Consider the following 69,380-nt stretch of genomic DNA (forward strand, 5'->3'; position numbering starts at 1 on the left):
ATGCCCAGCTAATATTTTCTATATATTTTTTTTAGTTGTCCAGATAATTTCTTTCTATTTTTAGTAGAGACAGGGTCTCACTCTTGCTATGGCTGGTCTCAAACTCCTGACCTCGAGCGATCCCTCTTCCCTCGGCCTCCCAGAGTGCTAGGATTACAGGCATGAGCCACCACGCCCGGCTGGAATATCTGAATTCCTGAAAGCTCAAAAATAAATGCCAGTGTGAAGACATCAGAAACCATGGTTTTTAGGGCTATTGGAATGGAGAAATATCACATTTCTATAAAGAGAAAAAAATCAGAATACAGACTTAATTTGGTATGATCCTTATTACACATGCATAGAAATAAAGGCTGGCAAAATTTACCCCAAATATTAACAAAACTCATCTGAGTAGTGAGATTTGGGGTGATTTTTTTTCATAATTTCTACACTTTCCACAACAATTTCCGTAAAATGCATACGTATTATCTTTATAATCAGAAAAAGATTAGAAATGCTGAATTATTGCTTATAAAAATATGCAAGTACCTCATGCAATAACTGAGAACAAAAGTTAAAAAAAAAAAAAAGATAAAAATTTAAAAAAGAAAAAATATACAAGTACCTAGAACTAGACTAATTAAGCACTGACCAGCATAAGTCCTCGGGCCGCGTATTTTAGTCATTTAGTAGGACGACTGCAAGCTCTTCTTACTATGTGTGTTTTTGTATGCCTGACATCTCTGGGACCACCCACCCACTTTAGAAACCAATTCTGTGGTTTCAGTGGGGTTTTGGTACGGTTGACTCTCTCTACTCAGGTATAACCATGTGACCCAACCCTCACCAAGTAGAACATTTCAATCTCTTGACTACATTTCAGTCTCATGATAGACTCAGGGAGGGCACATAACCCAGATTATCCAATCAGAGTCTTCCCTGGGACTTTTGCTCATGCTTTCAGGAAATAAACATATCCTTGCCCCTGGCTAAAACTTCCAGAAGCCGTCTTGCCCCCCACATAGAAAAAGGCTGCCTGAGGAGGACACACAGAGGCACGCAGAGCTTCGAAATGGAGAGAGACAAACTTTGATGATATTGTTAACCCTAGACTTAACTTAGAGCCAGCTCCTTCCCAACTCAGCCTTCACATTACATGAATCACTAATTCCACTTTTTGTTTAAACATGTTTGAATTGAGTTTCTATTACTTACAACCGAAAGAAATCTTCCCTAGCCATTATCATATGTTTATATTAAAAACATTTATTGAGCATTTACTGCATGCAAGAAATGGTATAAACCCTGGAAAATTGAAAATGACCACTAATAATAATGATAACAGCCCACACCTACACAGCACTTGGTCTTTAACTCAGTTAATCCCCATGAAGTGGGGTCTATCCTCAACCCTTTCACATGGATGGGAGACTAAGGAACAGAAGGGTTAAGGAACTTGCCCCGGTCACACAGCTGTTATATCACAGATCTAGGGATGACAGGGATTCGCCTGAGGCAGTCCACACTTTTACCCACTTCTCCACACCCCCAGACACCCTGGCCCCGCTGAGGAGACGGACACTTACCAAATCACTTCAGAACAGATTAAAAGGAAGGCTACCCAGGGCTTGCCAAACCGCAAGGTACCTGAGAATGACCTAGACTTGTGCTAAATGCTGATTCTGACTCAGTCCTTCTGGCCTGAAGTTCTGCGTCTCTGACAAGCTCCTGGGTGGTGCCGATGCTGCTGGTCTGTGGACCCCTCTGGGGGGATCAGGGGACAGAGCCTCAGACACAACAGGGCAGCAAAGCAAGTGTCATTCTACAGAGGTGACAGCTAAGGCTCAGAGAGGCTGAATAACTGACCAGTAGCCTGGCTAGAATGTAGGGAAGCCAGACCTGGTATTGGGATGTCCCTGGCCACACGGAACTGGTTCCACCCAGGTTCTGATCCTGGAGTCCATCCACAGACCCCTCCTGCGGGGCTCCCAGAGAAAGGCAGGGTCTGGCAGCGTGAGCCTCTCCCCTGTCCCGGGGGCCCAAGGATGGCTTCAGGAGCCTCCGAGATTATATGCAAATTGCAGGTGGCTTTTTCTGGGGAGATGGTTTTATCACTTTCGTCAGACTCTCCACGGGGTCCTCAAATCAGAAACGTGAAAAATAAAGCTGAACAACCACGCAGAGGGAGATCTGCTGACGTAGGTTTTGCTGCTTGTAAACTCTTCAAGAGGCGAGTCATTGGGGAGCTATTAGCAACAGCAAGCAGGCGCTAATACACCCTTTTCTGGAGAAAGCAAAAGCTCCTTCCCAGTGGCATTAACTTCATATCACTTAAGAGATCTCCCGTGGGCAGATTTGGAATCTGCTGCGAATATAATGGGTACAAAATATCATAAGGTGTGCCTGCCTCTCAGACCTTCCCAGAAGGTTTTCGCTGAGCAGATATAAATGGTGAGAGCGAATTTTAAAAATGACAAAATCACCCCAACTGCTCTCCTACGTTCACTGCAGGTAACGTGGCACGTCCCATAAAGGTACAAATGCACAAACTTTCTCGCTTGGTAATTTCGCTTATAGGACTTTGTCCTGCAGACACATTTGCTCAGTGGAAAATGATGTACGTGCAAAGCTACCCATTGTGTCCGTGTTTGTAACAAACAGCAAATGGAAACAGAAGCAACCTGAATATCCATCCAGAGGGGAACGGCTAAATATAACACAGGACATCCAGGCAAGGGCGCACTCTGTTACCTTTAAAACAAATACTGAGGAAGGTCTTTGTGTCCCGATACAAACTAATCTCCCAGATGCGTTAAGCAACAAAAGCAAGATGCAAAGAATGTGTATGGCGTGCAGACAAATGTGCGTACGAGATACACGTGTATGTATGCGCACACAGTTGCTTACAGATGCAAACGGGACCTCTGGGTAAATAAGCAAGAAATTGGCACCACTGTTTCCTCCAGCAAGGAGACTTCGGTGACCAAAGGGACGGAGTGAAAGGGGGATGTTGGACTGTGCAGCCTTGCACGCTTTTGTGTCTTGGCCGCGTGAACGTACTGCCCATAAAAAACAGTCATCGCATAAGATTATCTTTTTCACTTGCCCATTGTGGGAACAGGTTCCTTTGTCCCTCTTATTTATAACTAGATACACCATTTATTGAGCTGGAGAACATTGTCTCTACTCCCACATTAGAACAGGTTCCTTAATCTCGGCGCGAGGGACGTATGGGGTGGGATCATTCCTCGCTGTGTGGGGAGTTCTGGGCACGGCAGTGTGTTTAGCTGCATTCCGGCCCCCTGCCTCCTCCTCCCATTGTGACAACCCAAAAATGCCTCCAGACGTTGCCAAATGCCTACAGCGGGGGAAATGCTCCCCCCAACCCGGCCGCTGAGCACCGCTGCCCTGAGATACCCACACCTGGCTTAAGAAGACGCCCAGCGGGTACCACAACCACCATGTCCTTCAATTCCCTGAACACTGACGTGAAGTCAGGACAGTTTCCCTCCTTACAGGTGACAGATCAGAGGCTGAGATCACAGCTGCTGAGGGGCTGAAGTAGGATTCAAACTCAGCCCTGGATGTTTCCAGAAACTGGGCCGTCAATCCCTGCCCCGGAGCCCCCGGCCGTCTTTGGTTCTAATTAAGCAATCATTCCAAACCCCTTTGAATCTTGCCCATCTCAGAGCTCTCAGGCCACGGAGACATATCCCAAATATGTTGCTTTAATGAAACAGGGCGCCCGGGACCGGCGAAACCACCAGCATCTGTCTTCATGAGCCGGGCTCAAGCTGACCTCTGTCTGACTCCAATGCAGAAACGAATCATCCGTAATAGAAAAAATGATGGATAAAAATTGGTAGTGCCGGCACCCAAAGACCTCATCAGATTCCAGGGTGGGGGCGCGACATAAACCATGATAAAGGGGCTCTCTCGGCCCAACGACTCATTAACGCATGTTCTTAGGAACACGTCTGGGCAATTGGAAACCCGGGAGACCGGCGGTGAAGCGGAGTGACTGCTGCTCACATCTGGGCTGCAGGACACGCAGCTCCCATAAGGGCTCAGGTCCAAGAAGGAACGTGACCCGCCCTCCAAGAGGCCCAGAGTCCAAGGGGCCGGGGCCTACGTGGTCCCAAGCAGGAAGCAAAGCCGGCAGAGGTCGATCCCCTGGGCGCCGGGGCCCTGTGAGAGAGCCTCCCTAAGACAGAGCCCTGGGCCTCCCTCTCCCCCTCTGCAAAGCAGGCCCCATGGGACCCCTCCACACTGGGGGGCTGTCAGTTGTGCAGATGTCTCAGCCCTCACCTGGGAGACAGGATCACATGACCCTCCTCGGCATTCCCTGCGCCGAGGATGAAAAGCCTTCCCAGAGTGTGTTTTCAGGGGGCAGAGGAGGCATCCATGTGTTCATTCAAGTATTTTTGTTTGAGCACCTGCTGTGGGCCAGGCCATGGGGACAGGGGCAAACCACGCAACTTCTGTGTCTCCAGGGTCTTGCCATGCCCCCAAGGCTTGCTTTGCTTCCTTTCTCTGACAGCCCAGGGAGTCAGAGGACAGGGGAGCTTTGTTCTTGTACACCTGATGGCCCCCCAAACTTTCCCTACACCCCACCTCCCCTATGGCTCCCATAACGGGCTAAGCTTGGGAAGCTCCAAGGCCAGGAGGAGTCTCTGATTTCTTCCTTCCCTGGAAGCAAGGAGGACGTGGGTCCCGGCTGTTTAAATGAGAGAAAAGCTGAGGAGAGACGATTAAAAAGAAAGGAAAGAAAACATTTGGCTGTTAATTCCACATATCTCACTCCAACATCCCTCCCCTTGAGAAAAATCTTTGCATCCTTGCAAAGGGTGTGCGTCTGTTTCTCCTCCAATCATTTGCTCCCCAACCCATGCCGCCTGCAGGAAGGCGGAGATGGTGCGCCTCTGTCTCGGGACACAACCGCCAGGTGCGAGGCAAGACCTGGCTCTGGGGGGAGAAGCTCCCCCGGGCTCCCCAGGACTGAGGCACTGGGCAAGTCTGAGTATTGATCAAGCTCCTCCCTCCCCCATCTGAAGGGCCTACTTCCATCGAGGCGGTCTCTTCTCCCCACCCGGCTCCATGCACCCCCCGCCCCCCTCCACCTGCACGTCCCTCACCCACCTCGCCCCACCTCCACGCCACGCAAGGGGGGCTTGGCCACAGCACCTGGAAGTTCCTTAAAATGGAATGATACATCATTCTGTGCTGCGTAGCTCATCAACACACACTTAGCAGCTCAGAACACCTATATATCATCTCTCAGTTTCTGTGGGCACAGTTGCTCAGGGTCTCACAAGACGGCAATTTAGGTGCCAGCCAGGGCTGGGGTCTCATCTGAGGCTTGGCAGTGGGGTGGGGGTGGGGGGTGTTCCTATCCCAGCTTGCGTGGTTGCTGGCAGAATCATTTCCCAGAGGTCTCCTCCAGACCCTCTTTGAAGCTCTCATCTGATCATGCCAGGCCCACCCAGTTCATCTGCCTTTTTATTAACTCAAAGGGACCTGATCAGGGGCTTAGTTACATCTGCAAAAATCCCTTCAACTTCTCCATATTCTACTGGCTAGAAGCAAGGAGAATTAATTTAAAAGTACTTATATTTGTAATCTGTCATGGGATTAGTGTTTTAAAAAACAATATTTATATTAGTTTTCTCGAGCTGCCATAACAAAATACCACGAGCTGGGTGACTTAAAACAACAGAAATGTAACATCTCTCAGTACTAAAGTTCAGACGTCTGGAATCAAGGTGGCGGCAGGGCCACGCTCCCGCCTAAACTTGCAGAAGGCTCCTTCCTTGCATCTGCCTGGCTTCCTGTGGCTTGCAGGCGACCTCTGGTGTTCCATGGCTTGCAGACACATAGCTCCGCACCCCTGTCCAACCTACGGCCTCTTCCCTACAGCTCTGTGTCTCCACGTGTTCTCTCCTCTTGTAAGGACACCAGTCATCGGATTAGGAGGGTTAGGGACCCACCTATTCCAGTAGGACCTCATCCTAACTAAAAACATCTGCAAACACCCTATTTCTAAATAAGGTCACATTCTGAGGTGCTAGAGTTTAGGATTTCAACACATCTTTTTAGGGGGATGCAATCCAACCCCTAACAGGACTATGGCACATAACTGACGGCTGCAGGTATGGCTGCATCCAGGTCCTCAAACAATGTCAGAACGACCCTTCCCCCTCTCCTACTCCCTCTCTTCACATTTCTCTTTCTCAAGGGTGAACACGAACTTCCCAAAACTGACTCTCGTTAGGCCAATGTGCTTCTCAGCTCCAATCACTGTGGCCAGGGTGGTGGAAGGATGCCGGTCGCCCCGGCTGGGACCACACGCCCACCCCCAGGGCACGGTGCGGAGTGGCCAGTCCCACACAAACCAGTGGACTGGCAGTGAGGTTCAGTGACTCCCCAGTGGAAAACCAGGGAGTGTTATCACGGGGAGGAGGCCTGGAAGAAGGGCCGGCAGGAGCTGCAGTGTGGCCTCCACCCCAGCCCTGATGCTGGGGAATGGGAGTTTGCAGTCTGGTGACCCAGTACTTGGTCCCAAGAAACCAAAACTCCATCCACGGGGCCACAGGCAGTGCATGGGCTCCTGGGGGATTTGGTGACCACATACACGAACAATCCCCTGCCAGCTCCGTCCCTGCAGTCCCCCTGAACTCTGCCGCAGTTCCCCTCCGTTCTCGCTGAAATACAAAGCAATTCTCTGAGGGTGAGCAGCTCATTCTGCTAGTTTAAATCACCCGATTCACTCTCCCTCCAGTAGCCTGTACTTATTGCTCCATCACTGGTAATGACAATGAACATCTCTGCAATCTCAGTTTTTATTGCAAAGTGATTGAGGACCAGTTAGAATAACTTATGATACTGAAACTAACGAAATCCCGTCAAGCAAATGGTGTGTGGATAGAAAGTCTTAGGGAAGCCGCGGATATTTTTCCCCCCAATGAATCAATTGAAAATAAGAAGCTATCGCCACCATGTTTTGGGGGGAAAAGCTATCAAAAGTGCAAGCCGTGATATTATAATTTGGCGATTTTAAATCTAGTCAAATGGATATGGCCCAGGGGTGAAAGTGGATGCTCCGTAACCAGACAATGGCCAAGAGCAGGAGTCAAAGTGAAGTCTTTTCTGTCCAGCACTTTCTCCTTTCTTGCAAGGACACTCGATGTCATGCTCAGGGCCTCTAGTGGCCAGAAATAAAGTTTCTTCCAGGTCCAAACCACCCCCCAGGGCAACCCCAAAACCAGAGCAACCACTTACAGCTACGTACATTGTGTATTGTACAGTTCTGGGATGGGGGGTCATTTTCATAAATACCCATGTGGGCGGTTCTCCCCCAGAGGTGTGCAATGTACGATCTTCGCAAATGATAAGTCACTCACATTCTATCCCAAAATCAACCCAGAAGAGGTAAAATTTTCCCCTAGATGTTGTCATCGGCCATGAGCTCCCCTCCCCTTCCACATGAGACGGGAGCAGAGGTGGTTCGCCAAATGTGCTGAGATCATCCTGAAGCCTTGCTAAGGGTCTTTCAACTTTGGCACTATTGACATTTGGGGCTGGATCATCCTCTGTCTTAGGGGGACTGTCCTGTGCTTTGTAGGATGTTTAGCAACTCCCCTGGCCTCTACCCACTAGATGCCAATAGCACCCCCTCCTCCAGCTGTAACAACCAAAAATGTCTCCAGACATTGGCCAAATGTTCTCTGAGGGGGCAAAATCACCCCCTAGTTGAGAACCCCTGAACTAGATATATAATATGCAAGTCACACGTCAATCAGAGAGCCTAAGGGCCACGCCTGTGACACTCTATCCAAGGACAAAGAGAGAGTCTGGAAGAGGTAAGAGAAGTAGACAAAGAGAAGGGAAATTAAGTTCCTGCTCCCAGAAACTACAGAAGCCCAGCAGATGTTGTCGGAAACCTAGTTAGAAGATGCTGTGCAACTATCGGTTCCCATCCTGCCCCCAGCGACAACTCTCTCCGAAAATGCCCTGGAAATCAACACAGCCCCAAACACAGGCAAACTGAGAACAGGTGGCTCAGTGCCCTCACTGAAATTGGAAACTTTATCAACTCCTGCTATAGAAATGAGGCTCATCCCCAACACCAGCATTCCATGATGGTAGCGCTTTCTAGGCGGAGAAAAATCTAACCCTAAAGCACCCATTTCACTAAACTGCTCTTGCTCATGTGTAAGTACAAATGAAAAATGCTGATGCTGCTCCTTTCTGACGTTGCTTTTTAATTATGGCCATCAATAAATCATTTTGTCCTCGAACAAGACTTGAGGATGGCCCTGGGGCAGAGGCACGATTCCTTAGGAACTAGGCCAACAGGGAACGGGCTTTCTCTCTCCCCACCTCTTCTCTTAATCTGCTGTCAGAAACAGGAATGTTCTCTCCGTCAGTAGCAGACGGCTTTGCTCGAGTTCCATCTGGGGACTCTATTCACACAGTTCTATCCTCAGCCTGCCCACGTGGCCGCTGTCACAGAAACAAGCTCTGCCCTTCCTTCCCCATCTTTTCTCGTTTCTTTCTCTACTTCTTATCAGCGTAGTGGGCTGCACGGTCCCCCTCGTCCCAAGATATGCCCATATCCTCATCCCCAGAATCTCTGCATGGTGCCTTATTTGGAAAAAGGATCTCTGCAGATGTAATTAAGGATCTTGAGATGAGACGGGCTCTAAGTCTAACAAGTGTCCTTAGACAGACAGGAGAGACAGAGGCCACTGGCCACAGAGGCAGAGAGCGGAGTGATGCGGCCACAAGTCAAGGCGTGCGGGCAGCCACCGGAAGCTGGCAGAGGCAAGAAGTCGTTTCTCCCCTAGAACCCCTGCAGAGAGCGTGGCCCCGCTGACACCTTGCATTTGGACATCCGGCCTCTGGACTTTCCATGGTGCTCGGTCTCCCAGCTCACGGCACAGGGGCAGCCGCAGGGGGATCCATCCATGCAGCCCGCAGGACACTGCTGCCCTTGCGTCTGCTGCTCCTTGGCAGCTCTGCAAGGCCTGGGGTGGGTCCAAAAATCCTCCCTCCTTTCTCAAGCGGCCCCCAGCTCCCCTCTCACTGAAGGGTTTAGGGTCAGGAGGAGTCACGCTTCTTCGCCCAGTCGTTGTAGGGTTTGGGGTCGACCCGTCCTCTTGTGTGATCCGTGGACCAGGAGCATCGCATCACCTGGGAGCTTTTGGAATTGAAAATGTTCTGGCCTCACCCCTCTGCTGAGCCCGAATCTGTATTTTCCCCCGAGATGCCCAGGTGGTCTGTGTCCACATTCAAATTCAAGAAGCACTGGTGGGAGACACTCTAAGGTGGTAATTAGATCTTTTCCCCACCTGCAAGCGTCTAGTTGCTTTGTGTTAAATCTGTTAAACATGGCAATGGCATCGAGATCATGTAAAAACAAAAGAAAATCCTCAGGTCAGAAAGGCACACTGATGTGTGCTGGATGAAATGACATGGTGTCTGGAATTTGCTTTAAAAGATTCTAAAATAAATACATAGCAAGGAAGAAAAGAAAAATCATGGGAAGCATGGACCAAGATTGGCAGCATGTTAACAAATTCTAGCAGGGGAGATGGGTACACAGGGGTTCACTGTGCAGTTCTCCCCACTCTTTGTGCATACTGGAAATTTCCATAATGAAAAAATTAGGGACTATCCTGATTTCCCAGCCTGTCATATTTTCAATTTTTATTTTCATGACTCCATTTTTTTTCCCTCTTGGAGATGACGGGTCTTTGAGGAACGGGTAAGGAGAGGGGCATCACATGGCACAAATGTTGTGCCTAGACCTGTCGTCCAGCAGGGCCAGTGAGTGGGGAAATTCTCAAGGAAGCCACCTGGGGACACGGCAGGCACCTCACAACACACTGTTCTCATTCTCTCTCTCCCTGCCCCCAAGAATGTAAATACCATGGACAATCTAGGATGGCACCAGGCTCAAAAGATTTGAGAAACGGAGAGAAAGGAAGAGGTTGGATCAAACTCTGGACTTCATGGTCTCCTAAATTCACTCTGCCCAAGGATTTGAGGAACGAATGAGACTTGAGAGAAGGGAGGTGACTCCAGCTGGGTCTGCTTCCAGAACCGCAGCATTCAGCCGGGTGAGCGGGCCGCACCTTGCCATGACTGATGTGGTGTGGGAGTAATTAGCAAACAGCAGGAACCGCACTCGCTAGGAAAGCACACCCCGCCTCCTGTTTAACTTGCAGAATCACCAATGTTGCCAGACTCGGGGATGAGTCGTCAAGCGCCCAGAACAATCGAACCAGGAAGGCCCTTGGAAATCATTAACCTCTCTTGTTTTACAGAGAGGGGAAACTGAGGCCCAGAGAGAGAACAAGGGCTTACAAAAGCCAGGACCAAACCCAGGCATCCCGCCTCCGAGTCTGACCCCTTTTCCTCAGCACCACAGCAAGGACAGAGTCATCTGACACGCGAGTGAAACCAGCTCCTTTGCGGTCTCTGGGCTCCGGCCATGGCCAACATTGTCCCCTCCCTGTCGTGCTCAAGCCAGGTCTCTGGTTCTCTCCAGATGGAAAATTCTGTCTGCTCTTGGATGACTTAGGGAAAACTGATGGCTGCTCCCCGCAGCTGCCATCCCTTAGCTGTCCCTCGTCACTGTATTGTTTTGTCCACACCCCAGACCTGGCCCCTGGCTGGTATAAGGAGTTAAGCAGCAAGAAGGACAGAAGAGGCGGTAGATGCCGCTGCTGGTCATTAGCGGTCCCCGGCTGCCGACTGGATTTAGAACATTCCTGAAGTGTCAGGGCGGAAAGGACCCAAATACCACGGACGTGGTTCCCTTCGTGCAATTCCTGGGACCGGCAGCACCCCAGGGCGGAAGGCTCACGTGCCCAGAGCTCATCTTAAGTTTGTTGTCTGAAACGTTCCTTTGCGTGCACCCCTAATCCTGGTATTTTATCCCCCGCCCTCCACCCCCTGAGAGGCTGTGCAGCAGTGGCTAAGAGCATGGGTCACAGATGCTCAAATCCTTAGCTTGGGGACACAGAATGACCCAAGGGGCTTGGCCTCTCAACACCCGGTTGTCCCTCCTCCCTGATCAGCCTCCACACCCAGGCCGTGACGTCTGTCTTAGGGAGCAGAGCCCAGCGGCAGGGGTGAGGTGTGCTTAGCCCTGTCCCCGTGGACACCTCGTGGACACCTTGTAGAGGTCGGCACCCCCAGAAAAATACATCTACAGCCCAGGGCAGCTGCCCGGAGTGACAGTCCCCCAGAAGATAGTAGGCCAACCAGAAGGATGCTGGGGGAAGTGGCCTTAAGACTCAGGGTGTGTTCTGTGAAGCTTCTGCACCCACTGAAGCTGAGTCACACCCCTGAGCCAGAATCTTCCAGTCCTGCCAAGGTGCTGCGACCTTCCCCAGTGCGGTCTCGAGGTCTGTCTCTGGAGAGGGGCTATAAACTCCAGCCCTGCCCTGACGGGGCTCCAGGGTGGTGGCCGTGCGTGAGTCCACAGGACACTTCTCCATCCTGGTGGACAGCCCAACGCCTACGTGTGCAACCGGGTGTCCCTCCCCCAGGAAACCTGTTTATCCCAACAGACACCCTGGTGGCTCTCGTCTGTGTATTCCCACCAGGAGAGCCCCGGCCGCAGGGACGTTGGTTCTGGTCCCTGGGCCAGGTGAGACACGGAGGAGGCGGCTCAACAGAACATGGGGAACAGCAGGAGTGGTTTCTACTCACAGATGCGCAGAGGGGCGCGGGGACCACAGGGCTGGCGGGAGGCCCAGAGGCGGCAGGTGCTCGGCAGCGGGTGGGGAGTGAGAGGGCAGGAGAGAAGGACCTGTGGGACAAAAGCCTTATTAGGGTCTGTGGATGTCACCCCTGGGGCTTTCCCTGGGCGGGCTGGGGCCATGCATTGGCTGGTTTGAAGAGAACACGCGTGAAGGGTGGAACCACTGGCGTCACTCTGGCGTGGACTGTTGGGCTCTATGGTGGTCGGCGGCTGCGGGACGTGCTGGGTTTGGGGTCAGTGAGACGAGGGATGAACAGGCCACATCTCAAACCACTGCATGGCATGGGGGAGGGGCAGTGCTAACTAGGCCAAAAACGACGGGGTGCGCCTGGCTTTCGGACAACTTACGTCACATCTGAAAATGGATGCAGAGGCAGCAACTGCAGCAAACCAATTTACGACACGAGGGAGGGAGGGAGTCAGGACGTTTGATGCTGCTGAGAAGACTCCAAATATCGACCATGCAACGTATTATTTATATCACGCCTGCACCTACCACACTGCGGGCTTCCTTGAGAAGTTATTTGTGGGCCTGCCCCAACCCTCCAAGTGGGGAGGTCCCCGAGGGTGGGCTCATGACATTTATTTCTTATAAATGTGGCATGAAAACTCACACCGGCCGCCATGAGGCCCACTCGTGGTTTGAAGCTGCGTTCAGCACAGCAGCCAGGCCCACTTCAAGGCAATTGAAATGTTTACTGCCATCCCTCAAACACCAAAGAAAGACTGCTTTCCAAACGCAGAGGAACGCTTCTTAAACCTTATTTTCCTATCTCTGTCTCCTGCACACCCAGAAGTTTCCCAGGAGCACAATTATCGTAAAGACCTGGGAGCAAGATGATTAATGACTTCACTATATCGAATCCTGATTCAGTTGGTTTAGAGTGGTGTCTGGGTGTGAGGTTTTTTTTTGGGGGGGGGGGTTGTTGTCGTTTTGAGATAGTCTCCCTCTGTTGCCCGGGCTAGAGTGCAGCGGTATCATCATACCTCACAGCAGCCTCAAACTCCTGGGTTCAAGTGATCCTCCTGCCTCAGCCTCCCGAGTAGCTGGGACTACAGGCACCACCACGCCTGGCTAATTTTTTTTATTTTTAGTAGAGATGTGGTCTCACTCTTGCTGAGGCTGGTCTCGAACTCCTGAGCTGAAGCAATCCTCCCGCCTCGGCCTCCCAGAGTGCTAGGATCAGAGGTGTGAGCCACCGCACCCGGCCTGAGCATGAGTATTATTTTTAAAAATCTTGCTGGGCACAAAATGGCATGTGCCTGTAATCCCAGCTACTTGGGAGGCTGAGGTAGGAGGATCACTTGACCCCAGGAGTTTGAGTACAAGTGGGCAACATAGCAAGACTTTGTCCCTAAAACAAAAATAAAAAAAAAAAAATCTCTCCCATATACAGTCAGCATTGAGAACCTGGGGCAGCCAGCCTCTAAGACAGCCCCTAACAGTCCCACCTCCTGGTGTCCATTATGGAGTCCCCTCCTACACTGTGCCAGGATTGGTCTGTGTGGCCAACAGAATTCACAGCAGTGATGATATGTCTCTTCCAAGATTAGGTTATAAAAGATCACGGCTTCCATCTTGGTGCTCATTCATTCTCTCTGTCCCTCTCTGTCTCTCTGTGTCATCACTTACTCTGGGAAAATCCAGCTGCTACGTTGTAAGGACACCCAGGCAGCTAAGGGAGAGACCTCTGTAATGAGAAACTAGGGCAACAATATGAGTGAACCAGGAAGCAGATCCTCCGGCCCCAGTCCAGCCTTCAGATGACTTCAGCCCCAGCCAACAGCTTGACTACAACCTCATGACAGGTGCTGGCTGCAACCACCCAGCCAAGCCACTTCTAGCTCCTGCCCCACAGAACCTGTGCAATAATAAGCATCTGTTCTTTGCTCCAAATAAGTCTGGGGCTAAGTTGTTACACAGCAATAGCTAGCTGACGCAATGATCTTTGCTCTCCAAGAACCCTTTCCTTAAAACACCTGACTCCAGGGACATCAGCCCTGCATTACTGCCCTTCTCCTCCCCAACCACTGACCGTAAATTCCCCATCAAAGGCCCCACCTGCTCCTGGGTGGTCTCCTCTCTTCTCCATCCTCCCAGGGTCCTACTAATTCCCATTTCCACTGGACCTTCACTGCATTCCAAAGCTGACATTACTCAGAAAAACCAAAGAGGCTGGGTTCGGTGGTTCATGCCTATAATCCCAGCACTCTGGGAGGCTGAGGCAGGAGGATTGCTTGAGCTCGGGAGTTTGAGGTTGCTGTGAGGTAGGCTGATGCCACTGCACTCTAGCCCAGGCAAAAGAGCAAGACTTTGTCTCAAAAAAAAAAAAAGAAAGAAAGAAAGAAAAACCCAAGAGACAACAGAACAGCAACAGGCGTAAGAATTCCCCGTTACACCTCCTGGAGTTCTCCCCAGGTACAGTTTGCCCACCTTTCAGACCATGTGACTAAGGAAACTGAATGCCTTGATAAACTGAAAGTCACCCAAACATGTTTTAGATAAAACTATCTTCTGTAAGTGCTTTTATCACAGAAAATCTTCGTGGGCCTGAGACCTCATTTAATGGGCATTGAGAGGACAACAGATCAGGGTCCCTCACGCTCGGTCCGTCACTCAGTGACCCAACCTCTTGGCCAAGACCACATGGTGCAGCCACACAGAACACAACAAAGAGCAGAACCCATTTCTGCTTTTAAGGAAGTGAGGGCCGAGTCAAGGAGACCCCAGCTTTGGGGAACAGGCTCCTGTCCACCTCTGCAGGATGAGTGAAGATTCGTCCTGAGCCCATCAGAAAGATGCCTGTTTGAGTTGCCCTAAGTCTCTTCGGCTTCTTCAATCTCTTGCTCAAATTAGGCTCTCATCTGTGCAGGCTCGTGGGCAAGGCAAGCTAAGTCCACACAGTTCTACACTTGCTTTCGAGGCTGGCCTAAAAGTCTCTAATGTACTTGTTTTTGACCCTTACTCAAATGAAACAGCTATTTACAAAACTCATTTGAGATAGTTAGGGAAATTTGAACACTGGCTAAATAGTAGGAGATATTTGCTTCAAAATAACCCAGTCCTGGTAATGAGTTGACAGTTGTTGAAGCTGGTGCTGGGCACAGGGAGGCTTATGATCAAATACATGTGGACAGCCCTGGATCTTTTCCATAATCAAGGTTTTAAGTAAAAACTAAAATATACTGAGTGAATAAAAAGAATCTGTGGTCTCGCAGGGCTCAGCCCGGAGGGTTCCCGCTGGCCAGACGGGGGATAATTTATGCATCAAAAATAAAAGTGACTAGAATTGATTGTAAGAGACGGTATAAATAAAAACTCATGAGTCTATAAAGATTACAGAGAAAGAGGGAGGGGGAGAAGGGGAGAGAGAGAGAACACAGCTGTCATCTGGATGTTTCCCGGGGGTCTCCCAGCCCAGGATTTCTCAAACTTTGCCGTGCTGAGGACCCTGCTGAAATCAGGTTCCCGTCCAGGCCTGGGACTCGGTCCTGGTCCAGGACTCTTACTCTGAGCCGCAAACTCCGGCAAGGACCAGGCAGGCCCCCACCCGCCCACCCCTCTCTCAGCTGGGTGTAGCTCCAGCCCGCTCCTGCCAGAGTTCCTCTTTTAAAGTAGGAGCTATTTTCAAATGCCTCTTGGCAAACAGGCCCTGTTTTCAAATTGCAGTGTTTGGCATAGGACATCTGCCCACCGTGGAGTTTTAAAGCCTTTGTCCGCCCACTGCCCCCAGCCCAACCCCAAGCCGGCATTTTTACTTTTGAAGGCTCTAGTCTACATCATAGTAAACTCAATAAAATGGACTCATATTACCGGTACAACTGAGGTATAGTGCTCTGAGTGGCAGCCGACGAGTTGACAATGTTGCAATGCACTCGATACGCGTTAACTTCAATGTTGCAGGTCTTTCTCCACTGGTGAAGACTGACCCGGTCCTCTCTCTCGGGAATGTATGTATGTATGTATGTATAAAAAAGGAAAGAAAGAAAAGAAAAGAAAGAAAGAAAGAAAGGAAAAGAAAAGAAAGAGAGAAAGAGAGAGAGAGAGAGAGAGAGAAAGAAGGAAAGAAAAAATAAATTTAAAAAAGAAAGAAAAAAGAAAAAAAATTCAATGTTGCAGTTTTCACATTTAGGAGCCAGTGAATTCTTTGCAGGTCTAAGTGCTCAGGCCTAACATTGTTACGGGATCAGACACTGGGACCACCAGCCCTGATGGCCTCTGCCACGCTGCTCCCCCGCCCAGGGTTCTGTTCCCCTGTCTATGTCCCCTGGAGGCCGCCGACCCACACCCTCGCTGCGCCCTACCACCCAGGCTCAGGTGTGCCTCGCACCCACGGTTCCCAAACGCACCTTCACTTCAGGTTCAGCTGGGGATCTTTTAAATGCTCCAAAGCCAGGGCCACACCCCACTCTAGTCAAACCCCACCTTCTGCGGCAGGACACAGCATCAGTCTTTTTGGAAGCACGGACACGTTTGAAAACCATGCCCTAGATTGAGCCCAGCTGCCTGGCCTCGTCTGACCATGAGATTCAGCTGGGCTGCTTTTGACGACAGCCTCCCAGGCCCCCGCCCGGGGAACTCTGATTCAGTGGGTCTGGGTGGGCCCTGAAAAGTGCGGTTTTTGCAAGTCTTCCGAGTAAATCTTACGCCAAGGCCAGATGGGCTCTCAAACCTCTGAGGTCATTCCCAGCTTCTCTCCCCACGCAGTCAGTTCCCAGCCGCGTGGCCCAAACCTCGGCCCTCAGCGTGCCTCTGTGACCTTCTGTCCCATCACCCAGGTTGCTTCATGTCTGACTTTGCTGGTTCCACCTGACACTAAAGCCCAGACATCACAATCCTGTGCACGTTTTACAGTGACAAGGAAACGCCACATAATGCATAAAACACTTGGGATTAGCATTTTAAACTTGGCACCGTCTGGAAAAAGGCGGGTCCCGTGCTACACACAATCCGTAGTGCTCTTCCGCGTCTAACATTTTCATAGTTCACTGTTGGAAGTTCAGGAAGCTTCTCTCTCTGAGAGGGGTCTCAGTCAATTTCCCCATTTCTGGAGGAGGGAAGGAAATGAGGAAGCCCCACCTGTCACTGGGTTGAATAGTGTCCTCCAAAAATTCACCTTGACCCAGAACCTCAGAATGTGACCTTACTAGGAAGCGGGGTCATGGCAGATGTCATTAGTTAAGACGAGGTCATACTGGAGTAGGTGGACGTTAAATCCAGTAAGACTGGCATTGTAGTGGGAAGAGAAGAGACAGAGGCACAGAGGGGAGAAGTCCCTGAGATGATGTGGCAGACCCTGAGAGACACGTCCACAAGCCTAGGGACGCTAAGGACCTGCAACCTCCAGAAGCTGGGAGAGGCCGGGGTGGGTGGGGTCTTCCCTCGGGCCTGCAGAGAGCGCGTGGCCCTGCCGATTCCCGACATTAAGCCTCCAGAACTCTGAGAGGACGACTTTCTGTCCTCCTAAGCCACCAGTTCGTTGCACTTTGTTAAAACAGTCCCAGCCTGGTCACAGGCTCCTGGATTCGTCTCAGGCATCAATAACACTGTCTTGCCTGAGGTCATCCACAATATCTGATCTGGGGTCAGCCAGAATGCCTGACATTTTCACAAATGGACAGAAGGGCCAAAAGCAAATACATTTTTTGCACTGGGACAAGAAGGATAAGAATCTTATTATGGGGAACAAAAACAAAGGGAGTTGGGGAGAGACTTTTGTCTTCTTCGTTAAAAAGAAACATAATTAGGCTGGGCACAGTGGCTCACGCCTGTAATCCTAGCACTCTGGGAGGCCAAGGTGGGAGGATCACCTGAGGTCAGGAGTTCAAGACCAGCCTGAACAAGAGCGAGACCCCGTCTCTACTAAGAATAGAAAAAAAAAAAAATTAGCCAGGCATGGTGGCATAAGCCGGTAGTCCCAGGTACACAGGAGGCTGAGGCAGGAGGATCGATTTTAGCCCAGGAGTTTGAGGTTGCTGTGACCTATGATGATGCCACAGCTCTCTAGCCCGGGTGACAGAGCAAGACTCTATCTCAACAAAAAGAAAAAAGAAACATAACTGTAAGTCCACTATGTAGAATTAAAAACTATATTCCAAAAAAATATTAATTTAATTAAAAATACAAGAAATACATTCCCATTGTGCAATGCTTCAGAATCTTTTTCAAACTTTGTCACGTGTGGTCGGATTGGACCTTCATAACAGCTCCTTGTGGGCGGAGTGGGGGGGGTCCTCTCGGAGCACGCGTTTCCTGCCTCACATGAAGTCAGGGAATAAAGCGACTTCTCCACGTGGCCAGTGAGGGCCGCTCTAGCGCTCATATTCACACTTTCCTAGTTTCAGCTCTGACCTGTTTTCTAGCAGTATCGTCATGAAAATACCGACAGTTCATGAAGGAGATGGGGCTTCAAGGCCTGATTAAAAGATGGTAAAGAGAGAGGACAAATAAATTCTGTCCTCCCAAGAAAATAACGTTCATAACACTTACTACATACCAGTTCATAACACTAACTATATATTAGTTCATTACAACTCTGAGATAGATGCTATGATTATGCCATTTAACAGATGAGCAAACTGAGGCACAGAGCAGTGCTTGGACTTCTTAAGGTCACACAGCTATTGAGAGGTAGAGCTCGGATTTGAACTCACTCTGGGTTCAACAACCCACAACCCTCAACCACGACACCATATTATTTCTGTGGCCAAAACATATAGGTCCGGATTTCACGGTGAATCTGGTATTGGCCCAGCTGCTAGGCCGGTCTGCACAATCTTCCTTAATTCACTATTCAAAACCCGGGGTCTCTCTCTCTCTCCCCCGCTACAGTAGTTGTTCACTGACAGGAAGCTTCCGGTAGGATTCTCTTTGTCTGTCATTTTTCTTATTCATGGTTTTTGTCTCATGGCTGTTTATTTGCAGGACTTTGTTTCCTTCTGCTCAATTCATAATCCGAGTGTTTTTCCTCCTGGCTAAATTCACAAGCGGGTGTGCAAAATGAGGACCCGGCAGGGAGCCAGGCGACTGATGCTCCGCCACTTGTCTGGCAAGTGGGCATCAAATTGTTGTGTCTCCCTCTGCCATTGGCAGCTCCTGCCGAGGGGCCAGGCCCCCAGCCAGCTCTCCAAGGAGCTGGCAGGAAACCGCTGCAATCAGAGAAACCTGCAGCCTGGGTCAGCCCCCCGGGAGCAGTGTCCCAGCCGTGCCCCCGTGTCCTCTAGGGGCACATCTGCATTGCTGGGCAGGGCTGTAGGAGGCAGCCTGTCCACCACTGGGAAACGCCATCCTTGTCCCCAGCCTCTTACAGGCTGTGTGTTTGGAGATGGCTGCATTCGCCTTCAATGTGGCCAAAACATTTTCCTTCAATGACACCAATGCTACTAGAAGCCATCAAGACACTGGAGAAGTGACGCCTTCACGGATGATGCTGCAAAGACGGGATTCCCGGCAGCTTTTGCATCCCTGGTTCACAGCCCACGAGGGTCCTCACATTCCAGCAGGACTTCATGAATGGTGGGGCCATAAAGAGAGAGGGTCCGTTTGGGGCTGGCTTGGATTTTAAACGAGTGTCCCCGATAATTTAGCATGGTCAGTGGCTGAGGTATTTCACCAAGTCCAGAAGTTTCTAACTCTCAGAGAAAGGCAGGCAGCCACGACTGTAAGACCCAGGCAAACCGCACAAACTAGAGGGCAGGTCTCGCCCCTCCCCAAAGAGCTGCAGGTATCAGAGAGTGAAAGGGCAGAAGGACGGTCTGCGTGAGGTCCTTGTGGCTGACAAGGATCTGTAAGAAGACCCCGTGTTAGGCTACCACCGGGAGAGAAATTGGTGAGTGGGTGGGGAGGGCAGGACGGCTGTCAGGTGTAAACTGAGACCCCTAGAAAATATTAATAGCTTCCAGACTTCGGAGAGTTCTGAGCTAGACAAGTCCAGCAACTGCTGCCTAAAAGAACCTTAACAGCAAGATAACTCATCCCAGTATTGGCCCAAGCTGTGTCTTTAGGATGCATTATAAAGGCTCTAGGAATAACCATCTAACCTCCAAAAGGGTGGCGGGGGGAGAGAACAGAATCCTGGCCAGCTAGCTCTCCTTCTGCTCAGCAGAAAAGCAAGGAAAACTCCCAGAGCCAACCTTGACTTCTGAATTTCAAACCCATGGAATCCATCTCTTTCCACCAGATCGCTCCCCAGAACAAGTCGCTAACTCCTTTCCCTTAACCACACCTATTTCCCACCAAAGCACAACCGTGATGGACTGTACATTGGCCTCCCCCAAACATGTGCACCTTTAAATTCTGTCACCTAAAGGAACAGACCAGACAAAATGCAAAACCAAAGTGAAACTTTTCCTCCAATTATTGGTTCCAAAGAGTTTGGTGGACTCTGTACACAACGCGAGAGTCAGGATTTGCCTGTAGGAAGTACCAACCCTTGTTTTAAAGAAGCAACTTAAGAGTAATAGCCACACTGATGCAACACTACACTAAGGGAGAATAATGAACCTAATAAAACCAGCGATTTTCCAATTGCGATTGCTGCTGGAAACACTGATTATGCTAATTAAAGGGTAGAATAGTAAATACCCACTCTTTTGCATCCAATTAAGTGCTCAGATTATTTCTCAGAAGTATTTGTTGAAAATAGCACTTTTGATTATCACGGGTCCCAAATAAACAGAGTCAAGTGTGTGTGTGTGTGTGTGTGTGTATGCGTGTGTGTTTCTGGAGTTCTTTTTAAGGAGCAACATAAGCTTCTAAAATTCCTATGAAACAAAATAAGAAGAATCATAATTTCCCAAGACTGCAGCTTGGGACATCCTTGAAGAAGTTGCGTGTGTTGGCCGGGCGCGGTGGCTCACGCCTGTAATCCTAGCACTCTGGGAGGCCGAGGTGGGCGGATCGTTTGAGCTCAGGAGTTCGAGACCAGCCTGAGCAAGAGCGAGACCCCATCTCTACTAAAAATAGAAAGAAATTATATGGACAGCTAAAAATATATATAGAAAAAATTAGCCGGGCATGGTGGTGCATGCCTGTAGTCCCAGCTACTCGGGAGGCTGAGACAGGAAGATCGCTTGAACTCAGGAGTTTGAGGTTACTGTGAGCTAGGCTGACGCCACGGCACTCACTCTAGCCTGGGCAACAGAGTGAGACTCTGTCTCAAAAAAAAAAAAAAAAGAAGTTGCGTGTGTTGAGAACACTGCATAAGAAAGCAGTTTCAAATTGGGAACATCTGCGATTTAACAGGCAAACATCAGGAACTTGATGGCTATTCGGAACTGCCCAAACCTCTTGTAATGTCAACATCAGCTCACGCTAACTAATGGCCAGTCAAACTGTGTTCTCCAAAGTGTTAGAAGTTTCATCCTTCTAGTCCATTCCATATTTCAGGGCAAAGTCAATTTATATGCAAGTTAGACAAAGTGTTGTCACTAAGAACTGAGAATTATGTCTCATGCCAATCAGAAATTCGATAAATAAACATGAGAGGATCTGCAGGTTAAAGCAGCCATAGAAATTCTATTATCAGAAAGGAAAATGCGTTACCTGTAGCGTTTGCAGAGAAAATGCTAGAACCCAAAAGAGAACAAATTGTAATTATTTCTGTTAAGTTTATCAGGAGTGAGAAGAGGATGAGTTTTTCACCCACAAAAGGAGTTAAGATTCACGCATTCAACATGCATTAGCTCAACCGGGAGCACCTGCCCTGAGCCAGGCCTGCTCCAGGTCCTGGGGACAGGGTGCTCAACCAGACAGACACACCTCCTGGAGCTCACCTTCCAGAGGGAAGCAATAGCAAACAAGTAAACAAATTAAGATTATCTTGGACTGGAGGAAGCGCTTTAGAGAAAAGAAAACCAGGTCACATTATAGAAAACGATGTCTCACCTACCTGTGGCTGGCAGCGCTGCGGAGGCCTTGCAAAGCGTTGGGCGTTAGCGCCTCTGGCTGAGTTGTGTTCGCAGCCGCCGCGCCGCCTCCAGCTCCCCGGGCCCCAGAGGAAGAAGGGGGTCAGGGAGGAGGTCTGTGCACCAGGGCTCACGCAAAGCAAACTCCCACAAACCTGGGTGCTAGAGCACCCAGGAAGCAACCGGCTGCCAAAGCCGCTGGCAGAGTGCGCCCTCTCCTGGCGGGGCGGGAGACCTCCCCGCTGCAGGCCTGGTACCGTGGCCCTCCCTGAAATGAGATGTCAGAAGTCCGCTGAACTTCTGATTCACAAACCTCCTTTCCAGCGTCTGGCGCGAGAAAGTGCTCAGGACTTCAAAACAGATCTGCGCTTCCAGAGCGCAGCTGTTGCTTCGCAGGAGGCAAGTGAGGCCTACATCTGGGTGGCCTTTTTGAAGACACCAACCCGTGTGCTCTCCATGCCAAACGTGGAACAGTGATGCCAAAAGACATCCAGCTAGCACCCCGCATACGTGGAGAACGCGCTTAAGAATCCACTACGATGGGAAAACAGTTCATTCTCAAAATAAAATAAAAAAAAATTCTCTTCTTCCTGTTATGGGTAGTTCTGAACGTTAGGTATTTTTTTTCCCATGGGGCCAAAAGGTACCTAAGTATATGATTGCAAGTGGAAAAATAGGGGACAGAAATCAGGTAGTGGCAGTTTTTCCATTTTCAATTGGGTGTGAATTTTTAACATAAATGCAGGGATGTAAAGCATTAATGCAACTCAAAATGTTTCAGTGAATAAGTTTCAGCAGTTCAACAATTTATAACAATTATAAATAAACCTGTTAAATTTTTCTGGACAATGCCAACATTTGGATTTTTTTTAAACAAGTAAATTTCTTATTGACGGCACCTAAATGGTGTTTGTAGCATTTTTATCATACAGCAGATTCCATCCGTTCTCTATACTTTTCTGAGTTGTCCTATGCAAGTACGTGTTTTTAATGTTGTCTGTCTTCTGTGTTGTTTCTGTAAGTTTGCTATTAAAATACATTAAACTATTAAAAAAAAAAAAAGACTCCTGTCTTAGGTCAAGTTCCCTAAATGCAGAGCCTGAGGCAGGGATTCAGTGCATGTAATGAATTGAGGAAGAGTTCTCAGGAGATGTGAGTGAGGAAGACAGGGCAGGGGGAGGACACTTGTTCCAGTGTGATCCCACAAGGAGACTGATATCATGGACTATGGTGGCTTTGGGATGCTCCTCCCCAAGTCAGGGCAGGAGGAAGCCCTTCACCAGGTGCTGAAGAATGCACACCATCGCCTCAACGTCTACAAGAAGGAGGAATTTCCAGAACACTTTCACTTTGCTAAACATGAGCGGGTTCTGCCAATTGTGATGTATGCCGACTCTGGTTACAACATCAATGGGGTAAGTTGATTCTAAAATGAATAAAGCCATCTTGAATCTGGGAGACAACCGGTAGAGAAGGACAGCTCTGAAAAAATTAAAACATAAGTGCACACATTATAAGTTGTAACCCACTGGTTCCTAAGTGTTCCCCACCCCGTGCCCCCATGTCCTACCCAACCAACACTGCCCCAAATTATCATTGTGCAACAATAATGATCAATATCATTATTCATCAAAATTGTACCCAGTACTGCACTAACAGGGGGCATTTCATTTTCATCTTCCCAACAACCCTATAAAATAAATGCTCTTAGTTCCCGTTTCAATGAAGAAGAAATCAAACCCTAGAGAGAAGTGACTTGAGATTAGAAATGTAAGGTTGAGGTTTGACCCCAAGCCTGTGCACTCAATCATTACACACAGATCAGCAAAGATTCACCAAGAAAGCCACCCCACTGGTTCTCATTTTCTCATATCAAAAAACATGCCAAGTCTTGCTCACATGAAAACTTATCCACAGATGCTTATAACAGCATTATTCATAATAACCAAATGGTGGCAACAACCCAAATGTCCGTCAACAGATGGATGGATAAACAAATATGTTCCATCCCTATTATGGAACATTACACAGCCAGAAACAGGAATGAGGTACAGATTGACGCTGCAACATGGATCAACTGTGAAAACATGATGCTCAGTGCAAGAAGCCAGACACAAAAGGCCACGTATTGTATGATTCCATTTATACGAAATGTCCAGAACAGGCAGAAAGATTGGTGGTTGCCAGGAGCCAGGGATGGGGGGAAGTCAGGGAAAATGAGGTTGTGAGTGCTGATGGGTACATGGTTTCTTGTGGGGGGAATGAAAATGTTCTGAAATCGATTGTGGTGATGGTTGCACCACTCTGTGAATATACTAAACATCACTGAACTGTATACTTTACATGTGTGAACTGTGTGGTATATAAATTATATCTCAATTAAGCTCTTATAAAAAAAATAAATAAACAAGCTTAAAGAAGAAAACACTAAAACCAATGCTAATTGGGAAAGATAAACAAGGTGGTCTGGTTTTTGTTAACTGCCAACCAATAATTCATGGCAGAAACAAAGTTTAGATGATGTTATAAACACCCGTGGCAGAAGACCGCCCCAGGTGGAGCTTGAAGAACTCTTGCTGTGAACAGGAACCAAATGTGATAATTATGTTTGCAACTTGTTTACTCTCAGCTTGTTACAACTCCAGAGTATAACGGGTACAGGAAAACTCATGGGGTTATTGTTTAATGTTGGTGGAGACATTAACAGTAAAATGCAACAATGTATCACCTAAGATATATTCATATTTTATCCCTCAAGTGGCCCAGAACGCTGTGATCCGTCACATGCCCAGAGCTAAGGCCTTGCCAAGGAGAAATTCCATAATCACCTCGCCTGTCTGTAAACCTGGTTCATGCTGTTTGCAACTCAACAGTCTGGGGAGTGCCTTGAGGGCATTTAATGGGACATGCACATTCTCAATTGCCCAACTGGACAGTTTGAGGGAGCAGGGTGCTGTGATCAGGGTAATCTGCTGCTGAACTCACCATTAGGCAGAAAACCCTTTGGGTCTCAAAGCCTCTCACTGAATACACTTTGCAGATTCCCATCCACCCGCCTGCCCTGCAGTGCAGGGTACAGTGGACCTCACTCATCTCAGGGATGCAAGTGCTTGTGAGACCCTTACCAGGGCGTTCACCCCTGACGGGCCACCCCATGGCCTCAGAGGCAGTTGGGTTGGTTTCTTCAGCCCGAGCTGAGCAGACAGGCACTTTCCATATCCACCAGGCCACAAATATCAGAGCAACTTCTCAATGTACACAGCATCACATTTCTTACATGCTACAATATACATGTTGATCTGAGAACATAGAAACAGTGTCATGACTGATGTTACTTCACCATCTGAAAAGGGGGACAGAACAAAAATGCAACTTGGTATTTATTAATAAACAATTACCTAGAATCCTGACCCCCTCCTAACCACCCTCCAAAAAAAAACCATATATATATATATATATATATATATATATAGTAGCGCTTGCTACCGATGACTCAGTACAGGTTCCTTAATCTCTGTCCCTCAGTTTCCCAAGCTGATCGTAGAGATGATCATAATAGCACCCTTGCTAGGCTGCTGTGCGGATAAAAGGAATTAATGTATATTCATAAAGAATTCAGGACAATACATGGTACATAGTGCTATATGCTTGAGCTTAGCATTCTTGTCAATATTATTATTATTATCTTGTTGTTTCCAATGGGCATGCTTTCTTCATTCTCTTTCTTAAAGACTTTTAATGCCTTGGTATTCTCCTGCCACTGTGGGTAGCGGTGTCCTTGTAGTTTAAATTTTCAAAGATTTCATAAATCCAACAAGCATGACATTAACTGACAGTTTTCTTTCAGGGGACTGGAATTGAAATGGCTCTTTTATTATTATTGTTTTTCAGCAAATTATACTATATTTCAACAAAGGTGATCATGGCTTTGATAATATCCTTATGGACATGAAGACTGCATTCAGAGCTTTTGGGCCAGATTTCAAGAAGAATCACCTGGCTGAGCCTTTTGACAGCAGTCATATCTACCCACTGACGTGCAAGCTCCTAGGAGTTGGCCCCGAGCCCCACAGTGGCTCCCTGGAGGTCACCCAGGAAACGCTCGTGGACTCTCATGACCAGGTGAGACACAAAAGCAGCTGCCAAAAAATTGTCAGCATAGCCTGCTCTGTCCTGAGATGGGAAAGAATCAAAAGGGGTCTCCTGGGGTGGAAAAAAAAAATTTCAAACTGAACAATCCTGTTTGCCAGCTGCTTTGGAGCCCTCGGAGCAAAATAGCAACATACACAGATAGCGGACGAAGTGGGGAAGCCATAGCGCCTTTCATCCATAAAGAAAGTCAGGCTATAATCCTTCTGATCCCCGGGAAATCGTGTACAGTCTGCCCCCAAGATGCCCCGGGTAGATACAGAGAATCAGCCTTCCTTCAGCAACGCAGAAAGCTGCTCAGAGGAGAACAACAAAGCCTCACAATCCCTCTCATTGCTGAAAACAAGACAGAGGAAGTCTGAAATGGGATTGCTAATTCTTAAGACTTCAAAACCCTAAATCTGAGTGATAAAAAGCAGGAATAAACTCATCTCTGAGGTGTGGCGTCACCCTTGTGGAGTAGATTGTTTACAAACACTGGCCATCATTTCTTCTGCCAGGAGAGGCTTAGTCGAGTGTTTATTACACTCAAAAAGGAGTGACATACAACACATCCTTTCCCTTCTGCTAAGCCACTGCCCACGATCTTCTTGTGAACAGACAGGAAGCAGTCCCTTCTTTGCTGAAAACTAATTAAACGACTGATTCACCTAATTACCAAGGATTTTTTTCTTCTTAAGCTTAAAAGTTTTGCTACAACTGTTTGCCCCTCCCTGTCCCACCACCCATCAGGAGCCTGGGGTAAGGCGTTGGACTGGCAGTTGCTAATAAGCAGGACATCCGCAAACTGATTTCCAGAGAACTGGATTTTAGCAAATTGGTCATTTGGTAAAGTGGCCATTAGGCAAATGGGTCATTTGGCGAAGAGGTCATTTAGTAAATCGGCTTTCAATAATTTGCCCTATGAAATTTTCTCTAGAGTGAGCACTTTCTTGGGTTAAATGTACATTTCATTTCCATAATTAATATTCACTAGCGGCTGGATGGGAAACTTCCCAGGGAACCAGGAGCAGCCAGAACAGCCTCTTAATAATTGGGCAATTAAAAACCCTCTGGTTTTTTTTAACAGGAGTGGAGATACAGAGGGCATCTGCTCTCCAAAACACAGTCATCCGGCTCGGCAGCGTCACCAGCGTTCTTGCGGTTCTGTTTGTGGCTAGTGGGACATACTCAGCCATTTATCAGAAAAAGAAGTAAGTGGTCTTTGAGCCTCCTGTAGTTGATTGTCACACATTGTAATAACCCATTTCAACCACTTCCTGTATGCCACAGGGGTCCAGCACTCTGAGAACCCAGCAACCCCAGCTGCCTTCAGGGGCTTTCAACCCAGACAGTCCCAGAAGGCTCAGGGATGTTTAATAACTTGCTGTCACAGTCTTGAAATTCTTGATTTTTTGAGACAGAGTCTCGCTCTGTTGCCCGGGCTAGAGTGCTGTGGCATCAGCCTAGCTCACAACAACCTCAAACTCCTGAGTTCAAGCGATCCTCCTGCCTCAGCCTCCTAAGTAGCTGGGACTACAGGCGAGCACCACCACACCTGGCTAATTTTTTCTATTTTTAGTAGAGACGGGGGGCGGGGGGGGGGGGTCTCACTCTTGCTCAGGCTGGTCTTGAACTCCTGACCTCAAGCGTTCCTCCCATCTTGGCCTCCCAGAGTGCTAGGATTACAGGCATGAGCCACCGCACCTGGTCAAAATTGTTGGATTTTTTTTTTTTTTTTAACAAGGGCTCCACATTTTCGCTCTTCACTGAGTCCCGAAAATTGTGCAGCCCGTTGTATTCATTTCCAAGGACTATGGTAACAAAGAACCACAACCTGGGTGGTTGAAAACAACAGAAATTTATTGTCTCGCAGACCTGGACGCTAGAAGTCCAAAATAAAGGTGTCAGCAGAGCCATGTTCCCTCTGAAACCCTCGGAAGAGAATCCCTCTTTGTCCTTCCAGCTCCTGGCAGAGGCCGGCAATCCTCAGTGTTCCTTGGCTTCCACACGCATCACTCTGATCTTTGCCTCCGTCACCACGTGGCCACCTTCCCCCATCTCTGTCTTCACAGGGCATCCTCTTTTATAAGGACACCGGTCATTGGATTCGTCCCCAATTATAGGTATAACTCAACTTGGTTACATCTACATAGACCCTATTTCCAAATAAGGTCACATTCCCAGGTGTTGAAGATTGGGACTTCCAACTTATCCTTTTAGGGGTACAATTTAACCCATAACACAGGTCCTGCCACCAACCAAAGCATTACATGGCCCTGGTGCACCTCATTCTGCTTCTCGATAGTTATGTTATTAGACTGAGCCTCTCGTTTCCTTATCACACCCATCCCTGACCAATCTGCTTTAACACAGCTCCTGTCTTGACAGCACGGGGCCCCCGGAGCATTAATTACAAACAGCCTAAGGAGAGCGGGAACTTTACTTAACCTTAAATTCCATTACAGAGTCCACATTTAATGTAATTTATATTTGAACTATAAAAATTTTCTATAAGTTGAAACATGACCTATAAAGGTCTCTACACCCTGAAGCAACATTTTAGAAAGAAATCAATTGGTCCTTTTCTACAGAAACCATTAACCATAAGAGAGATAAAGAAAAAAACCTCAATGGACTGATTGAACTTCCATGCCCACGGCATAATTTCTAAAAGGCAACCATTCCATACGATGAAAATGCCTTAGGTTATTGTTATTTTCTTGAAAGCCTCAGATCCAGAAGTTGAATCTTTACTACAGTTTGAGCACATACATACCCCCTCTTGCAACTGGAGGACAGCTCAGATTGTCCTAATGCTTCTCTTCATATCAACACCACATGAACTTTTACGTTTTAAGTAACTGCCCTAATCTTTACTTGCACCTGAACTTACAACACCTGTGAGGTCTATGGGACATTAAAAAATCTCTTTTAGTGCATTGCTCCTTCCAGATTCAGATCTAAGACATATGACCTCTGTCCCTCCCAAGAGCCCACACACAAAGAAAAAGGTTCCTTCTCTAGGGACAGGTCAGTTCTGTGGCCCCACGGAGTCCTTCCTCAATCTGCTTTCCAAATATGGCATCAGGAAATGCTGGCCTAGCCTAGATGTATTAATATCTTAGTATAACATCATGCAGTATTACTTACCATGGCACTGACTGTCCATGCCCTTTTGCTCCTCAGAGAAAAGGTAATTGATACTTATTACGTGAGTTAATAGAATAAGCCTGGGATGTATGAGTGTAACTCACCTGCTCCCGTTGGTTTTCATTGTTTACCGCAGGCAGAGAGCTGAGCAAAACAGCCAAAGCAAACCAGCGCCCCTGAACCAGCTCTGAAGCCAGCCTCCCCTGGCCAGCAAGACCCAGCCCTGGATAAAACTCTCGGGCGACTGTCTCAGGACACAGTGACTGAGAGGATGTACGCAGCCTCTCAGACCCAGAAACCACTGATGCTGTTTGAACACACAGCAATAACCACAGCCCACCATCTTTATTTAAATCAACAGCATTCAGGGAATAAAAGATGATTTTTTTTGTCAGATCTGGTGCTCTCTTGGTTCTGGTGAGGGAACAACAGATATAAGAGAATAATTGTATTCAATTAGAATTAATTCCCCTCTTGTTCTCATGGTTGAGCAGGACTCAAGTGTTTCTCATCCAAAACAAGGTAATAAGATTTAATCTGTCTCCTCATCTACCTTCTGCAAGTATATTTAACAAATTAGCTCCTGGGACTCTCCACATGGCATTTTATGAGGGATTTGCTAAGGTAAACGTTTCAGACTGTGAACACAGTTCAAGTTCCAGGGGCAGCACCAGTGGGCTGCTAACTGCCCTGCCTTTCAACTCAAGACACAAGAACTTTGAACTAAAATACTTATTTTTTTTCTTTTCCACTCTCCCATTCCCACCTCTGTACCCTATCCCCCCCACCCCCGCCCCCGCCCCAGGAGCAGCTCCTGCTCTCCCTTCAGATCCCTTTCCCTGCAGGACCAAAGCTCCTACAGCGGAAGATGTTGCCACTGTACTTTTATACTTGTGTGATAATTACTTCCATGTCTACTTCTCCTTGGAAGACCCTGCGCACCTGGAGGGCAGGGTCCACATCTGGGTTTTCTCACCGTTACATCTCCCAAGGCCTAACACTGCCAGGTACACAGTGGGCGCTTAATGAGTACTTGGTGAACGCAAGACTGCCCTGTCCCAGAGGGGTGGTGCTGATGGGGGAGAGGGCTCGGATAAGGTCACCCGGAAGGCCCTTCCCAGAAAGACTCTTCTGGAGGGGCAGGACCAGCGAGAATGATCGCGGGGCCAGGCGCCCCTCGCCACCCCGCTGGGTCCCAGACCCGCATTCGGCCCCGCCCGAAGCTCCTCCTCCAGGGCCCCGCCCCTGTCCCTGCTCCTAGGCCCGCCCCAAACCCTCTGCAAGTAACGCCTCGACCCCTCCGCAAGCCCCGTCTGGGTCTCATCTCAAACGCCCGGAGCATTTCTTGGCCCTGCCCAAAGCCCCGCCTCCAGGACTCTGGACCCCGCCCCGCGCCGGACCCGCCCTAAGCTCCGCCTCCCCACGTCTGGTCACGCCCCAAGGCCCAGCCTACGCTCCGCCCCGGGCCTGCCTCCCGAGCGCGGCCTCGGGTCTGGTCTTGGCCGGCTCTGAGCTCTGCGCCCCGCCTCCTGGACCCGGGCGTCGACTAGCCCCGCCCTAATCCCCGCCCCCAGGCCCTCACCAATCTGGTCCCGCCCCAGCCCCGCCCCCAGCACCCTATGGCCCCGCCCCAGAGCCCGCCTCCTCCCGGCACTGGCCCCGCTTCCGCCCGGTCTCCCGGCAACCCCGCGGCCCCGCCCCCGCCATGGCGCCCGAGGAGAGCGCGGGGACTGAGCGGCTGCTGTGGAGCTTCGAGCGCCGCTTCCTGGCGGCGCGCGCGCTGCGCTCCTTCCCCTGGCAGGTGGGCGGCGGGGCACGCGGCGGGGCGGGAGGACTGCCGGGCGGTCTCGGGCTCACGGCCCCGGCCCTGGCGCCACGTGAGCGCCTCGGTTTCCGCACCGGGCCCTGGTCCGGGGCTGGGCCCGCGTGGGCGGTGGCGGGGCAGACCCCCGCCACCAGTGGTCCCACCGAGTCCTCCCAGCTCCGTTTCCAGTTGGGTTTTCAGGGTCATGGACGGTTCACGATCATTTTCGTGCCTTTTTTTTTTTAAGCCAGTGACCATCCTGATCATTGGGACACCGCTGCCCCCGCCCATTCTAAAACGCCAGGTGCTCAGGACAGCAGGAGGCCACGCTCTCACAAGCGCGGTGAGCGGGTCGCAGGCCGTCCCGCCCCGTCCTCAGTGTTGTCTTCTGTACATCGGGCCCCGGACGAAATCATCTCAGAGGCAGCTTGAGGTTCGGAGGCCAAAGCGGGGCCTCCCCTCGCCCGGAGACCTGCCCTTCTGCACAGGGAAGTGGCCTGGCAGCGGCCTCCCTTCTGCCAGCGGAGGGGTTTAATGGACCCTGCCTCGTTCATAATTCATGTGCGGTGAGCTCACCGGGATGAGTCAGTCTGGATCCGTATTCCTCCCCGGGCCTGCCCCCTCTTACGGGGTGGCGGTTAGTCATCCGTGTTATTTCATTGACATCAAACATTTGGCACTCAGAGAGATCGTCTCTGGTCAGTAGGGATATATACATTTTTAACCCAAAAGCTGCATAATAGCATCCATAGGTTCCCATTCAGTATCTTCCGTGATTATTCACATACCCATGATAAATGCTGACTTAGGCTCACCCAAACACCCGTGAGGTGGGTACCATTATTGTCACTCACATCTGACCGGAGAGGTCGACTGAAAGAAGAGTGCGGTAGTTGAGAGCTCAGACCCAGGAGACAGCCTACCTGCTTTAAATCCTGGTCCAACCCCCTACATGCTGTGTGACCCTGGGCAAGTGACTGCATCTCTCTGTGCCATAGTTTTTTTATATTAGTAAAACGGGAGATACAATGATACCTACCTCATAGGGTTGTTGACCAGATTACTTGAGTACGAAAGCCCGTGAATCAGTGCCTAGCTCGTGGTAAATGAATGTTATGTGTTAGCTGGTATTTTTATTCAGTCACCGCATGTTTATTGACTGCCTTCCATGAGCCAGGCACCAGGGATCAGTTGTACACATTACAGAGGAGGCCCAACTTGCTTGGGAGAGCCAGAGAATGACAAAATAAATGAATAAACAAGAAAACATCAGATGAGAGTGGCTGTAAAGCCAATAAAACAGGGAAATGGAGAATGGAGCAACTGGGGGGGACCATTCATCAGAGTAGGGAATTCAGGGAAGACCTCCCCGAAAAGTGACACAGCCGGCCATGGAAGATCTTGGGGAACAGGATGTGCCAAAGCCCTGTGGTGGGGACAAGTCAGCTGTCATTGAACAGCAAGGTAGACAGTATGGCCAGAGTGGAGTGACCAGGGATGGGACGGGGTGGTGGGAGAAAGGTCAGAGAGAGGGGCCAGCTGGGTCTTGCAGGGCCTTTTAAGGCATGGTAGGGAGCTCTGAAGCAATGATGTGACTTGCCCTGTGTCGCATACGAGACAGTCTGCCTGACTCTGGAGCCCCTATAACCCGGCCTGGCACGTGCACATTCTTCATTTCCATTTTAACTCGGGTGTCACGTCCCAGGCAAGCCCTTGGGGACTTGGTGCAGTGGCTTCCCTGGTACTTCCCGGCTGACACTTCAGCCGAGGAGCTGGTCTCTGACCCAAGCGACAGCTCAGCTGCCAGGGCTAATGCGAACCAAGAGTCAGTCTTCTGACACTCTCCCTGCAGCTCATCCAGGTGCAACCCGCGACATCTGAAGGTCAGGCTTTCAGCCGCTGTGGCTGCCCCTTCCGACTGGCTCCAGGTCCCCGGGGAGAGATCACTTAGCGCTTTGCCAACACGTTCTATTGCATGTTTAATGTTCCTGAGAAAATGCCCTTGAGATCTCTCTCTCTCTCCCGCCCCTCCAAACAGAGCCTAGAAGAGAAACTAAGGAACTCATCGGATTCCAAGCTGCTGCTGGGGATTTTGCAGAAGGTGAGACTCCCGAAGTCCCCAGGGCACAAAACCTGGCCTCCCCACTCGCCCAGGATGCCTGGCAGCGGAGCCTGGTATCCTTTAACAACCTCCACTTGAAGGACAAAAAACCATTGAGTCAGCACTGCGGGTGGGTGTCAGCGCCTCAGACAGCTCTGGCTCTTTTGTTTTCTTTCTCAAATGAAGATGTCGGAATATACAAAAATCTGCATGGGAGGAGGGAATCCAGGGAATGTTTTCTAAACGTTCTGCATCAAAATCAGAGATGACAGGCGTGGGGACTGCTTCTATTCTAGCATTTGGTAGCTGCTCAGAGACTTTCTTTTTGCATTTAAAGAAAAATTAAGGAGGCCCATCCTGCCCACGCATGTGTCTCTTCTAGCCGTAGATGGGTCTTTGCTCTGCCCAGGACGGGGTGTGGACTCAAGTGCCTCTGTGTGCAGGTTAGAGGCAGGACCACCGCCCATCCTGGCCTGCCCCCCGACCCTGGCCGTGTGGGTCAAGTGCCAGTCACACTGCATCCTACTGATTTCTACCCTGAGCCTCACCCTCGAAGTTGGAAGAGAATAAAATGTAGGGCAGGCTGCCTCGAAACTGAGCACAGGCCAACTAGAAAGCCCCTGGAGGTCTTGTGTGTTGTGTGGGGTGCTTTGTTGCCCTTGGGTGAAATCTGTGTCCCTCCTGGCCAGCAGGCCCTAGTGACCCTCGCCTCTTCTCCCCCAGGTGCTCGTTTCTCCACCTTTCCCTACCTGCATGGCTCCAGTTCCTCTGCCCCCCTTTCCAAAACGCCAGGCTGTGGCCACCTCAGAGCTCTTTCCTCTGCCTGCAACTCCTGTGCTTGGCTTCTGTAGGTTTCAGCTGCAGTGTCACCCTGGGAGCCCCCTTCCCCTCCACCCTGTCCCCAGGGATGCAGGCTTCAAGAGGGCATGTGCCAAGTGGGCCTTCCCACCGTTTGGACTCCTGCCTCTTCCGTGGAGCCAGACCATCAACGCCTGCCATCGCTGCAAACCCTACTTCACACTGGCCACCCTGGGAAGGAGGGAGCTGGGGCCCAGGTGCCCTGCATTCCTGCCCAGAATGGGCACCAGAAACCCTGCCACAGCCCGTGCCACTGCCCTGGGAACATTTTTAGGAAAAGGCTTATATCTTAAGACTGAATGCACAGGTCTCTCCAGCGACATTCTGTGCTTTGTTGTAGACTGTGAAACATCCTCTGTGTGTGAAGCACCCGCCAGCCGTGAAGTACGCCCGGTGCTTTCTGTCCGAGCTCATCAAAAAGGTCAGTCATTGGCAGTGACCGACTGGTAGCCAGACGGCGTGGCTGCCAAGCAGGGACTTGGCTGGCTCCCCAGAAGGGGGCTCCTTGCCTGCCGGAGCCCAGGTCCTTCCTGTGCCCTTTGTCTGCTTTGCAAACCACCGCGTGGCAGGAGCCTCCCCGGGCAGCGGGCTGCCATCTGGGTTCGACCTAGGGAGGCAGTGCGGGGAGGGAGGGCAGAGGCCAGGGTCTCTCTCCCTTGCTCTGCTTCCTGGGGCTCCGCAGCCACCACTTCTCCGTGGGGCCCAGCCCCCATGGTGCAGGAGTAGCTGGGAGTCTCTTTCCTGCCGGGCAGCTCAGCCCCGGGATGCTGCAAACCTCACCTCCACCCCGTCCCGCCAGCCCAAGGGCTCTGACAGTCTCCTGCTCTTGCCGGGCTCTGCATCGCCCCGGCTGCCCGTGGCAAGTTTCAGCTCTTGCAGTACTTTCATAACTCGCTCCCCTTGTCAAATTCTCCCCACTGATCTAGCTGGGATGGGCTCTCGCCCTGACTGATACAGGGTGGAGTTGAAGGATGAGCCCAAATGTACTGGGTTTGACATTGGACGTCAGAGAAGCGATCCTCAGTGGTCAGTAGCAGAACTGCTGTTGCCGGCCACTGAACGAAGGGGCCACACCTCGCCCCGGTTTAGCAAATAAGTAATCCTTGCTTCTGTGGTAGCACCTCCCCACGGTCCTTGGTCACCGGCAGGTCTCCCCAGCACTGCCAAGAGATGGTGGCCAGGGGTTGCCCGCTGAGAAGCGGCTTCACGAAAGCCACACCCTGAAATGTGGAGTGATGTCCCTGTGGCTTTGCCTGGGGCTCCCTTCAAAGCACCTTTTGTTTTCTCCGTCCAGGACAGCTGGTGCAAACACAGAGCGCTCTGTCACAGCCACTTGGTGGTGTGGAATCCCTGCCCTAGACTACACCTAACCCTAACTTCTCTCCACTTCTCTTTGAGGTACCCTCGCAGGTCCCCCCACCAAGTGAATTTTTTTTAAGAGATGGGTCTCACTGTGTTGCTCCACTCCTGGGCTCAAGTGAATCTCCTGCCTCAGCCTCCCGAGTAGCTGGGACTGCAGGCGCGCACCATTACACCCAGCAAATTGGCCCGTATTATGTCATTCCATCCTAAATAGCCCCTCCAAATTTGGTGAAAATCATCCAGCCATTTTTATAGATCAGAACAAAAGCAAACAGGCAGAACCTTTGTTTTTATTTATGGTGATCAGCTTAATCCTCTTGGCTGAAGCTCTTGCTCTGTCTGCCCCCAGCACGAGGCTGTCCACCCAGAGCCTTTGGATGAGCTGTACGAGGCACTGGCAGAGGTCCTGACCGCCAGCGAGTCCACCCAAGGCCACCGGAGCTATTTGCTGGTATGAGACGTGCACACTTCTCCCCTACGTAGGCCAGACGTGTCCTCCACAGACGAGTTAAAACACAGGCTCCAATCAGCCTCCCATGGGTTCAAATCCTGACTCGATTCTGCAGTATTTATTTATTGATTGATTGATTGTAGAAAACAGGGTCTTGCTATGTTGCCCAGGCGGGGCTCAAACTCCTGGCCTCAAGTGATCCTCCTTCCTCAGCCTCCCAAAGCGCTTGGGTTATAGGCACGAGCTATTGCTCCCAGCTGGGATCTTCTTTTTGTTTGTGTTTTAACCTGTTGCTATAAAATAAAACATGGATACAGAAAACCACACCAAAGAAATGTACAGGTTACTGAATCATCGCAAGGCAGCCACCCCTTTGTAGCCACACCCACCCCTGCCACCACCACCCCTGGCCGCACGGATGTGCCCCATCGCTGTCATTCTGCCACTTCAGAATGTGGGGTGAAGGGAATCAGACAAGGTGTAACCTGAGACTGGCCTCTTTCACTCGCACAATGCCCGTGAACCCCTCCGAGCTGTCGCGGTTTCGGTAGTCAGTCCCTTCTCCTTGCTGAGTGGTGGTCCCTGGCGTGGCCCCATCAGTTTATTTAGCCGCCCACCGGTGGTGGTTTCTTTTAAACACCAGCTACTCGTATTCTGGTGGCTGGATCAATTCTCTCGCCCTGTCTCTCGGTGCAGCCTTCGGGGGACTCGGTCACGCTCTCTGAGAGCACAGCCATCGTCTCCCACGGCACCACCGGCCTGGTCACGTGGGACGCAGCCCTCTACCTCGCAGAATGGGCCATAGAGAACCCAGCAGCCTTCACTGACAGGTGACCTTGGGGGGCACAGGGCAGGGCACCAAGGCAGGTTTGCCCTGGCTCAGTGGTGGACATGGTCCCCCTTCCCCCCTCCCAGGACTGTCCTAGAGCTCGGCAGTGGAGCTGGCCTCACGGGCCTGGCCATCTGCAAGACATGCCGTCCCAGAGCCTACATCTTCAGTGACTGTCACAGCCGTGTCCTCGAGCAGCTCCGAGGGAACGTCCTTCTCAATGGCTTATCGTTAGAGCCAGACATCACTGCCAACTCAGAGAGCCCCAGGGTGACAGTGGCCCATCTGGACTGGGACGTCGCGACGGTCTCTCAGCTCTCCGCCTTCCACCCAGACGTCGTAATCGCAGCAGGTAATGCCCAGCCCGGGCAGGCTGAGCGGGCAACTTCCTTGCAGCTCTGCCCAGCTCTTGGCTCTGGGGGAAAGGAACAGTGGATGCTACCAGGCAGGGAAATGATGGGGCTTCCAGAAGAGTGATTCTGGGCCTCTAGGAGACATCAGAGCACTGGGGTGTGCCTCTGAAGCTGACCCTAACGCCACAGCCCTCTTGTTGGGGACAGACATAATGGTTCCATCCAGTAAACGAGCCCTGGCTTTTCCCAGCAAGGCAGGAGAGGAACAGAACAGGCCCCAGGGCACCAGCCCAGTCTGCCCCGTAAGCGAGGCCACAGCTGAGTAGGCACACTCCATCTCCCGCCCCAGCAGCCTGCGGGAGCGTCCCGGTTCCCGCCCAGGACCAAATGGAGCGGCCAGAGCAGCCCACCCAGGAAGTGAGCCCACCCCACCCCCACTGCCCCTCTGAGACACGGGTGTTTCACCCCACGTGTCCGGCGAGGCTGCCTCACCCTCTCCAGGTCTTCAGATGTGGGGCAGAAGTGGCCGCGGCAGCCCTTGATTTTTCCAGGGCCACAAAGGACAGCACAGTTCTTTTAGGACTGTGTCTGATTCCTCTGCATGTCACCAGCACCCAGTCCTGGGCAGGGAATAAGAGCTGAGTGTCCCCCAGCTCTGTCGGTGCTGGCTCCGTGCACGGCTCTGCTGCCTCAGTGTTGTCGTCACCCGTCTGTGTGTCCCTGTGGCCCTGGCTGTCTTCGTTCCCAGTCCATGCCCCACGTCCTTCAGAGACCACAAGGAGGGAACCAACCACTGCTGGTACACGGACAGGTGCTTGAGAGAGGGTGGTGTTTGGCTGGGCCACCAAAGGCCTCTTGTCCCATGCTGAGCTCACCCGGCCCCCTTGCTGGCTCAGCCGTGCTCTGCCCTGATCAGAGCCCGGCCCTGAAACCCACAGGCCCCACAGCTGGGGACACAGCCCCGGCCCTGCCAGCCCGCTGACAAATCAGCAGAGGCTGGGAACAGGAAGTCCAAGGCAGAGTCGGGTTCTGCTCCATTACGCATCTTCTAAATAGGCCAAGAGGCAAGAGTTGATTTTTTTTTTAACAGAACTCCAGTGAGTGGGGATATTTTTTCCTTGTTGCAGTGTCTTTTAGCAGCTCTCTCTCCTAAGGGTTTGCCTTTTCCACCCGAGTAATTTCCTTTCCCTCTAATAGCCCAAATCTAATGTCACTGTGGCTTCCAGACCCCGTCCTGCTGAGGTCAGCACGACCTGATCCCTCCGTGTGGTCCCTTTCAGTAACCTGAGGCTGTTCCCTGTAGATGTGCTGTACTGCCCAGAAATCATCCTGTCGCTGGTCGGGGTCCTGCGGAGGCTCTCCGCTTGCCGGAGGGACCAGCGGGCTCCTGATGTCTACGTTGCCTTCACCGTCCGCAACCCAGACACGTGCCGGCTGTTCACCACTGAGCTAGGTGAGACCCCGTGCCCAGGAGCTGTCTCCGAGAGGCCGCCCAGGCCTGCAGGGCGATGGAGCTGTCCCCGCAGGGCTCTAGGGAAAAGCTAGGAAGCCCCTCACCCCCACGACGTGTCCTGGGAACTTGCAGAGACAGGACGGTGAGTGGGGCAGGGACACAGGGAAGGAGAGAGACAGCTTGGTACACTGAGTACAGTGACGGGTGTGAGACGTGCAGCCCTACTGTGTGTGTCAGGTTTCCTAAGCCCTTCAGCCTGTTTCCTTATTTGCAAAACAGAAGTGGGTGTCAGGATGCCAGTTGGTGTGAGGCCCACCCGGCCATCCCGCCAGCCACCCTTGTGGAGCTGGGCCGTCACTCACCTCCCCACGCCTCAGTGTCCTTCCTCACCTGCACCCAGAGACACCCACCCCAGAGGGAAGCCCGTGCACGCCTGGACGGTGCCTAGCATGCAGGGACACTCAGGAACGGGGCAGCTGCTGTTACAGGCACCGAGAAGTGGAAGGGCAGGGTGATCTTAGAGAAGGGGTAAGGGGCCCACCCCCACACAGCCCTGACCTGGCCCCACTCTGGGCTACCTGCTGTCCTCAGACCTGACACTTGTCAGCCCCCAGCACCTGTGAGGGGTGTGCTGTCATCATCCCGTCTCACCCACTGAGACACTGGGGCACAAAAAGGCTGAGCAGCCCCCAAGCTCCCAGGGCTGCAGTCAGGCTGCCCACCCCACCGAAGACCACCTGCCTGCAACCCCCGGGGCACACCAGGCCTGGCCAGGGCTTTCCGCGTGCAACCTGCTGGCGGTGCAGAACCCCGTCTGCCCCAGCTCCCCTGGGCAAAGCCCCTCCCCTCGCCCACGAGCAAGTGAGCGAATGAACGCTCACAGTGCTCCGCTGACAGCGCCATACAGCCTTTAATAGAACGTCTGCAATAGCTTTTTTTTTTTTTTTTTTTTTTTTGAGACAGAGTCTCACTCTGTTGCCCAGGCTAGAGTGAGTGCCGTGGCGTCAGCCTAGCTCACAGCAACCTCAAACTCCTGAGCTCAAGCGATCCTCCTGTCTCCGCCTCCCGAGTAGCTGGGACTACAGGCATGCGCCACCATGCCCGGCTAATTTTTTCTATATATATTTTTAGCTGTCCATATAATTTCTTTCTATTTTTAGTAGAGGTGGGGTCTCGCTCTTGCTCAGGCTGGTCTCGAACTCCTGAGCTCAAACGATCCGCCCACCTCGGCCTCCCAGAGTGCTAGGATTACAGGCGTGAGCCACCGCGCCCGGCCTGCAATAGCTTTTAAGTGAAGAAAGCAAAGTGCCAGATACATACAAGCTTTTTTTTTTTTTTTTTGAGAGACAGGGTCTCGCTGTCCCCCATAAGCCCATTCTTGTTTTAAAATAATTAGCTTGGCACAGTGGCTCACGCCTGTAATCCCAACTGCTTGAGAGCCCAGGAGTTTGAGGCCAGCCTGGGCACCATGGCAAGACCCTGCCTCTAAAGGGAAAAAATGTTTTAATTATAAGAATCATCTTCATGTTAGCATACCTACGGGGGGAATCGAGAATAATGCCAATTAATAGTTGACACTGGGATGGTGGGATCGTAGAGACGTCTACACTTTGATGTCTGTGTTGCTTCACTTTCATGAGTACTAATTTTTCACTCACACCAAAAAACTGATTGAAAAATCACCCCGGCTAGTGGCTCTTCAGACATCTGTGCTTACGAGGACAGCACAAGCCCCTCAAAGCTTTGGGAAGAGCGGGCCTGCAGGGCAGTCAGGCAGACGCGGGTCCAGACCTCAGCTCCTGTCAGCTGTGCAGGGACAGGAATGGTGGGGGGACAGGTGCGGGGGTGGGGGGTGTGAGGAAGCCCGGCTGCCTGTCGCCGTGCAGACCACCTGGGGGAGGAGCCCAGGCCTGTCCTAGGGGCACCACAGAGAAGCCCGGGTCCTGCCCCAAACACCCCATCCTGAGACGCCTGTGTTCCGTTTCCAGGCCGGGCCGGGATCCGGTGGGAAGCGGTACCTCCTCACGGCCGGCAACTGTTTCCTTACGAAGAGCACTCAGAGATGGCGATTCTACAACTCATGCTGTAGGCCTCGCACAGGCTTCTGAAGATTATTGTAAAAATTAAGTCACTATCATAAGCATTTTTGTGGGAAAGCAGATAAAACTTTCATTGGGGCCAGGTGGCTCATGCCTGTCATCCTAGCACTTTGGGAGACCATGGTGGGAGGATCGCTTGAGACCAGGAATTTGAGACCAGCCTGGGCAACATAGTGAGACCCCATCACTACAAAAATGGAAAAATGTGCCAGGTGTGGTGCCACTCGCCTGCGGTCCCAGCTACTCGGGAGGCTGAGCCCAGGAGCTGGAGGCTGTAAGGAGTGACAGTTGCGCCACTGCACTCCAGCCCGGGTGACCGAGACCCCGTCTCAAAAAAAACATAAACAGAAAACTTGCACTGGACTTGAATGTTTGAAGAATGTTAAATCACAGACCACAACTGTGTTCTGGTAAGATAGAAACTGCTGACGTGTGTGGGTGCCCCTTTCAGCAATTCTGGTTCTTAAGCAAATCACCATAAATCAGAAATGAAAGTTAGGGCTCAGAGGCAAGTATTTCCTTTGTGCAGATAACGTGTATCAAGTACGACGTCCCCCAACCTGGACACAGAGTTCCTCACGAAGCCGAGCCCAGCGTAGGCGCGACACACACACACCTCACTGAATCTATAGCCCGGCAGGTGCTGTTCCAGGGCAGGAGCACGACAGAGGCAGAGCAGGGAAGGGCAGACGCTGGGGACAGCAGCACACAGCGGAGGGACAGAGTCCCAGCGAGTAAGAGAAACGTAACCCACGGGACAGGAGAGAAGAGGACGCGCCTCAGAGCCCCCAAGGGAGCCAGGACGGACCACGGCTTCCCGGGACACAACTCCTGGCTGCTAGAGCTTTATTCACGCTTGGGCCTCGGACCACTGGGAGGCGCTGCTCAGGAGGCTGTGCCCGGACTCGGACGTGGGGTGGGGATCATGGGTTGTAGTCTCTGGCCTTGGAGGTCACGTGTCCATAAGCAAAGGGAGCACAGTCCCCGTCCAGCTCTCATCCCAGCGAAGCCGCTCTGACTCCCGGAGGTTCTTCCGGAACTGGCTGAGTTTGCCAGCGGGATCAGGAAACTTTGAGAAAAGCATCTACAAACAATCAAATACCAGAACTTACCTCATTGTTCCTCCCCACCCCAGCCCAGGTGACCGCCTAGCTGACCCCAGGTCCCCGACCCAGCAACGTCCCCTCCGATGTGCCCACTCCCTCCCTCACTGGGCACCCAAGGCCTCTCATGCCCTGGCAATGCTCCGTCTCCTACTTGACAGTGAATTTTCTGGAAACGTCCCTGCATGTCCTGCTCTCCGCCCTGCACTCAACGCCCTGGAGCACCTCCTGGCCTCTGTTCCTTCCCCCGGGACCACCTCCTCTCAGCCTCTGGCCTGCACAGTCCCACCCGTCTGCTGGGAATGAGGTGGCGTCTGTGTTCTTTCCAGCCCTGCCGAACACTCTAAATCAGGGGTCAACACTTTACAGCCTGCAGGCCAAACCCGGCCCACCACCTATCTTTGTAAATAAAGTTTTACTGGAACACAGCCATGCCCTTTCTTCGACAGACAGGCTGTGGCTGCTTTCACGCTATAGCAGAGTTGAGTAGTTCTGACAGCGACTGTATGATAAAACCCTAAATGATTTTCTACCTGGACCTTTATGGAAAAAGCTTGCCAATAGTCCAGTTGTCAAGAATGACGATGTATTACTTTCTGGAACAAGAAACAAGCACCCAGGTGGGCACGGTGGCTCATGCCTGTAATCCTAGCACTCTGGGAGGCCAAGGCAGGAGGATGTTTGAGCCCAGGAGTTGGAGGCTACCATGAGCTACGAGGACACCATGGCACTCTAGCCAGGGTGACAGAGCGAGACTCTGTCTCAAAAGCAGCAACAAAAAGGAAACAAGCCTCCTTTGTAGAATCCCACCCGTCTCTCAAGGCTGGTCCAAGGAGCTCCTTTCACTCCCACTCCCACTCCCTGGATCCCGATCGCGCCCTAGGCTGCAGCCCAGCCCGCCCAGCTCTGGCAGCATCTGTGTGTTGTAAGCTCCATAAATCCTGGGCACAGGCAGGGGCCTGCCCTAGTTTTCCTGAGCCCACTGGTCACTTGAAGCAGGACAGCACAGCAGGCCGGCCTGTGACCTCTGCTTCCCTGGCCTTTCCTCCCAGCCCCAGCGTGGTCCCGCCATGGCTGTGGGAAGCGGTAATCTGGGATCTCGGCTCAGTGCCCATCTCCAAAACCCCAAGCCCTGGAGCAGGCCCCGCCGCAGCTACCTGCAACTGAGCTGCCAGTTCCTCCGAGTCCTCGAAGACCAGGCCGTTTTCTTCGTGTTTCACAAGCTCATGCAAACTGCAGAGAGAACAAGGGGCCTCAGGGCCGCCTGGAGGAGGAACCGGACCCTGTGGTGCCCACCTGCCCCGCCCCACCCACACGCGGCAAAGCCGGGGCAGGCACAGCCAGTTTGTCCAGCGAGCCTGTTCCAATTTGGCGTCTGAGTAGGAGAAAGACCTAGAAGGATGCCCATCAAAATGCCCAACCCAGTTTGGACAAGGATCCCTAAGGGGATCTGGACCTTTTGTGCTGTGTGCTCTTACATGAGAATGTACTCGAGAATTATTTCTACATTTTTGTTCTTAACCCCATGCCCAAGAAACAAGGTACAGGCACCCCTGCCCCTGGGCACTGGCCCGGCACACTAAGGATGGCTTCTCTGGGTAACCAGAAGGTCTGGTCCCGACATGCGCTGAGCCCAGTCACGCAAGGGTCTAACATGCCGAATTCCCCGTCCAGACGCTGCTCCTGAGCAGGGCTGAGTACTCAGCATGCTGGGGCTGCTGTTTCTAGAACTTCTAACACTGTCCTTTCCAAACACCCATCTTTGTCGGGTCAAGTGGGGTCTTAGGAGTAGACTCATTTAACTGATTCAAATCCAACTGTATGAGCTCAGCTGAAGGGGACGTGCGGGACAGGGAGAGAAGATGCGACCACATGAGCTGTGCAGGCAGTGCCAGCCACCATTCGCGATGAGCATGAGCAAAACACACCCTGCTCTCGGCCACCTCTCTGTGCTGGATGGACCAAGGTGACGTCTTGCTGGTGGCACGTCACAAGCAGCTCAGACTGCAGCGGTTCCCCCTCGGCTACCAATTTGAGAACCCAACCCCAGGAAGACTCGGTTTCTGCTCCTACCACTTGAAGTTCACGGCACACACAGGCAAACAGCACCCGAACATGTCCACCACCTTCATGGGCAGGTCCAGGCCACTGGAGGATTTGTGCAGACAGACGCCCAGGTCCGCCGACCCTGCAGGGCGAGGGGACAGTCAGCGCCGGCCTCTGCCCTGGGAACACAAATCCTTCCAGGACAGTGGAGCAACACCTCCCGTGGGGAGTGGAAATCGGAGGACGTCCCCAACAGCCCCAAATACAAGTGGCTGAAGTTGGCCCCGCAGCCTGGCCAGGGGCAGGGACCTGGTAATGCTCCCAGCTGCCACGCCTGACATCTATCAACTGCCAGTTACTTAACTTTCTTCTTTCAGTTGACTGAGTTTCTCTACTGAAGCACAGCTTATTTTAAAAGAACTCCTAAGCAGTTATTGTTAATGAGTAGAGTTTCTGTAGGAGGTGATGAAAGATTTTTGGAAACAGACAGTGGCAATGGTCGTACAACACTGTGAATATAATGAATGCCACTGAGTTGCACACCAAAAATGGTTAAAACAGGAAATTTTGTAATATATATTTTACAGCAATAATTTAAAAAAAGAACCCACAGCAGACCCCCCAAAAAACCAGCTGCCACTGTGAAAATAAAGCCAAATAAACAACTTAACATTACTAAAGACTAACTAGAAACTTCTGCCTGCCAAGGGCTCCCGCCCAGACTGCTTACTGGAGGCTGGAAGGTGAGGCGTCAGAGACATGTCAACAGCGAGCCTTGACGTCCCCCTCAAAGCAACCAAAAGGGAGAGACAGACATCTCGCTGGTGGAGGCCGTGCCGGCTGACAAGCCATCCCTGCACCTCCCAAAGCCATCGCCCTCCCACACCTGGGGACGGTGGCCTCAACCCCAGGCCGCAGCCTTCTGTGGAAGGGAAGGCAGGACGGAACAGAGAGAGGAGTAGGAGGTTGGGGTGGGAGGCCAAGAGGACGTGGCCTCCTAGAACCTCGGCAAACAGCCTCCAGGCCACCAGCCAGGGAGGGGCTGGTACACCAAGAAGCAGCCTCCTCTCCGGCGCTCAGCCTGCGATCTCAAGTGGCCTCAAGCAAGGCCCAGTCCCGCCTGAGGCCTGCCTGTATTGGCCCTGGAGCTGAGAATGGCTTTTACATTTTTAAAGGGTTATAAAAACAATGTAAGAGGTCCTAAAATCTTTACTGATGGGCCCTTTTTGGAAGAATTCTGCTCCCCTGCCCAGGGGACTCCCCTTTAAACACCACCCCCCCCAGGCCTCCTGCCTGGCCTCTTACCGAGCAGCAGCGGGTAGTCCTCGGCCTCCAGCCAGGGGGTGCAGATCTGGACGTGCTGGAAGCTCTTCTGGCCGATGAGGCGGCCGTAGTGGGCCTTCAGAGGCCCTTTGCCTTTGCAGAGAAAAGCAGTCACTGCCGCGGACTGGCCTGGTCCCGGCCCCAGGCCCCAGATGCTCCTGCTAAGATGCAAGCAGCCCCCTTCCCAGAAGCCCCAGCCTTGGCAGCTCCAGGCAGGCCCCATCCTGGCCCCTTCCAGAAACAGCCAGAGAGCCCTGAGCCCCCAGGGGTGCACACTCTGACCGCTGAGGCCCTGCCACCTGCAGCCAGATGCCTTGCGCTGCAACCACAGCTGGACAAACGCTGGCCTGGCACCAGAGCACCAACCGGACAAATCCGGCTTCTCCATCTGTGCCACGTGCAAGGGACACAGGGACTGCCACCTGCCCCGCCAGGGCCCACAGGCAGCATGGCATGTGCCGTGGGCACCAAGGTGCCCTGGAGCCGAGGTCAGGAGGGGAGAGAGTGGGACAAGCCGCTGGCCCAGGAACTCCCTCTGCCTTTCTCCCTTTCTCTGGGACTTGGAAAGCAATTTCACATTGGCCGGTGGGCTCTTCCGTTTGAAAAATCCAGTGCTTGAAAACCACTGGAAAAGGGGACTGCTCGGTATCTCTGTGGTGCTGCTACCTGAGATTTAAATCCGGACTACACACCCTGCCAGGAGGCCCCTCCGAACCTCAGTTTACCCCATGTGAAGCAACAGAAAACCGTGCAGAGCTGCAGCGAGGACTCACGAGACAAGGTCGCGTGGAAAGCACATGGTAACTCCCGCCCCCTCTGCCGCCCCCCAGCTAAACGCAGACGTCGCGTGTCCCAGGCAGTACCTGTTATCACGCAGACTAGCGAAGGAAGCCTGTCTCCAGCAAGAGTGAGCTGTTCAAACTCTGTGTTTACAAAAACAAATAGGCCACAATCAGGGTCACCTTGTCAGGTGGGCACGGTGCTGCTCCACAGGGACCGCCAGCTCTGAGACGCTCCCCCAGGGTGACACTTCGGCTTGAGGGCCTGGCCACTCAGTGACCCAAACGGGGACTCAGAGCTGCCCACCTCCACACCCCCGCTGTCCCTGGGCTGTCCTCGGGCCGGCCCACCCAGTGCAAGGCCAGGCGGGCATCTCCCTGCTCAGCGGCCCCAACGAGCTGAGAACCCCCGACCACAGCCACACACCTACTTTCCAAAGCTGCCAGCAGGATGGAGAAGTCCTCGTCCTCTGTGAGAAGAGATGGGAGTGTCACGGGCTGTTTCTAGGCCCTCCCTCCCAGCTGCCACGCCCTCCCCTTCTCATCAGGCAAGGGGGCGGGGAGCACACGGGCTCGCAGGGTGTCCGTCACTAAAGCCCCAGGTGCCCCGGGGGCTACACAGACCTGTCCAGCTCGTGCTGCTGACCAGCAGGGCCGGCCGCCCTCGAAGACATGTCACCGTCCCGCTCTGAGTGTCCCGTTCTGTGAAGGCTGACCTCTCCGTGGCTGGGTCCCCGGGGTCTGCGCTGAAAAAGAGAAAAGGCCTGTGAGATGCCGCAAAGCAGGCCTGGCCCAGGACGGCCACCTCTCGCCAGGCCCGCGGGCTCCTGAGGGTTGGGGGGCCTTGCCACGGCCGCAGCACCGACCCGCCCTGCCGCCAAGGTGTGGGCCTGCTCCCTTTGCAGCACTTGCTGCCGGGTGCTGAGGTCACAACAGCGAGCGAGACCAACCAGTCCCCTCCTCCGTGGGGCTCCTCATTGTCACCACTCCCGCAGCGCAAGACGAGGATGCTGTAATGCCCCTCCCACCACCAAGTCAGGTTACGGGGGGGGGGGGGGGGGGGGGGGCGGCGGCACACGACAGGATGTGTGAACACTGGTCCCCTCCTAGCCCCGTGAGACACCCCAGGGGACACACAGGTCCACTGACCCTGCCATGGGCACAGGAACCCGCTGTCAGGAGGGTAAGACAGCACAGGGTCGGCAAACATTTCTTAAAGGGCCAGAGAGTGAATACTGTGAGCTCTGTGGGCTAGAGGCTCTCTGCTGCAAATCAACTCTGCCATTGCAGCTCGAAAGCCACCACAGCGACACAGAAGGGAACTCTGTGTTGCATGTTGCAATGAAACTGTGTCTGCAAAAACAGGCGGCAGGCCTGCGGCCTTTGCCAGCCGCTGGATTCACGGGTTCCAGGTCAGCAGGGAGGAGACAGGAGAGGCCAGGATGGCAGGGGCGTGAGCGAAGGCAGCAGAGGACGCGGCCTACCGGGCCCGGAACGCAGCGTGGGTGCGGCCCAGCTTCATGAAGAGCTCGTGCTGCAGGTCGAGGGGCATCTCTTTAAAGAAAGCTGCCGGCTTGTCGTAGACAGTCACAGCTCTGCAACGAGATCGCTATGGTGGGGACGCCGGGGAGGAGTGGAGAGGGGCCTAAGGAAGAGGGGATCCAGGCGGATCCAGAAAAAGGACGCTTGGGGAACCCAAGTCTCAGACAGTGACAATAGGAAGCTGTAGAATTACTTGGGAAAGCGCCGAGAGATGTTCTAAGACCACAACTGCCTGGACCGCTTGGCTGGCCGGGAAAGAAACCCCACCTCCTCCTCCCTGGGCGTCCTGACACCAGTTACCATCTCCCGTCCCCTCGCATCTCAAAACGCCTCGCCAGCATGTGGCAGCAGGCACTGCAGCTCTCCCCCAGCCAACCCCGGGACCTGCCCTCGGGCTGATGTCGTCCCAGGCCCTCGTACCTGATGCTCCAGTTCTCCGCCAGGTCTTCCCGCATCGCGCTGGTCACGCACAGGTTCATGTGGGACAGGCGTCCAAAGAGCTTCTCGTACCTGAAAAGACGTGTCACTGATCAGCCCGGAGCCCTGGACAGGCCCCACCGCAACCGCAGTGTGACTCGACACCCCTCGACACAGAAGAGGCTGCAGAGCTGGGGTCTCCCGGACCTTCCTCGAGCGTGCGCTTCCGGAGCTCCACCCACAGTAGTATAATTTCAAACCTCGCTCTATGTCATACCACTTTTCAGCTTAAATACAACTACATTAAAAGGAAACCAGGTATCACGGCCCAGGCGAAAATCCAGTCTCTCTTGCTATAGAAAGAAATGCAATACAGGCCTCAGTGTCAGATCTCAGCCACCCTGCGCCCCTGCAGCAAAGGCTGTGGGGCCTGCTCTCAATGTGGTACGAAGGGAGTTCCGTGACCGTCAGAGAGGCGTTAAAGACACGTTAGCTCCAAACTGAGACTGAACCCTGATCGCAGGGGAGAACCAGAAGGGGAAATGAGCCATTCCAGGTCATTTAACACCGTCAGGACATTACGGGCTGTTGCACCTTTAGGACGCAGAGAAAGCTCTGAAATGGGACTGCCTAGGGCTGACTTTTGGTCCTCACACTTATTAGCTATGTGGCAAGAGGCAGAATCGCTTTCAGCCTCGGTTTCCTGACATGTAAAAGGAGAGTAATCACAGCACAGCCTCACCGCGGTGCGTGGAGACTGAACAGGATAAAATGCAAAAAGGGCTTGGCCTGGCCTGGGCCCCAGCAGGCAGCAGGTGCTGCCACTGCTGCTGTGACCACTGCCAGTGAGCAGGCCCATCTGGGCAGAGGCCGCAGCTGCCGACGGCCTGTGGCTGGACGTGCTCACCAAGACAGGTGTCCTACTGGGGCCCAGAGTACAACAAATGACCCTTCCTGCTGCGGGTCCAACCTGTTCCCACAGTTGCGCGCATCAGCTGCAGCGGCTACGGCCCACTTCTCCACCTCTCATCAGCCCCCGGTTTTTATTTGGGGATCTGCCCTCAGACACTCTCTGTCCTCGGGGTCTGGATGCCCCTGGGACCCAGCTCTTTCAAGGGAGTGTGCACCTGCTCCAAGCCTGAGACAACAGGGCTGGCAGTTCCTGCCTCAGTGGGCAGATCAGAGAAGTCAGGTACAAGACTATAAGAGAGGCTCGCTGTCCCCACCCCATCCTGAAGGGGTGGGGACGGCAGGTAGGCAAGCTCCCAGAACCACCAAACACCCCCAGAAGGGAGTGTGAAGAGACGTGAGCCAGGCCTCAGTGATGCTGGCTGGAGCTCGAAGCCAGCCGCTTCTCGGGACCTTTCAGTTTCATGGGTCAGCAAATGCCCCCCTTCGCTGCGCCTGTTTCTATCGCGTGTAACCAGTGTCCGCCCGATGCAGCAGCCTTGCCCTACTCCTCCAGAGCACGCAGGGAACCAGTTTCCGGAGCCTCCGCACAGGCCCTTCTTGCCACCCACCCTCACGCGGTTTTGGAGAAGATATCTGCACCCTGCCCCCAGACTCTCACCATTTGGCCAGCAGAACGAGGGGGTGGTTGGGGCCGTGCACCAGACCCATAATGGAGTAGCCATAGTTGTGCCAGTCGATGACGAGTTTGCTTCCACAAAGGCAGCCCACAAACCAGCAGACGGCAATGCTGGGCAGGCCCGGGGGGTTCTAGGAAAGAGAGTCTTGAAGGAAGAGGAGGAAACCCAGACCATGGTCAACAAGAAACTTGAGTGAGAACAGTTGCAACCCACATGGCAAAGGTCACTATCTTTACAGAGCTCTCGACAATAAGCAGAAGACAGACCCTCTCTGCCACCAAAATAGGTGTCAAAAGTCATAAAAGAAACAGAAGTGACCAGCATGAAAAGTCCAAGACCATTAATAAGCAAGGCGACAAAAGATGGAACAAAGAGATGCCATCTGTCACCAGTCAGAATGCAAACTCCAAAAACACCTAACAGCAGCTGGTAGTGAAGGGAAGGATAAAATGGACAGCCTTACTCTGGGGCTATCCAGTAACATACCACGACATTTTACAAGTATGGAAACTTGGATAAAGCAATTCCACTGCTAGGAATTTATCCTAAGAAACCGGACATGTGTAAAAGATGGATGCTCACGGTGCTCTTAGCTGCACTATTCGTAAAAGTAAAAAAATCAGGAAGAATCTGTCCATTAAGATGAGACTAAATAAATACGTTATGGTACGTCAAATATTGGAATTCAGTGCAGCCCATTAAAAAGATGCTTCTATATGTTAAAAATTGATGAAGGAGAAAGGTTAAAAGCATAACTCTAGAGCCAGACGGACTACCTAGGTTCAAGTCCTGACTCCACCACTTCCTAGCTGTGTGACAATGGGTTACTACTTACAGAACCTCTCTGGGTCTTAGTTTCCTCATCTCTAAACTGTAGGAAATACAAAAACCTACTTCCTAGGGTGGTTGTGAGGATTAAATGACTTGATACACGTAAAACACTTAAATACATAATAAATGCAATGTAGGACTCTATCTGTAATGGCACAGAAAAACAGTATGGACAGGTACCATAAATAGAATGGACACATACCCTAGGCTCCTAATCCTGTTTTTAAAAGTTTATATATACACACACACGAATATACGATGTATTATCAATCTGTGCATTTTTAAAAGGTGGGAAAATAAAACTGTTAACAGTGGTTCTCCCAGAGGCGGCGGAGGCTGACACATACCTGGAGAAAGATGTAGGCTGCTGGCTCCCTCCACATCAACATGCACAGCAAGTGCACTGCCTGAAATACAACTTTGACTCCGTACTGCAGCACTCGGGGCCCAACTGCAAGTCAGAAAACGCCTGTGATTACCAAAGGAGCTTTTGGCAATCTGCAGGCTTCACACACACGCACAGGCACGTGGATTCAGAGGAATCTGGGGTTGACTGCATCCTACCTGCAAGATTCTCAAGTTCAGTCAGCTGCACAATTTGAATTCTGTCACTCTGCAAGAGTTCATCGTGAGGTTTGGAATCTGAAAATGAGAATGTTCCCTTTAATGTACCAGATGTGGCAATCTAAAGTCAGATAATCTCCCAGCTCAGGTTGAATGGTGGAGAGTGTTTTGGAAAATAAGACTTTTCAAAACTTGTCTCTGTTCCTCACTAGCCAGAGCAGAGAGTGAGGCCAATTCTTATCCAGATTCCACTAGAATGCCCACTGAAAGAGGGCCCAAATGTTATCCACCATTATTTAACACAATGCCTGGCACATAGGAGGCACTCAATTAAACTGATCTGAATTCCCTGAATGGTGAAATTTTCCCACCTCGTGGAGATCCCCAGGAAGCTCCACTCTACCTCCACACCTTGGGAAGCAGACGCTAAACAGTGACCCAAGGCAACCAATGCTGTTCCCATTTTTCCGTGAGATGAGGTTGTGCTCCCCTCTAAAAATATCAACATAAGAGAATGAAGGAGCAGGCAGGCACCCCTGCCCTGCACACTTAGGGGGAAAGGTGGACATGAGAAGCAAATGAAACACCTCCTGCTTGCCAAGCCCTGCGCTGAGGGATGAGGAATGAGAAAAGACATGTCGCCCATCAGCTCAGACAATGCATGATAAGGGTAGTTGCACACAGGTGTAGCTCCCAGCACTGGCCCTGGCGTCCCCCGCACCTGGGTTCCAGCCCCAGTCTTTCCACTTACTAGGAGAATTAGGTGAGACCATGCAATGGATGCACTTAACTTAACACAGTCCTGACATAAGTGCTCCACTAACTCTGGCTGTTCCTAGAGACCCACCCAGCAGAGGCAGGGCAGAAACCTGGAAACCGCCATCCAGGCCAGAACTCGCCGTGCTATCTCGGAGAGCTGGCCAAAGGCGGGGACAAAAGGGGGACTCCGGTCTCCACCTCCGAGTCAGAGCCCAAGGCCTAAGGCTGCGAGCAGCCTCCCTCCCTCGGGCACTCACTGCAGAACCCCAGGAGGGTCACGGAGAAGCCGTGCTTGGCCAACGACAGCGCGTGGTATTGCATGCGGGGGCTGCGGCCCACGTCGCCCAGCACCACGACGAGCACGTGCCGGGCCGCGCGTCCCCGCCGCCAGCGCTTCCAGCCGCCCAGCAGCACCAGCGGCAGCAGCAGACACAGCGCCAGCAACGCCAGGCAGGATGCCGCCATCTTGGCGGCCCGGTAGCCGTCACGTGACCGCCCTTCGGTGGGCCCCCGGCGCTCTGTGCGCAGCCGCAGATGGAGCTTCCGAGGTGGGCGGGGCTGGTGGCGTGGGTGTGTTCCACTTGGGAAAAGTCATCGGGCAGCACACTTACCTCTTCATTTTTCAAGATGTTGGGTACTTGAATAAGACATTTAAAATATAAAGAGGGAAAAGGACACAATAGAAAGTAAAAACCATAATAATTTTTTTCAATATCCAAAGTTAGAAGGGAACATTTCCCCACTGACCCTCCAATGTCACCTCCCAAAGTAGCCACCGAAGAGTTCAGCGAGCGTCCCTGCGACGGCCTTTTCCCTTTGAAAGCGGTTCCTTGCTGAGAAACGTTGACGGCACATTGGTGAAGCCACCTAATTGCCCGACATCCTTGGCAGCTGCCCCAGAACCCGCAGAGCCACCACCCAGACCTGTGTCCAACAAACAATGAGACAGCGCCTCCTCCCTTGACAAGAGCCCTTGGGCAGCACCTGCTAGACAGGGCTCCCGTGATGATGTGGCTGCTAGTGTCCCCAGAACTCAGCTCAGGGCTTGGCACACTTCTCATCTGCCTTTCACAATAGCCCTGCGACTCACCTTCTTACGGATTAGAAGGTAAAGGTAACATCCTGAGCCAGACCTTGAAACCCGAGCTTTCAGGTGGAAAGGAAGGAAGAGTAAATATGCACAGATGGGAGGGATGGGCAGGCGCTCTTGGGCAGCAGCATTAAACCTCCAGCGCTTCAAAGAGTCCTCTTCCTCCAGGTTGCATGGGCTGGGGTGGGGAGCTGGACACTTCCCCTGCCCACCTCTGTCCACTCCTGTGATAGGGTGGGCGGGGATCTGGGACCTCAGCCTCAGGATTCCCGGCTCCTGCTTGACCTTGGGCAAGTCATTCCCCATCAATGTGCTTTCCTCACCTGTGGATTAAGAGAGCGGGACCTCATGGCTTAGAGAGCCCCTCTTGCTCTGATGATCTAAGAAGATTAGGACCAGGTACCATGGTGATGGCAAACGAAGAGTAGATAGGTGAAACCTGGGTTGGGAAGGAGTTGCACTTGTGTCTCTAGGGAGAGAGGGCTGGAGGCATCACCAGGGAGAAGCACTGGGCCAGCCTCGCTTGCCCTGCTCGCTCACTTGGTGTCCATGCCACATGAGATCCAATCCTCCCAATGATCGAGAGGGTATTGATAAGTCACTTAACCCCCTCAGAGCCTCAGATTTCATTCAGGGTGGTTGAGTACCCACTTCAGGGGTTGTCTTAAGGATTAACAGAAGTAATGACAATGACAAGCTTCCCCTGGGACATGTGTTCTCAAGGGTGCACCCAAGGGGGAAAAATGGTTCTTGGGGAGCAAAAAGATCTCATTCTTGTTATGTGTAAAGCACAGACATAAATACAGCGCACAAGTTCACAGAGGACCTGCCGTCGTAAAATTTCATGGAGGGGGTGCATGAGGAGCCCTCATACACTGCTGTGGGGATGTAACATGGTCCAGCCACTGCGGAAAACAGTCTGGCAGTTCCTCAATAGTTTCAGCACAGAATTGCCACATGATCCAGTAATTGCATTCCTAGGGATATAACAAAAAGGATTGAAAACAGGTGTTCATACAAAAACTTGTAAACAAATGTTTATAACAGCACTACACACAAGAACAAAAAGGAAACAACCCAAATGTCCATTGCCAGAGGAGTGGATGCCCAGCATGCAGGCTACCCATACGGTGGGCTATTCTTCAGCCATAAAAAAGAACAAAGCATTGCTATGTGCCACAACACGAATGAAACTTAAAAACATTACACTGGGTGGCAGAAGCCAGACACAAAAGGCCATACACTGGAAGATTCCATTTATGTGAAATATCCAGAACAGACAAATCCATAGACACAGAAAGTAGACCAGTGGTTGCCAGGGACTGAGGAGGGCGATGGAGAGTGACTGCTAGTGGATATGGGGTTTCTTTGGGGGGTGATGAAAATGTTCTGGAATCAGACGGTGATGGCTGTGCAACTTTGCAAATATACTAAAAACCACTGTGAAATTGTGTACTGTTAAAGGGTGAATTTTATGATATGTGAATTATATCTCAATAAGCTTGTTATTTAAATTTTTCAGGAATAAAATGTCTAAAAACACTCCAGGGGTAGGGGAAAGGGCAACAATGAAGTAAAAAGGTTGAGAAACCCTAACCTAGAGCCCACAAAGAGCATCAAATACACATTTTAGTGTTGTTATTTTTATTATTATTACAGATCTGTAATCTCTGTTTTTATTTTCTTGAAACAGGGTCTTGCTCTGTTGCCCAGGCTAGAGTGTGGTGGCAGCATTGTAGCTCACTGCACCCTCCAACTCCTGGACTCAAGCAATCCTCCTGCCTCAGCCTCCCAAGCAGGTGGGACTCTAGGAGCCCGTTACCACACCAGGCTAACTTTTTTTATTTTTTGTAGAGACGAGGCCTCACTATGTTGACCAGGCTGGTCTCGAACTCCTGGCCTCAAGTAATCCTCCTGCATCAGCCTCCCAAAGTTGTAATCTCTTAACTGAAGCCTTTGGAGCCAGATATGTTTCTGAATTCAGAAGTTTTTGGATTTTAGAAAGATAAGATGGTACGCATACACATGACAGTCCCAGCAAGATCTGGGACAGCACTCAGTAAGCCAACATTAAAATTTCTGCAGGGAAACAGATGTGCACCACACTGATGTGTGAGGGAAATAAATGGGGCCCCTAGGTCCTCACTGTCTGCTACGGTTTGAATGCGTCCCCCAAATTCACACTCTGGAAACTTCATCCCCAGTGCAACAGTGTTGAGAGGTGGGACCTTTCAGAGGTGACTAGATCAGAGGGCAGATCAGGTTCCGGGATTGATGCTGTGATTGCAAAAGTGGACTCCTGGTAACCACATGAGTTTTGCTCTTTCCCTTCCCTTTCTCTCGCCCTCCCACCATCGGATGATGCAACAAGAAGGCCCTCCCCAGACGCAGCCCCTTGATCTTGGACTTCCCAGCCTCCAGAACCATGAGCCAAACACATCTCTTTCCTTTATAAATTACTCCGTCTCAGGTATTCTGTTGTAGCAGCACAACACAGACTAAGACAGTGTCCAATGCAGCCGCTACATGTGGCCACCAAGCCCTTGAAATGTGGACAGTGTGTGTTGAAACATGCAATGAGTGTAAAACACCCATTTCAAAGATTTAGTACAAGAAAAATGGAAATTAATCATTTTTATATTGATGACATGGTAAAATGATAATATTTTAGATACATTGGGTCAAATAAAATAGATCATTGAAATTAATTTCACCTTCTCATTGCTGCTTATTAAGATGTGTCTACCAGAAAGTTTTGCAGTACATTCGTGGCTTGCCTTTGTAGTTCCAACTCTGTTTCTCTTGGCTGGCGCCTCTCTCAGGAAGCTTGCTTCAGCTCAAGGTAGGTGTGCCCTCAAGTGAGTTTGTTCCGAGTTTATTTAAAATAAACAAAATAACTTTGCTTTTCGGGGCTTTTTCAGGATTTCCGAGTTGCAATTGCTATTGCAGATCAAAGATCCGGCCTTTGACCTGGAGAACCGGGGCCAAGAAGTGCAGGGTGGGCCCCTCTCCCCAGCCTGTGGCCAGTGGGCTCGCGCCCAGGACTGGCCTGAACGCCACCCTCGACGACAGCCCCCTGCAGCCGCCCTTCCCAGAACCCTTTGCCCAGGCTGCCCCAGGCTTCTGGGCAGTCCTGCCTGACCACTTGTCTGCAGGTCTGCCGGGGGAAGGCGGGGAGGAGGAGGCAGGAGGAGGGCGTGCAGAGGCCGTCTGGCCCCAGCCACGGATCTTGGTGCTGAGCGTGCGACCAGCCGCGAGCAGAGGCCAGCCATGGCCAGCCCGGCACTGCTGCTCCTGCTCTTACTGACGGCACTGCCACCGCTGTGGCCTTCCTCACTGCCACGGCTGGACACTGCAGAGGGTAAGGCCACCGTTGCAGGCCTGATCCTGTCTGCACTGGAGAGAGCCACCTTCTTCCTAGAGGAGAGGCTGCCCGAGATCAACCTGGATGGCGTGGTGGGCTTCCGGGTGCTGGAAGGTGAGTGAGCCCTCACTCCCCTGGACTGGCTCCTGCGAAAACCAGCCCTCCGCTCGGTCCCGTGCCCCGCTGTGCATGACTCGGACCTGCAACCTTCTGGCCCCGGAATAGCCTGCTTTGGCCTTAGGGAAAGAGGAGGCGATGGGCTTGCTCTTCCTGGGGGTCTGGGGCCAGTCGGCCGTCACTGGGCTTGTTAGAAGTAGAAAGGACTTAAAGCAACGTGGGAACAGATTTGGAGATTATTAGTTTCTGGGAAGGAAATGATCCGTTTGACAGCCCCCACCCCACCCAGACATGCCACAAACAAGGGGGCAGGGAGCGTGCCGCTTTAACGGGTGCTTGTGGGAGGGCCCCTCCCCTCGCAGGAAGACAGCTACAGAAAGGACTGGGGACCCTTGAGGTCGGGTTCCAGCCCCGGCTTCCTCTACTTCCAGCCAAGCCACTGAAGGTTCTGTGAAAACAGCCAAGTGTTTGTTTCTCTTTGAGAGATGTAGGATCCCCGAGAAGGAGGCTGGAGACAGGCCAAGGCAAACAGGGAGACACACACACACACACACACACACGCACATAGACACACACACACCAGAGTTGCAGCGAGCCCCTCCCCACAGACCACCCTGACCAAAGCGGCAGAGCCCCCAGGCTTGGTGCCCGGCTCCCGGGCCGGGCCGTGGGCATCTCCCCAGCCCCCTCTGCTGCCAGCGCAGTGCTCCGCCCAGCCAGGAGCAGGAGGAGCAGGGGGCCCAGGACAACCTGCTCCATCTTGGCTGCATGGCCTCTCCCCGTGTCCCTTCCTCACCCGGGAGCGCCCCAAGTCCTGCCCCCCCTGGCCAGGCCAGGGCTAGGGCAAGGCGGGGGACACACCCAGGGACCCGGCACTTAACCCCAGCCCCGTATTGCGACTGCTCTGGAAATGAAGGACAACCATAATCTCACACGACGGGACAGCTTCCCCACCAGCACAGCGGGCACCGTGCCCAGGGACCACGGTACTTTTAGGGACCCATGAAAATGTTTTATTTCTTTTAAAATGAGAAGAAAGAAATGAACTTTTAAATGGAAGAAAACATTTTAAAATGTAACATAAATGTACTCGTCTTTATACCATCCGAGTTGTACAATAGTCTGTCGTGTCTCTTTCTGATGGAGGAGGGGCCGTGAGGGCTGAGAAGTGGCCGTGCAAGCAGGCGTCGGGTGGGTGCTCCCCGGGCACCTGCCGAGCGGCTCAGAGGTGAGGAAACTGAGGCACAGAGTTCAAGTGCCTCCCAGTGCCTCCCAGCTAACAGGTGGTGGGTCTGGGCCGTATTGACTCGTGGCCATCCCTGGTGCCAAGCACAGTGCCAGGTGTGCAACAGGTGTTGAATAAGCGCTCATGAAACTGAGGGACAGAATCTTGTCATCAGCAGCCCCAGAGGTCTGTGGTTCCTTGCGGAGAGAGATGGGAGGGGCCGGCGGCTCCCAAGGGGGCAGGTGTTTCCGGGGTGCGTTTGATAGCACGAGCCGTTCCCAGGCGCCTGCTGGGTGCCGGCACACCCTGTGTGCGTTGCGTGGGCTACTTTGCTGCCTTCTCTCCACATCGCTGAGGCCACGTTGGCGATTGTTGGCCACTTTTTACCAATGAGGGGGAGGGGTGCTCTTAGCCATTACTGGGTAGCACTGACCCTCAGTGTAACAGCCCCAGACCAGCTGCCCTCAGCAGGTGAGCCTGGCTCCCCGCTGCTTGCCTCCCCTCCACGCTGGGCACCTTCCCCTTGCGAGAATCTATTGCTGAATCTATTGCCGCATAGCAAATCCCCTGGGAACTCAGCTGCTTAGAACAATGACAGCAGTGAGCTGCCCCCCCTCCCCCAAGGGAGCAAAGGCAGTGCAAGCCGTCCTGAACAGGGCTGCAGAGCCGCCTGCCTGGGTTCAAATCCTGGATCTTCCCACCCATCGGCCCTCCAGGTGGATGGGAGTTCCACCTGGGGTCATGTATTTCATGTAAGTCATCCCACCTGTAGGGCTCAACACTTACTGGCTGTTAGTGCTTCTGTCTGCAAAAGCATTGAGCTTCCTCGACTAAGGGCAGCGACTCCCTTAGCCGCCTCTTTCCAAACAACGAGCTCCAAGTGGGTCCCGCTGGACTTTGTAGACCCGGAGCAGGCACAGGAGGAGACACTTTGACATGCCCAGGCCCCTCCCTATCAGCACTCCCTAGCCTGTGCTGCTTCCCTGAAGGTTTGCTCAGGGAGGGAGCCAAGGGTGTGGGGGTTACGGAGCCTGCAGGACTCCCTCGGCATCCTCCTTAACCTAATCCACTCTCCCTCGCGGTTTCTACCTGAGGGCAGCTACCCTACCTCCTCTCTTACCCCTCAGCCCTGCACTGATGCTAGCCCTCACGTCCCCCCACTTTCTGGCCACCTCTTGTCCTCTCTCTCCCCATCACCATTCTCTCCCACCCCTTCGAGGCCACTGCTAGCCCACAGGGTATCTTTGTAGGAATTAGAAAAAGGCATCCCCTTCTGCAAGTCACATGACTGCCATCTGCTGGGAAATTGTCTTAATACATATATAAACCCACGATATGAATGTATCACTCTTTTGTGCAGTGCACGACCAGCACAACTGTACACAGTGGCTCTCCACCCTACAATCTGAATCCCTCCCTCATTTTTCCTTATGACTTTGCACTGTGGATAATACTAAATCCTCTCTACACATTAGCTCATTTAATCCTTACAACACCCCTCCAAAAAGTAAGGACTATTGTTATCCCCACTGTACAGATAGAGAAAGTGAGAAGGAGAGAAATGAAATGACTTTCTCTGGTTACACAACAAGAAGGATTTAGAGTAAGGATCTGAACCCAGGCCCACCTCCAGAAACCAAGGTCTTGGCCACCACCTTCCACCACCCTGACCCCCACCCCTATCTGCCCCCCCTCCCGGATCAGCTCCACAAAGGCCCAATTTCCATAAGCTCAGCAAATCCCTCACCCTTGTGTGCTGGGAAGGCAGGGAGGCCCACCGTAAACATTATAACTTGGGGTATTTTTTCCCACCCAAGGGGCTTGTCAGATGGTGGAATGAATGAATTCTGTTCCCTCCCAGGGCAGCTAAGAAGTGTCCAGGCAGAGTGGGCCCAGGACCCCCTGCTTCAGCCGCTGAGCCTGCGCGTGGGGACGCTGGCCGAGAAGCTGGAGTCGCTCCTCCAAAGATCCATCTTCTACCTCAAGCTGAGCGACCCCGAGTACCTGAGAGGTAATCGCACAGGTGGAGTCCCGTTTCCAGGGACGAGGCATCTGTGTGGGCTCCTCCTGGTGCAAGGCAGGGTCGGGACAGCCTGTAACCTGCTTGTGACCTGTTGGCCGAGCAAGCCTCAGGTAGACCCTGGGGACATTCGCTCATCCTTGACTTCAGACTCAGCTGACCCCCCGCCTGTGCAGAGTGGGTGGGAAGTGGCAGCGTCTCCTCGCATGCCTTCAGCTCCCGTCCCAGCGTGGGGCCTTCATCCGAGACCAGAGTGGAGGGTCCAGTCTGGTCTGTCCCAGAGGGTGGCCGTCCAAATGGCCGGCAGTTCAGCCTGTGCACGGCAGACACTGGGGTGTTGCAGCACCTCTCTGTGCCTTAGAACGTGGGGAGCCTCGCTCCTCACTAGCCTCTAGTGACCCAACAAAGGTCCCATCCAGTAAGCCTGGCCTGAGTTGTTCCTGGTGCCGGTCAGGGAACACTCATAAAACCGGCCCCTCTGTGCTGGTCTAAACCTGTGCGAGTGAGTGGGGACATTGTCAGCCAGGCCACGATTTCCGGTCACACAATGGCCCAGCTGCAGGTGACCACACCCCAGCCCCTCCTGGCACGGGGTTGGCCTCCCTGCAGTTGAGGTCCCCCCAGGCCTGGTCCCTAGCGCCGTCCTAGCCTGTGCCATCGTGAAGAAGCCCCTTGGCTGGGCGTCTGTTTTGTAAGAGCTCCACTTTCTCTCCAAACCCAGCTTGAGACGGGACCAGTTTTGCACGTGTCGAGCTCCCATGGGTGCCGTGGGTGTAGTCAAAGCCTGTCCCAACACTGCTCCTATTGATTGGGGGGGAGGATTTTTTTTTTTTTTTTTAATACCCAAAGGAGCTTCTTGAGTGTTTCAAACCCAATATGGGACCAGCAGGAGGGGTTTAGCGCTCCCGAGTGCGCGTGGGTGGGCGGAGGACACCCAGCTCCTAGCCCCGCCTCTCCTCTCCGCCAGAGTTCCAGCCCACCCTCCTGCCTGGCTTTTGGAAGCTGCCCCGCGCCTGGACCCGCACCGACGCCTCCTTGGTCTACCCCACCTTCGAGCCCGAGGACTCCTTCTCCGAGGACAGCAGTGACTCATGCCTGGTGGAGCTGCTGGGAACGCGGTAGGGGCCCGGGCTCCCCCACTCCCCACCCCACCCCTACATGTCCCCATGTGCCCCGGGCCAGTCCCAGGGTTTGTGCAAACCCAGGGCGGCTCGAAGGGTGGGGCACCGCCAGCCACCTGGCGGTGTCCCGGCCCCACAGCAGGTCCTTTTGCAAACCACATCTGAGCACACCCCCTCCAGTGAGACTTCCTGCGCTTCCCTTTGTTCCCTGGACAAAATTCCATTTCCTCAATGCCCTGCTGGGTGACCCCTACGACCTGGCCCCTGGGCCTCCTTTCATCCTCTCCGCCTCCCTCCACTTCAAAGCCTCTGCTCCTCCCGCCCCCCCTCCCCACCTCTCCCCTGCACCTAAGTCACTGGGCCTCTCTCCAGGACCAGCGCCAGCGGCCTGACCACGGAACCGTCCCTGACCCGCACACCCGCGGCCTCCCTGGTGGGCTCTGCTACACTCTGGTTGCCACAGTGCCGTCTGCGGTTGTCCGAGGGGCCTGTCTCCCCACGCGCTGCAGGTCCCGGGAGGCGGGACTGAGCCTACCTTGGCTAACCGGTTTACCCAGCCGCTGGGTGGGCTTGGAGCCAGGGCCTGGGCAGAGTGGCAGCAGCTGCCGGCCACATCCTCTCTGCGTCCTTGAGAGAGGTGTTTGGGCCAGGGCACGCTGGGCCCACCCTGTTGCCGGCCTTTTCCCTGGGGAAGCCAGGCAGGAGGGCCGAGCAGCGCCGTGCTGACCCCGGGCTGTCCGGGTTCAGGCATCCGCTGTTTCGGGCAGTGCTGGGAAAGATGTTATTTGAGAGTCCCATGGAGCAATAGGAAGTCTCAGCCCCTGGTGGCTTCCCCCACCCTAGGATAGCTCCAGCGTCGCCTCCCCTGTGCTAGGGGTGCCAGATTGAGCAAGTCATGGTGCAGGACACCTGTACTTGATCTGGCACCTCTGTGCCCAACCAGGGGCCTGGAACCCACTGGGGATTCCAACAACTGGTGGGGAGGTCACGGCCTGGGAGGGCCCAGGGCGGGAATGGGGCCCCACCCTGACAGCCCGGAACCCCTTTTCCCTCAGGAATGACAGCAGCCAGCCCTGCGGGCTCTCGGACTCCTGCAGGGCCCTCATGACCAAGCCGGGCTGCTCGGCCTACTGCCTGTCCCACCAGCTGCTCTTCTTCCTCTGGGCCCGAATGGTGAGTACCGAGGGGCCCAGCCACGTGGGAAAGGGCAGGAGAGACGAAGGGGGCTGCTGGCGGTGGACTTTGTGTGCCACACGCCAGGACAACAAGCAGCCCTTTGGGTTTGTGCCCCAGATAGGAGGGAGAAGGGAGAGCCCCTGCCACCCCGCTGTGTGACGGAACTGCTCTCGTAGCGGCAGGGCTGGGGAGGGGAGACATGGGACTCTGTCGGACTGGCAGGACCAGATAGCTTTGTGCGCTGGCCTGCGTCACAGGGCATCAGAAAAACAAAATGGGAGGTACAGAGAGAGAAAAAAGAGGAGCGGCAGACAGGGCTCCGTGAACCACAAGTGATCGGAGAAGGACTCCTGACAGTCTGCTGAGAGCGGCTCACAGGGGAGCAACCCAAGTGGTGTCCTTAGCTGTAGCCAGAAGAAGGTGGCTTGTGCCGGGCATGGTGGCTCACGCCTGTAATCCCAGCACTCTGGGAGGCCGAGGCAGGAGGATCACTTGAGCTCAGGAGTTCGCCTGAGCAAGAGCGAGACCCCGTCTCTAGCAAAAATGGAAGAATTAGTCGGGCATGGTGGCACCCTCCTGTAGTCCCAGCTGCTCGGGAGGCTGAGGCAGGAGGATCATTTGAGCCCAGGACTTTGAGGTTGCTGTGAGCTCCGATGACGCCACGGCACTGTAGTTGTGTCAACAGAGTGAGACTCTGTCTCAAAAAAAAAAAAAAAAAAGTGGTTTGGGAGAAGGAAAGAGGAGCGAATCAGAGCATGCCTCCACCCTGCTGCGGGATGCCGCCCCTCTCGGAACTTACTGACAATTTCTATGGCAAAATGACACAAAGGAATGACTAGATTGAAATATCAAGGAAGTTAGCCTCGTATTAGTTTGCTTGTATGAGCCGCATTTTTAAAACAAAATTGAATTTGTTAGGAAAAAAGACGGGGAGGGTTTAAAGTTGTGAACCCGCAGGCTTCAAAAGGACAGGGTTCCCCGCAAGTCCGCACCTGCTCTCCCAACCGTCCCAGGAGACCTGGGTGCACAGTGCCCCGCTATGGCCTGTGGGGCCGGGCATGAGGCGTAGGCATGTTCTGGGTCACATCTAGGCGGAGGGTCTGTCCTTGGCATCCTGGGCACTAAAGCCTGGCGGGGGGTGGGGGTGCCCAGCCCCACCCCACCCCCACCTCTCCAGCCCCCAGTGATCTTCCAAGCCCCAAAATAATAATAATAATTTTAAAATATATATATTTCTTTATATTAGAAAGGTAGGGTTCATGATCTCTACTCAGAAAATGTTATTCAGTGTCCAGAAGTTCTTAGCTAGAAGACACTCACTGTTCTTGTTTGACAGGATTTTTAAATTATTATTATTATCTCTTTGCAAACTGTGACAGATCAGTATTTTTGTAAATGCAATAAAAATCAAATTACAAGGAAAATTATTTTATTAGAGAAAACAGGTAGAAAGTTACTCTGGCCATAACTGTAGAAATTTCTGAAGCTTATTCTAAGCTCCTGTCCTTTCCTGGCGAGGGGACCCGCCCGCGGAAGCCGCCCGTGGAGTGAGTCCAGCTGCCCCCCAGAGTCCCGGGCATCATGTCGGCACCTCCTAGCTGTGTCCACACAGGCCAGAGCCCCCTAGAGCAGCTCCTAGCGGCCTCACCCTTTCCCCTGAGGCTCAGAAACGTTGATCTGGCTGGCCAAGGCCACACAGCTCCTGAGTGGCAGAGCTGGGACTGGAAGCCGGCTGTCTTTGACCCCCAGCGATGGAGCCCCAAGCAGGCTGGGAGTGTGGGGGGGGACGAAATCCCAGAAAAAGGAGAAAAGACATGCCCCAAACGCAGCCCCTTCGGGACCATCTCAGAACGGCAAGTCTTGGCCCAGAACAGAGTGTGTGTCTGTCCTCCGCACCCCTGACTTCCCCGTCTCCGGTGTTTGTCCCCCAGAAGGGATGCACCGAGGGGCTGTTCCACCGCAGCCAGCACTATATCGACCTCTTCTGCGCCAACATGATGGACCTGAACCGCAGAGCCGAGGCCATCGGATACGCCTACCCCACCCGGGACATCTTCATGGAAAACAGTGCGCCTGGCATTCTGCCCGCGGGACAAAGCAGCAGGGTGTCCGGGATTGGGGCGCGCACACACACACACACACACACACGCAGGAGTAGAGTTGCCAGATTAAGCAAGTAAAAATAGAGTGCTCAGTTAAATTTGAACTTCAGATAGGCAATTACTACATTTTTAGTGTAAGCTTATCCCAAATATTGCATGGGATATGTTTATACTAAAAAATTGTATTTGCTGTTTATCAAAAACTCAAATATAACTGTGTATCTTGTATTTTACCTGCCACTATGTGACAGCTTCCTGTCCCCAAACGCTAACCCAATGGCGGAGCTCTGGACAGACGCACTGACTAGCTGACTAGCAAACAGGCCCTCAAAGCCGTGGAGGTGGGGCCGAGAGGGAGCCCCTGGGAGGCTGCTGCGTGGCTTGAGTGTCCAAATCCCTCCACCAACAGCCTCAGGCTGCCTCCTTCCCGCCAGTGTTGAACGCCCACCTCCTGGCATTGCCCCGCCCAGTGGGAGGAGGCAGGTGGCACCGTGTGGCCTTGGGGAGTGGGGCGGGGGGAAGGTGGGCAGGCCTGCAGAGCCCCCTGTCTTTGCTTGCAGTCATGTTCTGTGGAATGGGAGGCTTCTCTGACTTCTACAAGCTCCGCTGGCTGGAGGCCATTCTCAGCTGGCAGAAGGTGCAGGAAGGATGCTTCGGGAAGCCTGGTGAGCTGTGCTCCTGCCCTGGCTGGGAGCAGGAGGGTGGCAGGGGGCCGGGTTTCTAGGCCAGGCGGGGAAACAACGCATTGGTTTCAGGGGTGCTGAGAGAGATTTCTAACATGCATGTGGGTGCGCGCACACGCACACACACACACGCACACACACGTGCAGGTGGAAATGGGCTCGGAGCTGTGGGAGCCAAAACTTTGCAAGATGGGAGGCAGTCTTGTTGGCAGGTGTTGGCCCCCTGTGCCTACATCAACAAGTTCACTCCTTCAGCAAGTATGTACCGAGCCCTGCGAATGTGCCAGACACCCTCTAGGCTCTAGGGAAAACCAGAGTCCTTTGGAAAAGAGACAGAAACCACCTGAACAAACCAATAAGGGAAACAATCGCAAGTTCTGGTAAGAGCCATGAAGGCGACAACAGGCTGAGAAAGAGGAGCACACGCAGCAGGTTCTTTAGGTGGGGTGGTCAGGAAGGGCCGAGGGCCCTTTTCAGCCGTGTGACACTTGACAGTGGGTTCTTTTTGGAGTAAGTCACTTCACCTCTCTGAGCCTCAATTTCCCTGTCTGTAAACAAATGTGCATAATAATATCCACCTTCCTGAGCTGTGAGGGGAGTGGACAAAACACACATGAAACCGCCTTGCCTGTGCCACGTGCAGGGAAATGCTGGCGTCCCTAACGAGAGGCTTGGATGCTCTAAGAAGCCAACGCTTTTGAAATAAGAGAGTCTGTTTTTAAAACAGACTTTATAAAATGAAGATTCTTAGGCCTCTGGACCTATAGAATCAGCAGTCTGGGGGTCCTGGAACTTGCATTTTTTCACTTTTATTATTTTTAATAGATACAGTAACATTTAAAAATACATCTTAGAAAAAAAATCCATCTTGAAAAGTTCACCTTTGGCTCTTCTCCCAGATGTTAAAGATGAAGAATTATCTAAAGCTATTCAATACCAACAGCATTTTTTGAGACGAGTGAAGAGGCGAGAAAAACAATTTACAGGTAATGAAAATACCCAAGGTATCTTCTTGGCATGAAGCAGACATCCTAGCAAAGTGGAGGCCTGTGCTCATTCATTCTCCTTTCTACACAGGTTCCCCTCAGTGGAAAAAAAGGCCCCTGGCATCACCAAAGGTGCACCAGGTCAGAGGGCCTTCATGTTTAGAAGGTGGAGGGAAGGGGAAGCGTCTCTGACGGCTGCCTCTTAGAAAGTGGGGAGTCCAGAGACACTGCCCCCAGTTAAAAGAGAATAAGAGAAACTTCAGATTGTTGTTGAACATCACAAAGATAACCATTCTAGCCAAGGTCTGGTCAGGAAAATAGAACCTACCTTGAGAACTTCAACAGAAGGAATTTAATACAGGGAACTCGTTTCAGAAGTGTTGGAAGAACTAAAACCAGAAAAAGTGAGAAAACTCAGAGATTAACCATTGCAGGAAGCCACGCACTACCCTCGCTGGAGCTGGAGGGACAGCAGGAGGAGGTGGTCTTAGCAAACCTGCCGCAGCAGGATACGGAGGAGACGTATAGAGGAGGCAAGAAACATGGTGGCTTCTCCCCTGCGCCTCCTGTTGTCAAACCTAGCTGCAAGCCAGTGGGAAGGCAGCCTAGGAAACGTAGTTTGGAGGGGTCTGTGTGCTGGGGTTTAGAGCCAGGAAAGGCAGGGAGGGGACCTGAGAGCCAGTGGGCACACGACCACGACAGTCCTAGTGGCCACACGGCCTGGTGTTCCCAGGGCTGCTGCAGTTTACACCTGTTGCCCTGCAGCCATTATGAACAGTGTCCCCTTTCCTCCCCAAGTGTCCTGGTTGCGATGACAAATTGTATGGTCAGCCCACCAATGTAGAGAAACCGAGAATAGGATATAACCGTATTGGGAGGGAAGAAAGGCAAGAAGTAATGTTGAAGGAAGGGAGGGAGGGACCAAGAAGGGACAGGGCTTTGATGCCAAATTCTTCTGATAAAAAGCAGGGAGGGAGGTGGAAGAGCCAGCTCCCTGAGTAGATGTCCTACATGTGCCGGTAAATGATTCCGGTTAACTAAACATCTCTCCATCGACCCCCTCTGGCCTCATCATGTACCTGCCGGGAGACAGGAGAGGGGAGCAGAAGCACAAATTCCTTGGGTCCCTTTTGCAGCTGCCACCACAGGCCATGCAGGGGAAGGGAGAGGAGCTCTCAGGAGACTTCCAGAGGCCCCTGCCCTGGCGAGGCCTTCTTGAGCCACAGCGAGCTGGGGCTGCCTGTGGCTGGGGTGACTGGGGCTTCTTATCCACCCCCTGGACAACTGCCCCTTCCCTGGAGCCCGACAGCCCGACACGAGGACTGGGGGGTTGCTGCAGAAAGCCTAGAGCCCACGGCCTTTCCTCTGACCCCTCCAGGTTCACCTACAGCTTAACAAATTGCCTGGGAGTGGTGTGTTCATTCCTGCCCTTGTGACACACAGCCATGGAGCAGGAGGCAGCTGGCAGAGAGACAGACTAAGGGCACAGAGTTTGAGGTCAGGCTGTCTGGGTCTGAGTGCAGCATCTGCCTCTTGCTCGCTGTGGGAGTCACTCAACCTCTCTGAGCCTCAGTTTCCTCATCTGTAAAATGGGCACCAACCATGCCCCTTTCATAGGGCTGTTGGGAATTAATACCTGATCCTCATGCAAAGTGCTGCCTGTGGCATTTGGTGTACTGTAGGCCACTGATACTTGTAAACTGTCGGGGTCAGTAAATCAGCACCTTGAAATCTGCATTTCCCTCCCTCCAAGGGACCTGTCCGAGGTCTTTCCCTTCTCAAGGTCTTTCAGCAGGGAGGAAAGCAGACCTGGCTCCCTCTCACCTGAGCACATAGGTTGTGAGACCAAAGGTGTGCAGCCCACTCTGAGCTCAGAGAACTAAATACATCCAAGGGGGTACTGTCTCAGGCAGGGGCTCATGCCTGAGACTCTCATTCCACGAGCCATGAGATCACATGGGACTGGACAGGCCAGGGGTGGCTATGAGGTGGGCCACTGGGGTCAAGAAATGAGCTGTGGAGTCGCCAGGGCCAGGGAGCTCAGCTCTGCACCCTGAGCCTCAGTGTCCCCATTTTAGAAGGTCTTATGCAGGGCCAGAGACAAGGTTCTATCTGATGCATGCGGCTGATTGAAGTAGGCCATCGGGGGGACAGGTTAAGGCCAGCAGGAGCTGGACAAGGGTGTGGCCTCAGGTCAGATCCCACCGGGGGTGGCGGTGGGGATGGTTTGGAGCATAAATTGCACCACCGAGTTATCTCCCTGAGACAAGGCAGCCAGGCTTCCGCATCCCTGCGTGAGTAAGTCATTTGGGAGGGGGCATACCCCCAGACGGAGAAGGGAGCCCCTGGCAGCTGGTGAGTGGGCGCCCAGCCCAGCAAAGGGAATCTAAGGGACACCAAAGCATCCACACGGTGCCTTTCAAGTTGGCGGGGTGACATCTGGAAAGCACTTACACTGGAACTGTGTTGAATAAAAGGCCAAGATCGCCACCACCTGGCACTCACAGGGGTCTCTCTCCCCCCAGATGGCTGCTCCACCCACAACACAGCCACGGCGGTCGCAGCCTTGGGTGGCTTCCTCTATGTCCTGGCAGAATACCCTCCAGCACACGGAGTGCCGCGCCCGTCCACACCGTCACCACCAAGCAGCCATTGAGACAACGGTTCCGCACCCGCTGCCCTGAAGCTGAACAGACCCCTTGAGTCCTCCTTCCTTGGGTCCCCAGGGGTGGGTGGGTCACATCCTGAGGAGGCAGCTGAAGACAGGGATGGGCAAGGCAGCCCAGGTTCACATCTCAGCGGTTTGGAAGCCCTGAGGGCAGGCAGGAGCCGGGAGGGACCTTGGGGTGCGAAATAAATAAACTTAGAGCGCAATTTGCCCAGAGATGAGTCTTGTTTCTCGGCCTTGAGGACAACCTTGAACAACCTCTAGGTCTCTGTTTCAAGTCTCCAATCCCATGTGAGTTCTAAAGATGCCCACACACTGGAGTCTTAAAGGCTGTTTGTTCAGGTGGCAACTACGGCATCTCTCCCAGTGGAAGAGGGAAGGTCTCTGAAGAGAGCAGTTCGAGTCACGAGCTGGAACTCGAGAGATGCCCACAAACGGCAACGCGTACGAACTTCCAGATCCCGTGCAAAGAACCCTAGGGCATCGTTACGTCATGTCGTGATCGCGTCATTTCACAAAAGGTGGTGCAGCACAGTGGCTGACGGTGTGGTTCTGGGGCCGGGCTGCCTGAATTCAAATCCCAGCTCTCTGTGTCCTGGAGGAAAGTCACTAACTTCTCTGTGACTCGGTTTCCTCATCAGCAAAATCGAAATAATAGCACCTGCCTTGATATTACCTCCACCGCAGGAGAATTATGTTTGCAGGGGACTGAAACCAGTGCCTGGAACACAGCGAGTACCAGGTAAGTGTTACCTGCTGCCACGGGGTGATGATGTCCCGTTGGCTGGGGGCTTGTCCCAGAGCAGCGGGAAGCAGCTGATGGCCTCGGCGTTTCTCGCATTCCCAGCTCACAGCTCTCCCCCATGCTCTGACTCAGTGTGACCACACCTAAACCAGTTAGCTGAGCCCTGACGCTAATTTGGCATTTGAGAAAAGACCTTCTGGAACCTTACTGTGGTCCAGGTGCTGTCTGTGATGCTGATGGCAACCCAGAATCAAAGTTAGACCCGGGGCCGGGCGCGGTGGCTCACGCCTGTAGTCCTAGTTTCCTGGGAGGCCGAGGTGGGAGATTAGGGGCAGCTCAGGGGTTCGACACCAGCCTGAGCACAGTGAGACCCCATCTCTCATCTCTAGGAAAAAAAAAAAAAAACAGTAAAAGACAAAAAAAAAAAAAAAAACCTCAAAAACCAAAATTAGACTCCGGGGTAGAAAAACACGGTAAACACCCCGGCCCTGGGGCTGCGAGGCTCTTTAAACACATCATCTCGCTTTGCTTCAAGATGGGAAATAGCTGCTGATCACCCTTACGTGGCTACTTGGTCATATTTAAACTTGAGCATCTGAATTAAAAATATTCTCTGCTCCTTCTGTGCCCAGGGACCAGCCAGGAGTGGAGGGGGTGGGGGTAGTGGTTCTTCTAGATCTTTCCTCTGGGAGGTAGTCTCCCTTCATCTAATCCTCTGCTGCTGTCCTCTGGACATTGTCCCGCAACTGCTCTAAGTTGTCAGGCCCAGAGGAACATTCCTGGGTTTTGCTGACAAGTTTGACTTACCTTTTTTTTTTTTTTTTGGAGACAGGGTCTCACTCTGTCACCTGGACTAGAGTGCCGTGGCGTCATCACAG

At 52.6% G+C, this 69,380-nt stretch overlaps 3 protein-coding genes across 5 annotated transcripts; 2 read left to right on the top strand and 1 right to left on the bottom strand.

Annotated features, from left to right (window-relative positions):
• Positions 1–30,597: 30,597 nt before the first annotated feature.
• On the top strand, positions 30,598–40,603 carry EEF2KMT (eukaryotic elongation factor 2 lysine methyltransferase). Of its 3 annotated transcripts, XM_069486186.1 has the most exons (8): positions 30,598–30,743; positions 32,785–32,847; positions 34,046–34,126; positions 35,417–35,518; positions 36,215–36,348; positions 36,434–36,699; positions 38,004–38,153; positions 40,142–40,603. In XM_069486186.1, exons 1-8 carry the CDS (start codon positions 30,648–30,650, stop codon positions 40,240–40,242), a joined length of 993 nt encoding a protein of 330 aa, XP_069342287.1. In that variant the 5' UTR covers positions 30,598–30,647; the 3' UTR covers positions 40,243–40,603. The 3 variants fall into 3 exon arrangements, with proteins under 3 accessions (XP_069342287.1, XP_069342288.1, XP_069342289.1); XM_069486187.1 differs by lacking the exon at positions 35,417–35,518; XM_069486188.1 differs by lacking the exons at positions 34,046–34,126; positions 35,417–35,518.
• A 406-nt stretch (positions 40,604–41,009) lies between these two features.
• Positions 41,010–51,670, bottom strand: ALG1 (ALG1 chitobiosyldiphosphodolichol beta-mannosyltransferase). The gene is made up of 13 exons (XM_069486189.1): positions 51,463–51,670; positions 50,447–50,524; positions 50,230–50,333; positions 49,033–49,181; positions 47,466–47,555; positions 46,988–47,098; positions 46,128–46,249; positions 45,935–45,973; positions 45,588–45,647; positions 44,707–44,817; positions 43,429–43,543; positions 42,513–42,588; positions 41,010–41,336 (listed from the first exon to the last, which is right to left on the bottom strand). The coding sequence occupies exons 1-13, from the start codon at positions 51,668–51,670 to the stop codon at positions 41,205–41,207; spliced, it is 1,395 nt and encodes a 464-aa protein (XP_069342290.1). The 3' UTR covers positions 41,010–41,204.
• Positions 51,671–55,526: 3,856 nt separating this feature from the next.
• C14H16orf89 (chromosome 14 C16orf89 homolog) lies at positions 55,527–67,745 on the top strand. The gene is made up of 8 exons (XM_069485698.1): positions 55,527–55,773; positions 58,863–59,012; positions 59,989–60,139; positions 61,198–61,315; positions 63,250–63,385; positions 63,981–64,085; positions 65,003–65,089; positions 67,615–67,745. Exons 1-8 carry the CDS (start codon positions 55,566–55,568, stop codon positions 67,743–67,745), a joined length of 1,086 nt encoding a protein of 361 aa, XP_069341799.1. The 5' UTR covers positions 55,527–55,565.
• The last annotated feature ends 1,635 nt before the right edge of the window (positions 67,746–69,380 follow it).

The sequence above is a fragment of the Eulemur rufifrons genome, chromosome 14 (genome assembly GCF_041146395.1).
Source record: "Eulemur rufifrons isolate Redbay chromosome 14, OSU_ERuf_1, whole genome shotgun sequence".
Classification (NCBI taxonomy): Eukaryota; Metazoa; Chordata; class Mammalia; order Primates; family Lemuridae; genus Eulemur; species Eulemur rufifrons.

What these genes read in the sequence shown, in the direction of transcription:
- EEF2KMT (XM_069486186.1), top strand. Translation starts at nt 30,648, where the DNA reads ATGGCGCCCGAGGAGAGCGCGGGGACTGAGCGGCTGCTGTGGAGCTTC. An exon ending in GCCACCGGAGCTATTTGCTG is followed by an intron (nt 35,519 to 36,214) that starts GTATGAGACGTG and finishes CTCTCGGTGCAG; the next exon opens with CCTTCGGGGGACTCGGTCAC. An exon ending in GCTGTTCACCACTGAGCTAG is followed by an intron (nt 38,154 to 40,141) that starts GTGAGACCCCGT and finishes TTCCGTTTCCAG; the next exon opens with GCCGGGCCGGGATCCGGTGG.
- ALG1 (XM_069486189.1), bottom strand. Translation starts at nt 51,670, where the DNA reads ATGGCGGCATCCTGCCTGGCGTTGCTGGCGCTGTGTCTGCTGCTGCCG. An exon ending in GCTAGTCTGCGTGATAACAG is followed by an intron (nt 44,818 to 45,587) that starts GTACTGCCTGGG and finishes TTCTCTGCAAAG; the next exon opens with GCAAAGGGCCTCTGAAGGCC. An exon ending in TGTGCCGTGAACTTCAAGTG is followed by an intron (nt 42,589 to 43,428) that starts GTAGGAGCAGAA and finishes TTCTCTCTGCAG; the next exon opens with TTTGCATGAGCTTGTGAAAC.
- C14H16orf89 (XM_069485698.1), top strand. Translation starts at nt 55,566, where the DNA reads ATGGCCAGCCCGGCACTGCTGCTCCTGCTCTTACTGACGGCACTGCCA. An exon ending in GGGCTTCCGGGTGCTGGAAG is followed by an intron (nt 55,774 to 58,862) that starts GTGAGTGAGCCC and finishes GTTCCCTCCCAG; the next exon opens with GGCAGCTAAGAAGTGTCCAG. An exon ending in GTGGAGCTGCTGGGAACGCG is followed by an intron (nt 60,140 to 61,197) that starts GTAGGGGCCCGG and finishes CTTTTCCCTCAG; the next exon opens with GAATGACAGCAGCCAGCCCT.